Source organism: Schistocerca americana, chromosome X (assembly GCF_021461395.2).
Source record: "Schistocerca americana isolate TAMUIC-IGC-003095 chromosome X, iqSchAmer2.1, whole genome shotgun sequence".
Taxonomy (NCBI): domain Eukaryota; kingdom Metazoa; phylum Arthropoda; class Insecta; order Orthoptera; family Acrididae; genus Schistocerca; species Schistocerca americana.
In genome coordinates, this window is record NC_060130.1 from 223,978,368 (window position 1) to 224,050,456 (window position 72,089).

General features: G+C 41.2%; 1 protein-coding gene and 1 pseudogene across 1 annotated transcript; one reads left to right on the forward strand and one right to left on the reverse strand.

The window, feature by feature from the left end:
• Positions 1-12,652: 12,652 nt before the first annotated feature.
• LOC124557457 lies at positions 12,653-12,771 on the forward strand (annotated as a pseudogene).
• Positions 12,772-15,275: 2,504 nt separating this feature from the next.
• On the reverse strand, positions 15,276-53,106 carry LOC124555530. Its single transcript, XM_047129484.1, has 3 exons — positions 52,830-53,106; positions 32,729-32,916; positions 15,276-17,256 (listed from the first exon to the last, which is right to left on the reverse strand). The coding sequence occupies exons 1-3, from the start codon at positions 52,972-52,974 to the stop codon at positions 17,044-17,046; spliced, it is 546 nt and encodes a 181-aa protein (XP_046985440.1). The 5' UTR covers positions 52,975-53,106; the 3' UTR covers positions 15,276-17,043.
• Between the last annotated feature and the right edge of the window lie 18,983 nt (positions 53,107-72,089).

Here is a 72,089-nt window from a genome sequence, read left to right on the forward strand (position 1 = left end):
AATAACCATTCAGTGTGAACAACACAAAAAATCCCTGTTGCTTTTTGTTGTCGAATGTATGTTTTAAGCACAAGTGGGAAGCTAAACTAAATAGGTATGCAATGAGAGTTGTGAACCAAAGTAGGTCGTCGATGACATCATTTAGGACGTCACTGATGAGTCATCGCTTATCCCCTCCCATTCCCCCTATGACTTCATGCACTGTTGCCAGATTTACCCTAATTGGCCTCATGCCTTATGTACAAAATGGCAGGGAATTCAAAACTTGGTGGGAACTTCAAAAATAGCCCAATTATGCTACAGCGTTTTACCCCCACCCCGCCCCCAACTCCTATGATGTCACTGTAGAAAAAGGGCTATTTTACTAAGAATAAATTGGCTAGAAATTCAAGAACCTTAGATGGCACATTGATCTGTTGATGGAAGAAGTTCACTTGTGCCAAATACAGAATTCAGGAATGGCCACTGAGTTTTCCACTGATGTCACCGTGGAAGTAGAACTATTGTCCTAAGTATAAATTTGGGGCGAATTCATGATGGTGCATTGTCATGTTGGTGAAAGTAAGTCACTAGTACTAAATATAGAATTCAAAATTACCACTGGGTTTTTCCCCCTAATCTCACTCATCTGAGACAAAAGATGTTTGTTTCCCCTCCAGGTCGAAGCCTGTATATTAGAGAAAATACGCCAGTGCGTCTAGGACAAAGGAAAATAATTGGTGTGCTGATCAATTTAATGTTTTCTAGTAAGTGCGCAGCCCTGCAGAGGCCTGTAAGGCTATTTATAGCAGTCAACTCACTTATAGAATTCCTGGGTTTTCCCCTGTGACATCCCTATTTAAACAGTTGTCACCATAAGTTTACGTTTGGCCGGAAATTCCAAATGGTCAGCACATATGTCTTATAGCACCGTTTTATTTCAATTAAAAAAGTCGTAAGCCCACTTTTCCCCTAAGTTTACACAACTCCTGATGGCACAGTTTGACCAAGCTGTTGAGCAAATTACTTTAAAGCTGTGTGGTTGTCACTATTATGTTGTGTAGTAGGAACAATTGCGTCTTTATTTAAAACAAAACCGAGGAGCACCTTCTGGCAGCAACGCCGCCGCCGTGAAGTCCGCGCGAAAATACCTGCTCGGCCGTCAACCACAGCCAGGGCTGCCAGTGAGAGTAGCGTCGACTGTCCTCCTTCAACTGCCAACGAGACATAGTCAACTCGACCTCATATTTTAAAGGGAAAAGACATCAGCCCAGCAATCGATCGCGCCCGAAAATTTTTGCCATAATTCTGATAGTACGCAGTTATGAGCTTCCAAAAAATGAATGCAAATACTCCACAGGCGGCGGTAGGTGATCCTGAGGTGTAATCTGTCTCCTTGGTCCCTTCATGCCTTTCCAGAAGACAGACAGCGTCATCCTCTAGTGGAATTTCGGCGATTTTCTCTCCCACTTGAGCCGGCCTGAGTGGCCGAGCGGCTCTAGGCGCTACAGTCCGGAACCGCGCGACCACTACGGTCACAGGTTCGAATCCTGCCTCGGACATGGTTGTGTGTGATGTCCTTAGGTTAGTTAGGTTTAAGTAGTTCTAAGTTCTAGAGGACTGATGACCTCAGAAGTTAAGTCCAATAGTGCTCACAGCCATTTGAACCATTTTTTTCTGTCCCACTTGACTGAGTTCTGTCAACCTTTAAGCCTTAAACCTCCTTTTCACGTTGCCCTTCATGAAATCTGGTTTCCCGTGATGCGGTACCCTGCCCTTTATGGTTATGGGAGTATTACAAAAACCGTCCTGACTGTGACAGACTGTCAGGAGGAGTTTGCATCTGTGTCCTTACCTCTGTCTGTAGCGAACCTACGCCCCTGCAAACACCTTTAGAAGCTGTGCCTGTTGGGATGAGGACACCACAGGAAATACCACCTGTAACATCTACCATCCTCCAAATGGTGACGTTCCGTGTCATTTATTGGGTGCAGTAATTTTCCAACTCCCCCCACCTTTTCAATTTCTGGGCGATTTTAACATGCCTTAACCCTTTGTGCGGTGGCACCAAGATTACTGGCTGAGGTAAAGATGTCGAGGCTCTACTAACTAAACTAAAACTTTGCCTCGTCAATACAGGCGCCCCCACCCATTTCAGTGTGGCACATGGCACATACTTGGCCATTGATCTCTCGATTTGCAGTACTGGCCTCCTCCTGTCTATACACTGCAGAGCTCACGATGGCTTTTGTGATAGTGACCACTTGCCACTCTTTCTGTCTCTACTCCAGCGTCATTCACCTGCTTGCTTGGCCAAATGGGCTCTTACCAGGGCTGACTGGGATGCTTCCACCTCTGCTATCACCGTTACCACCGTTGAATCTCCGTTGCATGGCAACAGCGATGAGGTGATCCAGACCACCACTAATACCATTCTTGCTGCAGCTAAATCTTCAATCCCTTGTTCCTCGTGTTGCCCCCAGCACAAGTCGGTGATTTGGTGGTCTTAGGAAATTGCTGCGGCCATTAGGGACAGTAGATGGGAGCTCCTACAGCATAAGCGCCATCCGTCCGTGGAACACCTCATTGCCTTCAAACAGCACCGCGTCCAGATACATCAGCTCATCAAACGATAGAAACAGGGGTGTTGGGTTCAAATGGCTCTGAGCACTATGGGACTTAACATCTATGGTCATCAGTCCCCTAGAACTTAGAACTACTTAAACCTAACTAACCTAAGGACATCACACAACACCCAGTCATCACGAGGCAGAGGAAATCCCTAAAAACGCCGGGAATCGAACCCGGGAACCCGGGCGCGGGAAGCGAGAACGCTACCGCACGATCACGAGCTGCCGACTGGAGTCTTGGGAATGATACGTCTCCACCACTGGATCACGAACCTCTCCTTCCCAGGTTTGGACCAATGTCAAATGCCTCTAAGGATTCCTGCAGGTGTACACGGAATTTACACATGGAACTGTATACATCGACCCAGATGTAATCACAGAATGTCTTGCCAAGCATTATGCTCGCACCTCTGCATCTGTGTAATATCGCCCTGCCTTTCGTCTCCTAAAACTGCAGGTGGAACAAGAACACCTACCTATTGCTCCACGTCACCCTCAGCCATATAATGCTCCCTTCAGTGAGTGGTAATTTTTCAGTACCCTTGCCGATTGTCCTGACACAACCCTTGCACCAAACGGAATCCATTCCCGAATGGTTAGACATCTGTCAGAAGACTACCAGCGCCAACTTCGTGACGTCTTCAACCATATCTGGAGCGACGCCGAATTCCCGTCTCAGTGTCGGGAAAATATTGTCGTTCCAGTGCCAAAGCCTGGTGAGAACCCGTTAAGTATGGATAGCTATTGTCCTATCAGCTTCACCAACATTCTGTGCAAGCTGCCCGAACGTATAGTGAGCTGCTGGTTATGTTGGCTCCTCGAGTCTCAGGGCCTTTTGGCCCCCTCCCACGGCAGTTTTTGCCGAAGTTGCTAGACCACTGACAACTTGGTCTACCTAGGGTCTGCCATCTGAAGCGCCTTTTCCCGGCGTCAACACCTCATTGGCGTCTTTTTTGACTTGACGTAAGCCTATGATATCGCTTAGCGACACAACATCCCCGCTACTCTGCACAAATGGAGTCTCTGGGACCCGCTCCCGAGTTTTATACGGAACTTTTTGTCGCTCCGCACACTCAGAGTTCGAGTCGGTGCTTCACACAGTTCGCCCCACATGCAAGACAATGGTGTCCTCCAGGGCTCTATCTTGAGCGTCCCGCCCCGTTGAATTGCCGTTAATGGTCTTGCACTAGCAGTGGCAACCTCAGTATCACACCTCCTATATGGTGACAGCTTTTGTATTTCCTTCTGCACCTCTTCTATTGGTGTGGCTGAACGTCGACTGCAGGAAGCCATACAGAAGGCGCAGTCATGGGCCCTCACCCATGGCTTTCAGTTTTCAGCGGCCAAAACTTGCCTCATGCACTTCTGTCGTCGTCGTACTGTCCACTCCATCCAGAACTTTATCTTGATGACCAACTACTTAATGTAATGGAGACACACCGCTTATTGGGACTGGTCTTTGACGCCTGCTTTACTCGTCTTTCCTGTGTTCGTCGGCTTAAGGGAAAGTGCTGGTGGCATCTTAATGTTATTTGATGCCTTATCCACACCTTCTGGGGAGTCCCGTCTTGACTATAGGAGCGTGGTGTATGATTCCGTCTCGCCCTCAGCGTTGTGGCTGCTGGACCCTATACACCACTGTGGAGCTTGGCTTGGGACAGGTGCTTTCTGAACCAGCCCAGTGAACAGTCTCCTCGTAGAAGTTGCCGTTGCCCCAGTGTAGATTAGGCGACAGCAACTGCTTGCGAACTACACTGCCCACATTCATTGTTCGCCTTACCATAAACATTACCGTCTCCTTTTCCCTAACACGGTGGTCCATCTCCCGCAACAGCGGCCCAGGCTGGGGATTCTAATTGTAGTCTGTGTCCGGACGCTTCTTACTGCACTTGAAACTTTCCCTCAACCACGTTTCCTGAGAGTCCACTCATGAATACCTCCATGGTACATGCCTTGGTCACAGGTTCATCTGAACCTATGGGACTGCTAGAGACTGATCTCCGATTACTCTTTCACCGTAAAGTTTTCGCGATCTGGGATACTGAATGGCACACCCTTAGTACACCAAATGAAGTACGTGTTATCAAGGAGACAACGAATGTATGTCAATCATCCATGCGAGCCACTCGTAGGACACTGGTGTCCTTTGCTAGCTCCACATCGGCCATACTTGGCTGACCTGTGGTCACCTCGTCCGTCGCGAGGACCCGCCTGAGTTTCGCTGGAATGCCCAATTTTAGCCGCCACGTCTCTGGTATTGGGCGACAAAGTCTCAATGGCTCAGTTTTACGTTTTATTCGTGAGGAGAGTTTTTATCACAGAATCTCAGCGTGGACGTCTGGCCTTTCCCCCCAGGCTTCCACCCTTCCTCCAGTTTAAGCCTTGGTGTTCGTCTTTTCCCTATGTGTGATCATCTCCCCTTTCGTTTTAGGCTGAAGATTTTAGTGTGTTGCAAAATGGCTGGCTCCGCCCTTTTTATTCTTGTGATCAGCCAGCCCAGGCCATCTGCTGTAATATTGTTGTACCCTCCACTAGTTTTCTTTTTAGTGTACGTTTTCTGCTTTTGGTTAGCTTCTTTCGTCTCCTCTTTCCGTGTTGCTCCCCGTTACTTTACACCTTTTTCCTTTCCCTGACTCCTTTTGGGATTTTTTTAAACGTGCGACTTGTTTGCATGAGGAAAAAGGGACTGATGGGCTGGCTCAAATGGCTCTGAGCACTATGGAACTTAACATCTGAGGTCATCAGTCCCCTAGAACTTAGAACTACTTAAACCTAGCTAACCTAAGGACATCACACACATCCATGCCCGAGGCAGGATTCGAACCTGCGACCGTAGCGGTCGCGCAGTTCCAGACTGAAGCGCCTGGAACCGCTCGGCCCCACTGCCCGGCAAGGGACTGATGACCCTGTAGTTTGGTCCCTTTACACCCCAAACCAACCAGCAATAATGAACTTCCAAACGTAGAGCTTTAAATTTCGCGTTCACCATTTCTTTGCCACTCGCTTCGCCCCGCTGTTGCTGCCTAATGACAGCGTGCGAAGTACTGTACACTGGAACGGATAAGAGTTTTGTGAAATACATCTGTGACATTGGTAACATGCTTTGTTAATTATGTCAAAGTCTGCTGTATCTTCTGCCAGAGAACTCTTTCCTCTGAGCACTTTTGCGTTATGAGTCAGAAATGTAGTTCATGTGAATGAAACGAATGAATGTGTCATTAAAGAAGTAGTGGAACGCCATTTCATTATTAACCATTGCAAAAACAACGTATTCTTCATAACGCATTTTTTTTATCGTGGTTGGGGGGGAGGGGGGGGGGGGAGAAGGTGTACATAATGCCCACCACGAAAAATTTTAAATTCCATCAACTTTCGTTAACTTTCATTAATAACTTCACTTTTAAATGGGTACTGATGTATAAGCAGCATCCAGAGCCTGAAACTATCCTTCAGTACAATCTTAACAGCCGGCCGGGGTGGCTGAGCGGTTCAAGGTGCTACAGGCTGGAAGCGCGCGACCGCTACGATCGCAGGTTCGAATCCTGCCTCGGGCATGGATGTGTGTGCTGTCCTTAGGTTAGTTAAGTTTAAGTAGTTCTAAGTTCTAGGGTACTGATACCCTCAGAAGTTAAGTTTCATAGTGCTCAGAGCCATTTGAACCATTTGAACCAATCGTAACAGTACAAAAGCTTTTTCCGTAATGTCATCGCAGAGAGGAGAGGCGCTTTATGACCACAACATTTTTAAACACAGATTTCGTTAACTGTCGTTGAGTTTTATTAACAACAGCCTATTTAAAGATATGTGAATGTGTAAGAAGGGTCCATAACTTGAAAATATGAATATGGCAGTCGTTGGAAAAGTCACACTTACTACTAACATTAAAATTTTTGGGTTACGTTTTACTGAAAAACTGACGCAGGGGATGTGCTGTTCTTCAGCATGACTGATGTGATCGAATTGTAAATCAAAAACAATTAACTTGTGTTATAACAATCCCTCAGTTGCTTAGTTTTACTAATTTTGCTTTTGACGCGTATATGCACCTGTAGAATATCAACATGAAAATATTGTTAAATAATATTCAACGTATATGATCGTGAGGCTGAAGTATTATGAACTGTATTCACATTACTTACCTACTTGTCGCGTAGAACAGCATGTGTTCTCGTAGAAAACATCATAACACGTTTCACAGATGTGTCCACCTTCGCTCCTTTCTTCCCCCGCCTTCAATATCCAACTAATAGGAGGGTTCGGGTTGTCACACCGCGCTCGGGCATTGGACAGCTGCAGTGGGGCACAATGAGTGACGAACAGCTGGTGCGCGCGAAATTTAAAAGCTTTACATTCAGATGGTCATAACTGCGTCCTATCGGAATTATGGCTCAAATTTTCACGCGGGATCGATTGCAAGGGGCTGATATCTTGCAGCTATTTTTTTCTCCTTAAAATATGAGATCGAGTTGTTGATGTTTTCTTGTGAGAGCCTATATCGCCAGGATCCTCCACTCCGCACCATATGACGTCACACTTCGCCCGACTACACCGATATAGAGACGCTGCTTCCACCTACGTGGCTAGAGCAATCGGCGCCACGTCATACGGTTAGGAATGCAGACGGATGTTCGCCTTTTATCAGCTAAACAGTGTACTCCGAACACAATCGGTGCGCTCTGTAACACGACACAGCTTTCAGATGTATTCAGGAGACTACACGATTTTACGCTTTACGTACTCAAATTTTAGAAAAAAGACTGCTTCGTACTGTGCTACAGGAAGGCGATGTAAAAGTTCTGACATTCCATGGCTGGATGGACAGGACTACATCGCTCTCTGCAGCCCGATATTCAACTTTCAATCGATACAGATTTGGGATGATCTATGTATAGCTACTTGATGGTTTCAGCATCCCCTTGACTGTATGACGACTCACTCTTTCCATACTACCTGCAAACAGAATGTATTCTAATGTGCAACCTAGCAATTCATTTTTAAACGATTCCTCACATAAATTACAAGTGTTTTCCCTTATACACAAGGTAAGGAACATTTATACTGGATTTCGAACCACCACTCACCCCCAGTATCCAGACCCACTAGCCATGAAGAATACAGTGTGTTCGTTTTAACATGAGACAACTAAATATCTAGAAAACGATGCATCGTATAATAAAATGTTATAGGTGAAAAGCTAATATTAGTAAAGGAGACATCTGTCTGTGCTACACATGGTTACATCCTAACATTTTCTTTCATGTTCGGATTCTACGTCAGAAACGTCAAAAAAATACGTTGCGCGCGGTCTGAGGGCCCTTGCCACGGGTCGCACGGCTGCCCCCGTCGGAGGTTCGAGTCCTCCCTCGGACATGGGTGTGTGTGTTTTCTTAGCACAAGTTAGTTTTAGTTACATGAAGTAGTGCGTAAGCCTAGGGACCGATGGCAGCAGTTTCATCCCATAGAAACTTACCTCAAATTAAAAAAACAAATACGTACGGTTTGCACAAAAAAATTTTCCCAATTGTAGCAGATGGCACCTTTGTGTTCTGATGGTTGGTATTGATATTAAAACGTTATTTGAGCATTGAAGATCTGATTGTACATTACAGATTAACATCGTTAGACATTCACATTCCTGGCAAATAAGCTATCTGTAAGGTAAAGTCATTCTTTGGTATCTATGGGATTGATTGTGGTAACCCCACATACCGTCGGAATGCTTGATTTACGTGGCTGCCCTCGTACCCCGCCATCAGGATGACTGATTTCGAAGTGTGTTTCCATCCAACCGCCGTAATTCTTGCTTTGGCCACTACGCGGCTACCGGCGGAACACAAATCACAACCACTGTAATAAGGTAAAATGTCCATTAGATGATAGGCAGGCACACCTGCCATGGATATTCACCGAAATCATGCACCTCGATGGCAGGAGGCAGGGGACTCGCCGGAATCAAGTATTCCGATGGGAACAGAAAACTAATACATCCATGTCGTTGTTCCTGGATCAGGCTAAACGTAGTTTCTAATCAGACATTGAAACAGCTAACCATCTTCTACTGTACAATGAAATTTGCAACACTAAAGTAAATTTCGGACATTAATATCATTCATTAGAAGAGAAGGGTTTACATTTAGATCGCAAATGAAATATAGAATCTGACGGATCGGTTATTAATTGCAAAAACAAGCATTTTTTGATTATAGCGCCATCTACCACGAATAGAAAACAATGACTCGGGTTAACCGTACTTATTTTTTTGCGTAGAATCCGAACATGTAATACAAACGGGGAGTTCCAATTTGAAGTTGATCCTGCTCACGCAGTAGGGGTGATTAGGAAGTGGCCAGTTGTAGCACAGACAGATGTCCTCTAACTAACATTAACTTTGCACCTACAACATTTTTTCGTACAATGCATTGTTTTCGAGATACTTAAACGTCGAAAATCAAAACAAACACCCTGTATTTTGGAGCAACATGCAGAGCTGTTTTCAGACAAGCTCCACCATACACTGGAGTAGGACACGCACAAATGCATCCAGACTCTGAGTTTCCACTATTTAGGTCAAAGACAAGAACATACTACTTTCAATTGGACCATGTCTTCTAAAGCAATTAACAGAAATGGTTAATCGATCACTGCTGGTATAATCAGTTTATACCACTAATCTGAAAAAAAAATCCACCCATCAAATAACTCAGAGGGCCTCATTACAGTACACTTACTATAAGGAAAGCAAGGAATTGACACCATTCATATATTACTCATAGAATGGTATGTATGAAGTTGTAAGTTCGCAACATTAAATACGTAAATGCAACATCACCTGGCGATGGGTGACAGTGCCTGAAACCGATAATTTTGAGATAATAAACAGTTACAGACTGACTGAAAAAGGTGTAATTTGTGAAAGCGTGAATGGTTTCTTTGAAATAGGCACAGCCGGGTTACTTCCCTATCCGAGCTTGTGCTCCGTCTCTCATGAGCTCGTTGTCTGTCGGAAGTTGAACGCTTAATCACCTTCCTTTCATTCAAACAAAATAATCAGTCAACCAATTTCAGGATACAACTGTAAGACAAAATGAAGTGTGTTGCATCCAATCAGGTGCCGTTCGACTCATTTTAATGTTATCACAGACAGATAGGATTCTATGACGGCGGTCTTTTCAGCCCTTACATTTGTTCTGCATGTGGAATGTTTTTTGTAAGGCCTAAAAAGTAACGTAAATAAAGAAATAAAATAAACACAGATTTTATGGGATGAATGAGCAGTGAATTTATATTGAACTAATCCATGACAATACGTATCACATAATTTGAGGCTTTTTTCATGTCGAACTTCTTGAGTCAAGTGGAAACTATTGAAAAAATATCGAAAAGGCGAAGATGGACGGCGCCGCTGGGAGCAACTGATGTAAACGTAGCCTTTGAACTTTACAGTGACGTAATTATCAGACCAAAACAAAACGATATTTAAGGATGTGTAAATGGTTTAACTGTAGAAGCTGTTTTCATGATAATGATACATACTTCCAGGGCTGATGGAGACAGGCAAATGTATCAATATGAGATATGGAACTCTGCTACGGGAACGACCGCCTCGGAAGCCAAACATTTTGTGGGGTAACCCTGATAATAGAATTCGAGAACTTACGAATCATTTTTATGGATATTATAAGATAATTTATTACTCACAGAATTGATAGTTTTGTTAGAGTTGGAATCCCCGACCAACACGCAGCCGCCAGACGTATGACCGCCACCGGGTCCAAAGGAGAATGCGTGCTTATTATAAAATCAACATTTTGTCATTCATCCGTCGAGTTCCGACTATATCAACACCATACGAGGAGGAGGATATTAGTGTTTAACGTCCCGTCGACAACGAGGTCATTAGAGACGGAGCGCAAGCTCGGGTGAGGGAAGGATGAGGAAGGAAATCGGCCGTGCCCTTTCAGAGGAACCACCCCGGCATTTGCCTGAAGCGATTTAGGGAAATCACGGAAAACCTAAATCAGGATGGCCGGAGACGGGACTGAACCGTCGTCCTCCCGAATAACACCATACGAGACTGGTTACATAGTGATAAGGCGTGAAAGGGAGCGTGAAGGGCAGCAACCTTGTTCGTGGTCTGACATCCAGGAAACCCTTTCTAATGTTTGTAGGTGGCACGCTGCGTGCAACATTGATGTGATTTGCAATCAGTAAAAGCTACTCGTCGCCTGCGGTGGTCCAGGGATAAGCTCATCTTCGGCTGTCGTCCGGATCCTGGATGACCATCAAACGATACTTCCCTGAAGTTACAGCGCTATTACTCATGCAGAGTCGAAGCGTCACATACCATTAGTTAATTGCTTAAACTTTGTTCTACGCCGCTGTGTGGGCACGTTGAAAGCACCTATGAATTAAATATCACGCTGTAAATAACAAGTCTATTTGTCCACGAATCGTATTTAAGCCACAGCACTGCGCTTTGAATCGTTGTCTTCATTGCCCTCTATCAAGGCACCAAATAAATATGAAGTTTCTGTGTGATGTCTTTGTGTTCCTTCTTCGTTCCCCACTGGTTTTCTATAGTTCATGACAATGTTCCTTCTTCGTTTCCCACTGGTTTCCTATAGTTTATGACAATATTTGTTTACGAAAGATGTTAAAGTCGTTATACCTGTATTTAGTAGGACTAAGTTCAAAACCTTAGCCGAGCGGTCTAGGGCGCTGCAGCCACGGACTATGTGGCTGATCTCGGCGGAGGTTCGAGTCCTCCCTCTGGCAGGGGTGTGTGTGTTTGTCCTTAGGATAATTTAGGCTAAGTAGTGTGTAAGTTTAGGGACTGATGACCTCAGCAGTTGAGTCTCATAAGATTTCACACACATTTGAACATTTGAAGTTCAAAACCGTGACTGATTATTCTTGCATTCTCTGGACATCTGTAATACGTTCAGGTCGTTCTACAAGGGCATTTATTCATAAATAGGATAATACTTGGGCTCCCTCCCTATTTCCTGGCCCATCCACGAAAATTATGCGGGAAAAAAGACGGTCTGGTAAGACTCGGTATAAGCTTAAATATTCTGTGCTTCCTGACATAGTCATCTGGTGACGTAAATACATGGTAAGGTAATATGTTGTCTGACTCGTATATTATCTTAATTGTAGCAGAATACTTTTTCGTGATGAACAAAGCCTCTCGTTTACTATCTACCACTGGAGCTTCATGAACATTCCGTAACGCTTTCAATCTTACTAAACAAACATTTCACGAAACGTATCGCCTTTCTTTGTGTCTCTTTCTGTCTCTTCTATTAATCCTACTGGGTAAAGGTTCCACAATGATGAGCAATACTGAAAATATCTCAATGTAGTTAGCAACTTCTTTCCTGTGTGACTTGTATTTCTTGACGATTCTTTGAATCAATCTCCTCCGAGTTTCTGGTTGTACTGCTATCTGTTCTACGAGTAAGTTGTCGCTCCCGTCATGGCCGTTCGGGTGGATACGCCGAGACAAATTACGTTTGTTCCTATTTACAGTGATATATCGACAGTAGTGTAATTGTTCAATAGTAGGTCACGCAATACGCTGCGTTTATTACTGTTGAGCGTCAGTTGTGAGTGCCAGCAGAAGAAAAAGGTGGATCCTCCGAAGATCTTCCTGCAGTTTTCTATAATTATCTATCGGCACAACCTGCATGCAGCATAATCTCCTACGATATTTTTCATGGAGCTGCTGCTGTAATCTACCGAATTTTCTTCTGCGATTAAGATAGTGTAGCAATTTCGGAAGGCGTAATTCAGCATTTAGTATTTGTATCACTTATCTTCCGTTTCAGGATCTATATGATTACTGAGCGACGTATAGGTGGTTTTGGTCCGTTAACTGACTTTGTATTAGACTAAAACGTCTAAGTATTTTACATCAGATTGGTCGTTTAATTTTATTTTAAAATTGCTATTGCTCTGTTTACGGCCGTTTTAGCTTTGTTCAGCTTTTGTGTGTCAGCGAGACTTCCTTTTAATTTTAATCTGGTATTAAGCTCTTTTTATCCAACGGTCTTGCCACAGTGGTGACACTGGTTCCCGTCAGATCATCGAAGTTAAGCGCTGTTGGGCTTGGCTAGCACTTGCATGGGTCACCGGCCGGGTCTCTCGAGTGCTGTTGGCAAGTGGGCTGCACTCGGACCCTGTTAGGCCAATTGAGGAGCTACTTGAGTGAGAAGTAGCGGCAGTGGTCGTGAAAAATGACAACGACCGGGAGAGCGGAGTGCTAACAGCATGACACTCGGTATCCGCATCCGGAGACCCCTTAGGGCTGAGGATGACACGGCGACCGGTCAGTACTTTGGGCCTTCAAGTCTTGTTCTGACAGTGTTTGTTTTTTATGAAGCTCTCTTTATTTTAAGAAACGTTCTAGCTTGCCTATTGAAGTAAAGTGGGTATTTCCCATACCTCTTATCCTTTTTCCACACATAGAGGTCCAAATTATATCGCATAAATCTCTGGATACTTAAAACCGTGTACTTACTGCTCAGATAGTCTGCTATCTTTTTCTTGTCATACTTACTTCCTAATTATGTTTACCTATCACTTAATATCCCTTTTCACACCAGCCGTATCTGAAATGAAATAATCGTATGGTATTATTGGCTATGCATCTGGGGTTGTTCAGCAACTTGGTGCAAATCTTTCTATTTGACGCCAATGTGGCGATTTAAGCGACGATGAAGATGAGGTAAAACGATGAAAACAACACGAACACCGAGTCCCCGAGCGGTGAAAATCTGCCCATCGGCAGGAATAGAACCAGCGATCTAGAGGCAGTGAAGTCAACCACTAGAACACGACCTGTGTACGTCTGTGGTAAATGAGACCATAACAGCCTTATGGTCACTGATTTCCTCCAAAACAGCAATTCTGTCGAAAAGTTCGTGTCTGTTAGTTACTAGGAGGTCGAAGACTGTTCAAGATATTGTTCAGAAAATATATTAACATCGATCTTACACGAGTTTCAGTTTCAGGCACCTATTCGCATGGCGTCATTCTCCAACTAGATTGTTCACAATCTGAAATCTTCCCTAATTACCGTAACTCACTGAAATTTTCCATTACAGATGCTGAAGCAAGCAGTCTTCAGAAGAAACCGATTACATGCTGCCTTGTTTCGGAAATTATAATAACCTGAAATGAAACAAGAGGCAGTGCAAGGCCAAGTTCTGTTACAGTCACCACCAAAGTCTTAAACACAATAATGTTTGGGATAGAAAACTGCTGTAAGCTATTCAACTTTCACTGATGTAGTTTATTATTCTCTTTTGTTTGAAGGTTAATGCCCCTCCTCATGGTACCATCCAGCTTTGTGAACATCAGTCTTTTATCGAGAATTCGAGATTATGTCAGTTACAATCATGACCTCGAGTATTCGTTTTTGAACATATGCATGTAGTGAGTCGTTGTCATACATTGCTATTTCTAATACATGTACAAAAAAAGCATGTGAATGCTGTATGGTAGTTCCCCATGAACAATAAATGACACTGTGAAGTTGCTAGTACTTGTATAAATAAAGTAGACCAAAAAACTATGTTTCTGAAATTCAGACCCTGTTTAGAAAACAGAGAAACACAGCCTTTTTACTATAGTTGGAGTGTACACTAACTGCTAATTAAAGTAGTTCTTGAAGTTGCTCTTAAGATCAGTTTTCAGTCATTTGATGTTCTTTTATTTTTACTGTAATTTTAATTGTATTTTAGTCTTATCCTTTTTCACAAATATTTCTTTAGTAGATATGTGTTTCTAGTAAGGGTCTATCACTTTAAGAAAATGTAATGTTTTCAGGTGTGGCTAACAGATATTCTTGCAAATAAATTTGTCATTGCAGAGTTCTCATGTATGTTGCACAATAATACTTGAATGTATGTTATGGAGCAATTATTTAGAAGAAACATATTTCATTTCTGTGTGCAAACAGATGTATAATACTTCTGTCCAAGATCTTCTATATTCCTTATCAGTTGTTTGAACACACTTGGATACATTCAGCATAAGAATTTTGCAACAGTGTTCTTTTCATTAAAAAAATAAATATTTGTAAGACCATCAATGGATGAAAAGGACTTATTACTATGATATAGAAAGTTTTACAGTGTGAATGGCCAGTGTGAATGTTTCTTCAAAGTCTTACTAGTACACATGTGAAACTATTACATGGGTGTAATAAAATACATCTCACCAATCAATTATTCAGTCACTGAATGACTCGAATTGTGTCTTTGGATGGGATGTTTAGTGGTCAGATTTACTAAATAACTTTGCTTCAATAAGCTGGTAATAATGCTAATCTATTCAAAAATTACTATTCATAAGATGGAACAAAAGTTTTTCATTGTTCAGTAGAATAATAACAGTAATTTGTGATTTCTTCAATAAGGAAAAGCTTGTTAGAAAAGGAGTGGGTGATTGAGTGATGACTGTACATGGTAGAAGAATTGTTAGAAAAGAGTACCCCAAAAATTTGCATCACAGTTGTAATGTTGAAGTCAATACGCCAGAACAGGTTTAAGTGAGAATCTGAAATAGGTTTTGAACTGAAATGGAGTACTAAGATGGTAAATGAACTATTAGCATTCTGTGCACATGAAACACTTGTGTACAAAATGATACAAACTGAACTTTATTACCAGAATGTTTACATTTATTTCAAAATTCAATTGTTTTACAAAAGTGAAAAAGTGTACAGTTCTGAAAGACATTGGTAGCAACAGAGTGTAGGTCAGAGAACACAAGTGCTCTCTCCCATACATTTGCCTTAATTTTTTATACTTCCTATGTTACGACATGCAAATATAACCTATGATATATTCATCAGATTATAGAAATATGTAATCACAGTGACACTTTGATAAGCGAAGGTTTCTCTGAAGCCACAGATCCAATTGACAGACTGTCCATAAACCTGCAACAGCAGTGAAACCTACCAACTGTTAGTTTGTTTAAAAAATGGTAAGCTATTTACAAGCCACACATTTGACAAAACAGGTCTAACAGCAGAGAACGCTCAGACATAGCGTCGCAAATGGTACTTTTACAACTTTTACAATTGTTTCCAGTAACTGGCATCACGGTGTCACAAGTACTTAGTAATTAAGTTATAATCTTTCCAGGATTTACTGGTGACAATTTCACATGAGTTACCAATTCTGTAAGGTAAATGGTGGATGAAGGTAGATGGAAAAGATTAAAGAAACGAAGAGAAGAGGAAAGTTGTTTGCAAAAACAATTTTGGATGAGGTCTGGGTAATGTGGCACAAATATTTCAATAAATTAGTTAAAGGCTATTAATTTGTGTATTCCAAAATGAAAATAGTCCTGTCAGTATGAAATGGAGCTCTATGTACTGTGCTTACAACTTTTATAGATAACATAATGGTGAAGGAATATATTTTCTTCAGCAACAAAATTTACATAGGACATCTAGTGTCGAACATAATGTCTTGCTGCCTCACACAACAGTACCTGTACGCGCAGTTTCAAAACCTTGATCACACATAAAGTACTCTCTCACTGAATTGTCTATATACAATAATTAGAGCAATGAAATTTGAAAAAATGAACTGCATAGCTTAAAATACGACGAAATTCCTCTGAGATTTCATGTCTGCCCTCTGCTGTGACGTGTTACTCCGAGGTCAACTTACAAAAGAGAAGACTATCTCTCACACAAAAATATAAGTTACAAACTAGCGGAGCTGCAATGCTTTGGGATACTGCTACAACGTCACCCATTGTACACGCAGCTATGTCTACAACTACGCGTAAGAGATCATATGAAAACTCTAAAAAAAGGTATTGGAACCTTTTTGCACAATTAAAAAAATACACAATAATTATTCAGTTTTACATTAGGAATGTTCCACAACACAATATACAATGTTCCATTTACGTAATCGAACAGATTTACTTGCGATTTATTATATATATTTATATACTTTTATATACGGTCATAACCCATAATTACAATAGAGTTGCAAAACGAAACGTATCTAAGCACTAAAAAGAAATCTGTCCTACAGCTAAGCGATAAGTAGACATGTAAACACACTGTGTAATCAAAAAAATTACGATTTATGTAAGCAATGCACTGAATGCAAGAAGTGATAATTGTATAAAATTCGGAGCACATTTTACCACTTCTCAAAACTATCGTGAGATTCAGTACACGACCCGTAAAGCTTAACCTAAGGAGATCACTGGGAATTACAGATACAAATCGAACGAATAGTTCTCTAATACAGATACGTGAAACAAACAAGTAATCACTGAAACTGTCTCAGGGAGACACGTTAGGAGATCATCTCCACTCATAACGATAAGAACTAAAATGAAATGAGACTTAGAAAGTAGAACTTAAAGACTAGAGGGTGGTGGCCCGCACCACGGCTCATCGTGAGCAGATGATGCGCCAGCCCACGTAGAGTGCGATGACGGTCCAGCACACGGGGCGGCCGTACTGTGCGGGAACCAGGCGCCCCAGCAGCGAGGCGCCGCCCACGCTCACACCCCCGCCACCCCCGCCGCCCATGCTGATGCCGCCGGACAGACCGCCGCTGACCACTGCTGACGGCTCACGCGTCTTCTCAGCCTCCTGCTGCAGCTGCAACACACAGAAAGAGTCGCCGCTATAACACAGATGCTTGTAATACAAACAGAAACAGGGGGTTTTGAGGAATAGCTTCCTCCCAGTCTCTCGAAACAGACATTCTTCTCGTTTCTTTTACAAAGTCATGTTTCCGCGAATCTTTGTCAGTGTCAGTTGGTTCTTACTTTGGTCAGATACCTTTAAATTTTGAAATACATGAATGATAACGGTGGTGATAATAAATTAGTACGAAACATTTAACTTTTTAGAACTACGATTTTCTGTTTTGCATTAATTACTACATTATTTGCTTTGTAGAACAATAATTAATTTTTGTTGAGGAGATTACCATCCACGATTACATCGTAGATTTGGAAAGTGGGCGAAAAACCTCAATCACTATATCTAATGGCTCTGAGCACTATGGGACTTAACATCTATGGTCATCAGTCCCCTAGAACTTAGAACTACTTAAACCTAACTAACCTAAGGACAGCACACAACACCCAGCCATCACGAGGCAGAGAAAATCCCTGACCCCGCCGGGAATCGAACCCGGGAACCCGGGCGTGGGAAGCGAGAACGCTACCGCACGACCACGAGATGCGGGCAATCACTATATCTGTATGAGAGAATATAGTAAATGCTTACAGCTTCTGTTGATGTTATATACTTCATACACATGCACCTCCCATGCAAACGTCTTATATAGTACCTTTACCATTTCGTTTTCTCGTGATAGACATGTGTATGAAGAGCATAAAATAGACCAAAACCGTAAGTAGCTCCTGTAGAGTAATATTAGCACAAATTTCTTGAAACAATTTATGTTACTCTAGATGGCTGGCTAACCAGTGAAAAGTAATGACTGTTCTGTAAATCAAATAACATAGTAACTGTGGTGAAAAGAAAAAAAACAACAGTAGTAATAAAATGTAACAGCCCAATTTTTCATTATTGTCTTTAGAGTTAGGATATTATGAAATCTATAGACATATAATAAAAAGTACACATTCAGTTCCAGATTTTGGAAAACAGGAATTAGTCTTGTATCTTTTACAATAATATGTTTCATCGATTGTTTGTTATTATCAGTCTTACATATCTCTACATTTTAAATTTCTATACTCTATCTACCTGAGAGGCAGACCACACCAAAAGGTGATCAGAAACATATAAGCTAAGCAGAAGCAACCAAAACCGATATGCGAATTTGAAGATAAAAGTGCAAGGCACGACAGCAGACTTGAAAGGAAAAACACACTGTAAAGGCGTAGGTACAGCAAAAAACAAAGCAGAAAACAAAGACTAACTTACAGAAACAAGATATTTCTTGAAATTATTTACAGCATTTATTAATCACGGAAATGATTGAGATGTATTCTAAAAGATCAGTTTGAGACGTATAATCAGGTTGCGAAATAACATTTTGTTGTTACATATATTATTGTTATGAACTGAGATTGGATTAGTCCTATACCAGGAAACTTTTATAACGCAGTCTTCATTAAAACGTACCAGCAGTTGTGCTATCCTCGTCTAACAACATAATAATTATTCTCCCAAAGCCTCCAACCGTTGCATCATACTACACGTTGATCTTAATAACGACATAGCTGTGAATGCATCAAGCCAGTTTATCTTCAGTTTGAACTAAAAACATTGGAAAAAAAGTGTAGAAAGGAGAAAACAAATGGAGACTCACAGAAGGAATAAGAATCGAATGGTCTGAAAACGTTATCAGTTATTTTAGTTGTTAATGTAATGAGTAGTTATTCTCTTCACAATACTTTCTTGCAACGAACTGTGTGCAAAAATCTTTTGTTCCCTTTTTAAGTAAAAGAGCGAAAGTATGCTACGTACTGACCGTGTGTACGCAGTAAAAGTAATTGTTTGAGTACGTCAGCACCTCATACTGCTACTTGGTGGCGAACAGAGAACCTGTGTGACAAAATCAAGAAATCCTGTCGATGGAGATGGCACAGTGGTTAGCACATTGGACTCGCATTCGGGAGGACGACGGTTCAAACCAGCGTCCGGCCATCATGATTAAGGTTTTCCGTGATTTCCCTAAATCGCTTGAGCCAAATGCCGGGATGGTTCCTTTGGAAGGGCACGGCCGACTTCCTTCCCTATCCTTCCCTAATCCGATGGTACCGATGACCTCCCTGTTTGGTCTCTTCCCACAAAACAACCCAACCCAAAGTAGTCACAACAATTTAATCATCTTCCATATCCTTGCTGTCGTGTTATCACTTAATATTTGGTGGTAAAGCAATTTTCAAGAAAGAGATACGTGATTTTCTGTTGAAGGCCTGACGATAGATCACAGACAATGCCTAGCTTGACCGGTCTAACCAGCCAGCATACCAGTGACAAACAATAGCGGTGATTACAAAACAGTTGAGTACTGTTAATGTAATTTCCGATATCACTCTTCCTTCGAAAAGTGGAGAGTATACAAAGTACTACACGTATTATATAGCTGCCAAATGTTGTAAAACATACAGAACAGAGAACTGTCGTAGTAGCGAGCACTGTTGTGAAATTTTTCACTACAGTCAGACGACCTTCCATGTAGCAGGTGGCTGTAAGTGGCGCAGTATCAGGCCGATAAGATACGATAGCAGCTGGCACATTACAGCTTGCGCCTTCAACGAGATTTCACATTTTTTATCTGAAAAAGAACTCTTCTCTTCGTATCAGCTGCCCCAAATATTATACAGTTCTAGATACAAATAATATTTAAAATGTAATCGAATGAAAATAAAATGTGTCATCAGAGCAAAGGTTCCCTTTGGTTTGAGAGTTTGATCAGATATTAAAAATTTATCATTAGTGTCATGCAGATAGTACGTAAAAATCGAATACTGCAAATTCCTGTCACACCAATGATAACTTTATACAAGTCGGTACACTTTTTATTATGAAATGTCGTTATCAGTGCATGAAACACCATCGCATTTGCCAGTGAGTCATTCAATAATACACACGAGGAAATCTAAACACTGCGAAAATAGATTAGTTTCAAACTGAAACAAGTGTTGTGTATAGTTCCGGGCATTTTCTGTGTGGCAACCACGACGTTTATCAATTGAGGCGCAATATAATTTCTTAAGATTTCATCGTTAAATTGCACAAACTTTTGTGAAGATTCCATAATGACGTTCAAAACATCACACTTAGTGTTCGTCCGCTTTGAGACCCAACAATATGTGTCGGATTACCGTCACCACGGTAGTGCCTTATATATTTGTGACCATCACTTTAGGACGGTTGCAGTGGTACTCGACCGCTAACTGTACAAATGGTTCAAATGGCTCTTAGCACTATGGGACTTCACATCTGAGGTCATCAGTCCCCTAGAACGTAGAACTACTCAAACCTAACTAACCTAAGGACATCACACACATCCATTCCCGAGGCAGGATTCGAACCTGCGACCGTAGCGGTCGCGGGGTTCCAGACTGTAGCGCCTAGAACCGCTCGGCCACTCTGGCCGGCGATAACTGTACATTTTGGCGATCAGAAGGCGGGGAGAAGTGTTCATGTTGCCATTGTAGCGTGACACGATAGCAATTTCAGTACGAAGGAATGAGATTCTATGACGTGCAAGTCATCATACAGCATATAGCAGACGGCGTCGACCCGTTGGCTCAATCAGGACCTCACTGTTCGGTATGTTACGGCAACGCTGTCAATATGCAGTCATGTCGCTCTGTCGTCTCACTGTTCAGGGCAGCAATTGCTCTTCTACACACTTTAGCTTCAGTGTCGTTCCACCACGTCACTGCTACAGCCCAAAATATCACAGCAATACAACCCTATCTCACAGAGATTCACCACTATTCCAAGTTTAAATTTACTCACATGCTGATATTACACCCCTTGTCACGGGAGACGTATATTGACACTTGTTTGGAGGTTTCCACTACGCTTGGCGGCTTTTCAGTGACTGATCTTGGCGTAACAATGACTCGGACGGTCACACATACGGCCTGCCGCACTCACGCGTACGCAAGGTCTTTAGCACTCCCAGTGGCATATGCTAGCACAAACTGCTATACGGCCTACGAGTTTGGATTCATTTAGTACAGTCTTTCCGGTTGTTGCAATTTCTTCAAGCGTTAAAATGTTTCTCTCCTTTCGTTACAATCAACGAATGTCTACAGAAATAATGTAGGAGAATCAAAAGCCTGAAATGTATCGCCTATTGCAGGTTTATTTCCTGAGAGACAGCTCTGAGAAGAAGGTGTCGCCGCGTCTTTTATCTCGGCATGACAGATGGCCTGCCGACCGCACAATTTCCAGCCCGCGGCGAACCTGATTACGGTAGGCGGAAGGGGACCGTGGAAGCAAGAAGTCGTGCCTGGCTGGGAGTGTTTTATTTGAGAAGGAGCCAGCGTTTCGCGTAACGAGATAACCGCTCGGGGGAGCGCCGACAGCCCTATCTGGGCGTTGGCGCCTGTGGCGCGTACAACCCGTGTCGGTATCACGGCGGGCGGGCTGCCACCAAACCAGGCGCGCAGTCGAAATCCCACTAGTGCGAGCCTACATTTACAGTTGTACAGGCCTGCTTGTAGCAGACTGTGTGAATTTATGTATTCCATCTCTCTTGTACTGGGAATTCGAACATGGACTTGTGTCTACTAACACACGTTTCCTTTGACGGACGAGACTCTTACTGCAAGTATTTGAGAAATACTGTAGTTAAGTCAAAAGCTACGGTTCTCGCATCACGAAGACAACGGTGCCCGCTACAAGTCCAGGAAGATGGAGAATTCCGCCGTTATACTACGACTAATTGTCAGGCTTTCAGACCAACAACCTAAGATAGCGAGTGGTCTGTTCTAGCAGCTATTATTCCGTTACGACCGGGTTGATAACCCTGGGGAATTTCCAAACCTCCTATGCCTTAAGCAAGTTTTATAACTGAGTTCTGTTTCGTTTTCCGTGTTTCGTTTTACTGTCAATACTTTAGCAACTTTTCTACGACGAGGTAAAATTTCTTTTATTGACATGTAAATAAGAGGACTTAGCTTATTACCTTCCAATACTATTCACAGATGAGTTCAGGTATTTTCCACTACATAATCGAAATTCTCCTTTCTTTCACCTCAATACCAATATAAATTTGTTTTACTTCCTCTTATTAGAGATTCTTATTTTTATAATCAACGCCAATACATTACTTACTTTCCTAATACCATGAACAACTGAATGAGTAACTTGACTAAAAGGAATCTAAACGCTAATTGAGCCAGAAATATGTGCATATGTTACTCAAAACTGTCTGCAAATACAAGCAGTAGTAACTGACGGATGAAAGCCGTTCTCAGTTGTGGACACTTGATCACTGAGACGCTTGAGCATTAGTAATTCCAACACAGCTACGGGGAACTCACCAGAAATTAAAAAAAAAAAATCATTCATATGTGTGTCTACTCCGGATAGTGCAGTGACCTAGCGCTAGAAGTTTCTGAAAGCATTCAATACTAGAAGTAAGTTTCACAACAAAGCACAATTTCGGAAAGTATATCTCCGCGAAATGAGGAAAGGCAGTGTGTTTCAATGGTTAAATTTAAATTAGTATAGTAGGAGAGAGTGTTGTACATAGAGAAGGGTGTACCTAGCATCACGCGATGTTTTTTGGTCGATACTTAATTTAGCGCCCGATTTTAGAATTATACGAAACAATGCGCACTCGAGACCGCCACAAACAGTCTCTGCAGTTTTCTACATCTACACACCTACTGCCACCGTATGGCGAGTGGCGGAAGGTACCTTGTACAATTACAAGTTATTTCTTTTCCTGTTACACCAGCGAACAGAGCAAGGGAGAAGCGACTGTCTATATGCCTCCGTATGAGCTCTGATTTCTCTTATATTCGCGGTCCTTGTTGGAAGCAGTAGAATCGTTCTGCTGTCAGCTTCAGTTGCCGGTTCTCTAAATTTTATCAATAGTAGTCTACGAAAAGAACGTCGCCTACACTCCAGGGATTTCCATTTGAGCTTCCAAAGCATATCCATAACAATTGCCTGTCGTTTGGACCTACTGGTATTAACTCTATCAGCCCACCTCGGGTTTTCGTCGATGTCTTCCTTTAATCTAGCCCGATACAGATCTCAAACACGCGAGCAGCACTCAAGAATAGGTCGCACTAGCGTCCCATAAGCGGTATTCTTTACATATCAACCACACTTTCCTATAATTCTACCAACAAGCCGAAGTCGACCATTAGCCTTACCTACCATAATCCTAATATGCTCGTCCCATTTCATATTGCTTTGCAGTGTTACGCCCAGCTATTTAAACGACGTGACTGTGTAGCAGGACACTACTAATTCAGTGTCCCAACATTACGGGTTTGGTTTTGCTAGAAATTCGCATTAACTTATATTTTTCTACATTTAGAGCTACTTGCCATTCATCACACCATCTAGAATTTTGTCTAAGTCGTCTTGTATCCTCCTACAGTCACTCACCTTAGACACCTTGCCGTACACAGCAAACAACCGTAAATTGCTACTCGCCCTATCCACCAAATGATTTCTATAGTTTTTGTTATTGTTCGATATGACGTTGTGTATTACGCAGTATTGCGTAGAATTTGTAAATATTTCGCTTCATTACATCCTAGGGCTGTATAACATATTAAAAGTAGTTTATTCTTCAGGTACAGGTGAGTAAAATGCTATATATTTTTAGAACTACTTTTATAACGTGTGGACAGCTAAGCTATACTTCTTCGGCCGTGCAGCATTCAGAATTGGACACGTGATACTTGCAAATGAACTGAGTTTCTTTAATGTTTTAAGAACTCGTTTTTGACAATACTTCCCCTTAATTTGATTTCACTTCCTGATTATAGGTGTGTAGTGGAGTAATTAACGTACAGATAGACTACTGAACACAATACTAACAAAATATTCTCGATTCTAAGGCATTTATGTTTCAATCGAATATTTGTTTGTAGGTACATCATCATGTTGTATCTTGAATATGTCCTCATATTTAGAAAAAACCTTAATTTTCCGGAGTAATCTTTGTAATTCCAGAACGAGACTGCAGGACATAAAAATTGGATGCCATCATTTAAAAACAGAATACGAGAATTTTCTAAATTTCTATCACAGGGTAGGCTAGAGGCGAAAGTATGAGGTGTTCCAAGGAACTACACTCTCTCCTACTATGGCACAACATAGCAGGAAAATGAATAACAGAATGGAGCATCATTACACTGAAGATTTTCACTTAAACACTGTTTAAATCTAACATGGAATATTTTGAAACCAACTACGAGAAAGTTAAATGTGTTTCAACGATTGGTAAAAACTGGTATCAAAAATTTCGAAATTGTTTTTGGGTCGATGAAGGTTAGTATTTTAAGAGGAGTATTTTCTTTTGCCTGTATAGTGTTGGTTTGTACGAAACGATCTGAGAAGCAAAATAACGGGCGCACTCACTTACAGACGGTTGTCTATCAACGTAGTGGAATCCGTCACTAAATGATTCACTTTTAGATTACAAGACTGTACAACACTGTATTCGGTACACTGTATGGGACATAATACCTCCAACTGACAGTTCACTGGGAATGGTGACGAGAAAAGTTAATGTCGCAATGTGGCCTTGCCATACATTAAGAAGACTTGGCGAAGTCGTATCATAAAATGCTTAGAGATGTCTGAGAACTGCAAGTCAGTTCAAGTAATCGGAGCGAAAAGTAAGAATATGATTCCGGGAACGAGATGTGAGAGGTTTATCCGAAGAGCGCGTTGGGTGCGGGACGCAGTGGCCGGGGTGATCCGATATAATGAATTGAGTGTCGGAAGTAATGGGATTGCCTACTGGACGGCATCTGTAGCCGGGCGTCCCCTCGCCAATGTCTCGCAGGATAACACGTTTTCCTCTAGTCCAATAATCAAATTAGACCCTCGGCACTGCAGGTCACTCAGCCGTGTAGCAGCGTGAACCCCACAGGGATGACACTTCGCTGAAGAAAACCTCTTGTCCTTGGGGACAACGCGTTTCATTCGATATATTATTACGTGTTTGTGCAATCATATTAATTGCGTAATAGTCCCAAATGAGAAAGACGAGAACATGCGTTCCAAAGTCGATATGTTGGAATGTACTGGAACATCATATCTTCCGTTTCCCTGCACGAGTTGTAAGTTGTATGTAACTAGGTTGATTGTAATTTAGAATGACATTTATATACATTTCACTAAGTATCTCAGAGCTACGATCGTACAACAACGTACTGAAGATACGCCTTAGAAAAAACGAACTGTACAAAGTATTTAATTCCGTGACCAGACTGTCCAAGGAATCACGAACCCTGCTGCAAGTCAGTACTAGTATCACTTTAAATACAAACTCAGACATTTTATTTCACTGTCTACTTAGAAAAATTGTTTGGCAATCAGTGGCAAATCTTCTGTTTAACGACTTATTTATACTGTTTATGACACTCTTGCGAAAATTTTTGTGTGGTTAGGGAGGTACCATTTCTTCTTGGTAACCCGTTACTCGAACAAATCTTAAGAGTTCCAACAGGTTGAAACGTGTCACTTTACACAATACGACGCATAACAGATTAACTATAACATGTGATACATGTTTTAGCTCCCTGCACAGTGCTGCTCATACACTTTGTATTGGTAACGCTTCCAGCAAAATATTTTTGCAGAACACAATCATAAAATATTTTTTAAAAAAATTTTATGAGTTAGTTACAATTCTTTGCCGACCTGCGATCAGTTAAAACAGTGGTGGTACAACTGAAGCCTAATCAAAAATCACCGTAATGATGGACGATCTTAATCTATGTACCCGTGCGATGTAAACTGTTTTGGATATCTGACGTGGTTAAAATGCGCTTGTTTACGAGAATGCTAGTTGATGGCATCACATTGGAGGAAGATAACAGAACAGTTGTTACAAGCATCGTTGCTAGGGTGGTCACAAAGATAAATGATCATAAAATTGATGACAAATAAGTGAAATTCACAACAACGTCAGGAACTGTGGGATGAGGTACAGCACTTCACGTGACTTGTTATTTTGTCCCTTAGAACCGGAAGGCATCATGTTCCTCATTTTGAACGTAGCACCAACTAACACGACAGAAAACTCAACGTTTTGCATACACAGTAGAGAGAATTCTTGTCAACTCCTGAACCATGCCAAATTTTTGTGTCTAGAAATGTAAGTTCTCAAACGAACTGACGTACGCGCGTTCCTTCACTCACAATGTATTGTAAAGTAAGACGGGTAAAAACGAGACGAAGGCCACAATGCACACTATTAACTCTCTGGAACTATAAAATGAATGTATTCAAGAAATTTTCACAAATTATTTAAAAATTCAGTTTTAGTATATACTGTTATATTACTTAATAAGCAAAACATTTATCAAAGTAACACACACAAAAATGCCGTCTTCAACTACAAAAAATAGTATTGTCAAACATGCAAGCAACGTTTCAAATACTGTGGGTCTAAGCTTTCTACAACATGCACATGCTTCATTTTACACCTTGTATCACTGTGGCAAGATAATATAATCACTGATACAGTAGTATATCCTCTACGGTATTGTAGCTAATACAAAGATAAAATGGCACCATAGAACAAAAAACTAACCATACAGATACTATACTATATCCGGTAGCACAGGTTTACTTATTCACTAATAGCACATCATTTCCTATGATTGATGTTACTAAATTTACATAATCAGAGAAACATCTACAGCCTGTTATGGAATATCGAAATCAAACTGTGTTCAACTCTGTATAGGGAGTGAAGGCGGGAAATTTATCATCTGTTTCCATGAAGTTAAATGTTGTGTTAAAGGCTGTTTTTTTTTTTTTAGAAGAAAACGGAAATGCTTCAAAAGGTGATAGTACTGAAAAATTATGAAGGAAAAATTTTCATATAAAGACTGTTGTCAGCGTTACGGAGATATATCTATCATGACGTTTATCATGTTGGGCACATAAAAACTTGAACTGTATGTGGACATTCCTTCGGCAACAGTACCTGGAACGTACTTGCAACAGGGTGAACCCCTCGACGTTACTGGCCGAATTGGCCAACAGTGGAATGGCGTCTCTATTAAATCTATTCCTCTGTTGTTAGCGGCGAAGATGTTTATGGATCAAAAATGACCTTTCTGTGCTAGATCGTTGTTTATGTAGTTCACTTTAAAATCAAATTCAACAGAGAAAGAGTGAAAACAAGGTGGGAATTGTTAATTTGCGTTATGGATTGTTGTGTGCTAATTAAAGAAAAATGTATAACCAGTTACGATTAGCTACACAGTATTTGTCTACACGAGCTGAAAAATGCATACAAGATGGCAAAAGTGTTTATGCACGTGAACTGTACCCATAAACTGACAATAAAGTACAACAATCAGTTTACTGACCCAAGCAGCTTTCGCACTCCTGACAACTTCAGACAGCCGAATATCAGAAATATTTGGGTAAGGAATGTGTGTCTAATTGGTGTTTTCACTTCAGAAAGGTTCATTGTAATAATTCTTGATATATGTCAGTTTCCAGTACAAATCTGTGTTCTCATCTGTTACCGACTGTTACTGTCATCAGTTTCTCTAATTTTATAATTGGTACATCATTAAGACTGAAAGATATTCGTCGTAGATGTCAATAACAGCATAAATTGTTCCAACATTACAATAATTTACAATTGTGATTTTTTCCCTTTTACCTGTACCTGACATTCTACGAGGGCAAGGTGAAAAGTTACTGAGAGTAACAGGCAGTGATTGGTCAAATAATGCAACAACGTACAAATTCTGCTTCTAGGCCTAGCACAATGGTAGCGTGGATACAGAAGCAGTTTTGTCTCAAGAGACAATTTGATATGCGGAATAATTAAATGTTACCGCTTTTTAAAGTGGTCGTGGTGACTGTTTGCGTTTAAACAGATAAATTGGAAGACCGCGTCGTCATACTGATCTTTTCTTTGGAGAATTGATTGATAACTTAAATTCACCAAAAAACAGAGACGGATTCTGCTCTTCATTTTCAGTTGTTGTGCAGTGGGCAACTAAGTTTGTAAGTGGTGGTCCTAGAGCTGCAACTACCCATCAAAACGATGAAAAATGCACAATATGGTACTGGAATGTGGGTGACTGGAAGTTAATTAAATGCGTAAGGACATACAAGAGAAAAGTGTGGAACATTGTAGATGTACAACTATTGGAAAGCATTGTGCAAATAAAACTATTGCACTTGTTGATTGCTGAACGAATGAAATTATGAAAGCGAATTCCTCATCAATGTTTCAAACGTTTCAGAATGGAATTTTATGCGTCGATTTGTTTCTGTAGATGATTCATGAATTGAACAGTTCACACCAGAAACCAAAGAACAATTGAAGCAGTAGTTTGATACAACTGACACTGAATCAAAATCAGGGAAGTCGATTTCATATTTTGAAAGCTAACTACTCTCACTGAATACGTTGCAAATAGGCAAGGAATAACTAGAAAAAATTACATATACCTTCTGGATTAACTGGACGAAGGAATACGGGAAAAGAGTCGTGAGTTACCAAAAAATCGTGTTGCGTCAGGACATTGGACAACATCTACACCTACCTCTATATAGATACTCTGCAATCCACCGTACGGCGCATGGCGTAAGGTACCCCGTAACTCTACTAGTCATTTCCACTCATGTTCCACACACAAATACAGCGAGGGAAAAAACAACGATCTACACGCCTCAGTATGGGCCCTAATGTCCCGAATTTTATTTTCGTGGTCCTTATGCGCAATGTATGTTGGAGGCAGAAGAACCGTTCTGCAGTCAACTTCAAACGATGGTTCTCTAAATTTTCTCAGTAGCGTTCCTCGAAAAGAATGTGGTCGCCCTCCAAGGATTCCTGTTTGAGTTCCTGAAGCATGTCCCTAACAATTCTGCGTTATTCGAACCTATCAGTAACAAACGTAGCACCCCGCCTCTGAATTGCTTCGATGTCTTCCTTTAATCCGTTAACGTGATTGAATACATAGGAAAGTGAGGGATTCGAAGTGCGAATTACTAGAACATCCACTCTATTCACCAGTTTTGACAATAGTTGACTTCGAGGTATCCCACATCTAAAGAAATTTGGACTAGGAAACGTATAGGTCATGACAGTCATAGACAAACATTTCCTAGATCTGAAATATGATCTGATCATTAAAATATGTGGTCTTAACTTTGAGGACTGTTTTGATGCAGCTCTCCACGCTATTCTAGCTCGCGCAAGCCGCTTCAACTCTGCATAACTATTACAACCTACAAACATTTGAACTAGATTACTGTAGTCAATACATCTACAATCCCGCCCCCCCCCCCCCCCCCCCACACACACACACTTCCCTCCATTACTGAACTGATGATTCCTAGATGCGTCTCCATGTGACGTGACAAGTAATACCTTTTTCTAGTCAACTTACAGTTTGCATTTCTTAGCTCCCGAATTCGATTGAGTATCTCCTCATTTGCCATCTGATGTTCTTATCTAATCTTCAGTATTTTTGCTATTGCCAGTCTGAATTTTATGTAATATTTACTTCGTTAGTTATACTGCTCTTTAAATTATAAAACGCATATACTCTTTCAGTGTCTCATTTACTTCTCTAATTTTCTCTACATCGTCTGTTCAGACCACATTCAGTTACCCTCGCTTTACTTTTGCTGATATTTATCCTAAAATCTCTTTTCAGGGCACTATAGATCCCGTTCAACTGATCTTCCAAGTCCTTTCCCGTTTCAGACAGAATTAAAATGTCTTCGTCAAACCTCAAAATTTTATTTATTGTCCCCAAATTTTAATTTCTGTTACAAATTTCTCCTTGGTTCCATATTTCCCTTGCTTAGTGTAAAATGGGACATAGGCTACGGACTTGTCTCGCTACCTTGTCAACTACTGCTTCCCTTTCATGTCCGTTGGCTCTTGTAACTGCACCCTCGTTCCTCTACGAGTAGTACATACCGTTTCGCTCCCTTTATTTTATCTCTGCCACTTTCAAATTTCGAAGAGTGTTTTCCAATCAGCTTGACCTACGTATACAGCCTCTATCGATAATCTTAATCACGTATTAACAATACACTGCTCGACAGTATTAGTCTGAATGCAGTGGTACCACTCTATTGAGATGTTGTATATTCACATTGTTGGTGTACAAGTAATCTCAAGACTGAGCTCAACATTAAAATAACTGAAGAGCAAGATAATTAGCAGCACCAGTGGAATACAGGTAAATTTAAGATGAGCAAACCGACACTGATGAGGGATAACGTAAAGTCTAGACGACATCGAGGTCAGTTGTGGCTTAGCACATTGTTAATACGGTTCTTAAAAGAAACGTTACAGCGCTGATATGAACAAATTTAAGAGAATCATGGAAGTCTACGTGAGGACCGCCGAACAGGTATTTGAACCCAGCTCCTACATCAACTACTGAGCATTGTCAGTGCGAAAAAACCTCTGGTCAATCAATTTCCGCACTTCTAGGAAAGATCGCGTTTATTGGGGATAGGACGTCAAACGGGCCGACTTGGAGATAGGAGAGGCATCTCAGGACATTTTATTTTCCAGTGTCTATACTTTTACAAATAAATTCATAAAACCTTGTCAGCATCACCAGGAAGGATTCAGGATTCACACCCATTGCAGTGGAAGTTCTAAAAAATAACAAAATAAATTTTTTACTTGCGAAATTTCATCATTTTTTCACTTACAAATGGCTGCATTTGTTGCTATAGGTACACTTTTCTTCATATGTTAGAGAAATTCTTCGATGAATTTTGCACAGCATACAAACCATACTTACAGGTGTACGAAACTCTAGAATTTATTTAATTTATGAAAAAACGAATGAGCTGTTATACTTTAAACTTCATGTTTGGAGAATTCTAGAGCTTCATACACCTTTGAGTATGGTTTGTATGCTGTGCAAAATTCATCGAAGAATCTCTCTTACTTATGAAGAAAAGTGTACCTATAGCAACAAATGCTGCCATTAGTAAGTGAAAAAATGATGAAATTTCACGTGTAAAGAAAAATTAATTTTGTTATTGCTGTGTACATAGTTCCGCGTAGTCAGCGCGTACACAACTTTCCCACTAGAGCGCGCCCCGCTAAGCACAACAGCGCAGGCGCCGCGCTCGTCCGCCCCCACACTACGAGATGGCGCTGCCGTAGAGACGGACCAAATATCTGCTTCCGCCGATCCGCGAATTAATACGTAACGCAGCCAATGAGATTGCTGCTAACATAGAACTTTTTCTCCTTGTGGATCACACTCGCGCAGTGATACATGAACAGGGGTATTTGTGAGAATAAGACGAACATAACAATAGCAAAGGAACTTCAGATTGTCAATTGTAAATAGCATCCTGAACCAAGTTAAGTAATTTTTATGCTTGTTATTATTTTAATAAAGGTGTGTGAAAATTAAGCAGGGTCTGTTTAAAGTTGGTCACCGTCAATCTGCTACTCTAAGCGTGCCAGTGGCATTTCTATCATCTGACCTAACGGCAGAAGACAAACACACCACGATAAGACCACGAGACATATTGCTGACACTCGCCTACTTAGTTAGAGCGACAAGTCAAATAATCTGATGGTGTGTGTACTGAAGGTCTTACAGAAATTTCATCATTTTTTTGCTTACTAATGGCTGCATTTCTTGCTATAAGTACGCTTTTCTTCATAAGTTAGAGAGATTCTTCGATGAATTTTGCACAGCATACAAACCATACTTACAGGTGCATGAAACTGTAGACTTTATTTAATTTGTAAAAAAATGAATGAGCTGTTATATTTTAAACTTCATGTTTGTAAAAACATAAATTTTCTAGTTAATTACCTCAATTTTTACCACAGTTTTTAACAGATTTGTAATATTCTAGAGTTTCATACACCTTTGAGTATGGTTTGTATGCTGTGCAAAATTCATCGAAGAATCTCTCTTACCTATGAAGAAAAGTGTACCTATAGCAACAAATGCTGCCATTAGTAAGTGAAAAAAATGATGAAATTTCACATGTAGAAAAAATTTATTTTGTTATGTTTTCGAACTTCCACTGCTGTGAGTGTAAATTCTGAATCCTTCCTGGTCATGCTGACAAAGTTTTATGAATTTATTTGTAAAAGTATAGACAGTGGAAATTAAAATGTCCTTTGATGCCTCTCCTGCTCTAAGTTGGCCCGTTTGACGTCCTACCGCCCTTAAAGTGAAATGGAAAATTAAAAGTTTTCAAAAGCTGGAAATACTGCAAACCACACAACTTTGTGAAAAACATTCTCTTCATCTACAGATTGTGTAAAAACAGTTTATTTCACTTCCAGATAACAAAGTTTTCCACTGTCAGACTACTTTTCACCTCGCGCTCTTACACAGAACCGAGTTTCTAGCACAGGCAAGCACTACAGTAGTGGAGAGGTGGAGCTCACCCTGCAGCGGAAGGACTCTGCAATGAGGTGCAGCTGGAGGCTGACGTCGTAGTAGCAGGAGGACAGCTTGTCGACGGACTGCACGACGCGGCGGCAGAGGCGCGCGTCCCCTGGCTGGTGAGCGGCGCGCACCGCGTCGGCCACCACGTCCGGCAGGCCAGCCGGCTGCCGCAGCCAGCGACCGCCACCTGCCACACCCACACACCGGCGCTCGCTCACACTTCTACTCCACTCCTTCTTCCTTCTTCGCCAATACACCTTTCGTCCGACATCTTCGCACTAAACTTCTAAACTGTAAGTAACGCTTATACCCAGACAGAAAATCTACCATCAGAAAAAAAAAAAAAAAAAATTATACGAACCGAGGAGTACCGCAGGACTCAAGCTTATCCCGTATCGAGGAGCAATGGCGGCACTTTTGGAATGATTGTGGAATTAATTAACAAGGTATCCGAGATCCTACTCTGGAATTACCGGGCTTTGACCTGAAGAGATGTACCTGGACTAAATGAAACCGTATCAGAACGGGCTATGCAAGATGCAATGCATATAAGTACAAGTGGGGTCTTTGCGACTCACCAGCCTGTGACTGTGGAGCACCAGAATCGAACGTCCTCTATATTATTGAGGAATGCCCCTTAAGAAGATACGCCGGACATGTATCTGAGGTTATATGTGCGAAACCCTCTGCTTTGGATTGGCTGTGCACTCTAGATGTTGAGCTTTAAATATATGAATGAGTTTCTAGTCCGGCTTGCCAAGCTTTTAATGTGTAGTTATTTTTTCTTGAGTGTTTGTACTTTATCCTTTTGTGCTATTGCTTGCCGACCGGAGTGTCCGAGCGGTTCTAGGCGCTACAGTCTGGAACCGCGCGGCCGCTACGGTCGCAGGTTCGAATCCTGCCTCGGGCATGGATGTGTGTGATGTCCTTAGGTTAGTTAGGTTTAAGTAGTTCTAAGTTCTAGGGGACTGATGACCTCAGAAGTTAAGTCCCATAGTGCTCAGAGCCATTTTGATATTGCTTGTTTTTTACACATGTACTATTTACAAATTGTTTTGTTTTATTCATTTCGTTTACATATTGTTGTACTTATATAAAATATTGTCGCTGTATTGCCATACGCAAAATAAATAAATATATTTATATTTATGGACTCTTCCGTCAGCTCTCGGTAGGGCATTTTCATATTTAACGTTGGAAACCAAAGACACTGCGCTTTTGTTCTACTAATATTTGTTGGGCTAGCGTCCACGGGAAATAATAATGAGCAGAAAACCAGACACTGGATACAAATACACTATCGACTCATGCAGAATTTTTGGTCATAACATTACGTCAGAAATGTGACTACTCGTTTTACGCACTAAACATGTTAGAGAACAATGCCAAATTACAATTTACGGAATGGATGGTCTCATACACAGTGTGGTTTCGTTATGCACTGCGGTTCATTCTATTTTGTAAGTTGCAATTTAACACGGTTGAACGAGTTCCCAATGCTCCATTCGATACCTCTCACCGAATATTATGACCAACGAATATGTGAAGTTCGTATGTCTTTATTCCTCATGTTCGATCTCCTACACACTAATGTGTCTTGCGAACGCTAGTCAGTTGTTTCTTCATGATGTCCCAATATGGCGGAATGTGGTTCGAAATAAACCAATATTAGTACAGCAAAAACGCAGTTTGTTTGCTTTCCAACCTTAAAAATTTTAATACTTACACATATGGTATTATTATACAAGACAAGCTCAGAGCATACCGAGCAGTTAAAATAAAAGAACAACTACACTTAAATAAAATGTTGTTTAGTCATGATCAGGTAATTATTCACAAACTGAAGGTAAATATTCAGCCCGAACAGACATAATCCTAAATAACAGACCAAATAGGCCTGTACAAATACCTCGGCTATGACATAGCTTATGAGGATGATCTTCAGATCGATCACAAGATGAACAACTACCAGAAAAAAATTGAGTCATTCTGGAGAACATTGTCTAGGAAAACGAGAAAAGAAAAACAAATAAAATTTTAACAAAGGGATAGCTGTGCCAGTTTTGCTTTACAGCGCAGGATTTTGCTAAGATACAGGGATCAGCAACAATGAATAACTGGATCGGTGGAAAGCTGCACGAGAATGGACACTTTTAAAAATGGCGATGCGTAGAGAACTTAATATTTTTGAAATAAAAGTTAGGATCTGAAGAAACAAAGAATATGCTCTAACAGCTAAATAAAATACAAGAAGAGCGCTTAGCGAAACAAGTTTTGTGATATAGACCGGATGGTAAAAGAGAAACTGGCAGTCCAGGGAAACGTGGGCAACAACTTCTTTAGTGTCCTGAACAGGCGGACTGCCAACACATTGGAATGAGAAGAATATTTTTGTTCACAGCCGCGAGTGCAGGAGTTTTTACTTAAGCAGACGGAATATATTTATTTGCAAACAATGTTATTTCAGTGTAAGATTGCATAATTTTATTTTTTATTTTACTGTTGTTTTAATTTTTCTCATTGTAATGAGCCGCTTCGGCCGTTTGCAACGATCTTCAGATCAATTGTAGATCACAAAGTAATACGTCAAGGACAGAAAATGTGTACGCGCGATGCTTCACGATTATAAGATTTTGAAGTAAGTCACTTGCAAATGGACATACGGGTCCGAAATCGGCTGATTTAACTAAAAAATATTGTGATGATTCAAAAAAGGATTTATTTTAGTTTTCCTAAGAGTTCCTTATTCAGAACGGCACTGCACGACCAAAGGTTACAGAAACGGCCATCATGTAAAGAAAGTTTAATGTAACGGCAACTGGCAATAACAGCGTAGAGTGTCTGTGCACCAGTAGAAACCTGAAATGCATCCGTAAGCGTTTGCTTTTCCACAGATTTCGCAATCACGATTAAATATAATCCAGAAGCCACTATCAGTTGTTAATAAAAATGTGTATAAGTGCCTACATATTCATCATCGGTGAACTAATGGACCAAAAGTGGAAGCTACGATCATTAAGAGCACTGCACATGGACAGTTCAAAAACTAAAACACATTGCAATATCCAGAGCTGAAATGAATCGAAAAAATTACAAATTATTTAGTATATTCTCTTAAAAATACGAATTAAGAATCCACCCATTTAATTTACCTGCATTACAATTTTAAACGAGATGCTCATAAAAAAGTCGCACTCTTCAGCAAAGAATTAGGAAACAACATCAAAAAGATTAATAACCCATATCTCACTTACATGAAATGTGATAATGTTCATGAGATGTCATATTTAATCCATAACCTTATTGTGGGAGATTCAATCATTATGTAACTGACGTGTACCGTACGCATTGCAGGTAATGGAATATCATGTAATCAAACAACGACGTAAATATGGTGTTGTATATATGTAGGTAAATCGCTGAGTTGGTTTAGAAGCACAGACAGGCGCTGAGGTATTTACGGCGCTCTAATAACGATTATGTGAATTCTCAGAATGGGTTTGTGAAAATAAATATTTGTTATAGACGGCTCGACTCTGTTTATTAATATAGAAATTATGTTGTAGTCAGGAATGTGACTCGTTATATTTGCAGGCCATCCTTCATGTGCACTACGAATCTCGAAACACATAAATTCTGAATAGCTTAATAACTCTGTTGACGAGTTAGATACACAGCACCATTCATGCACACTACGGTTCTCAGACACCCGTTTCCAAAAAATGTAGTAGCACATTGTCCACGTAATTACATTTTTGATCTTTACCTCTGTAAGTCTGTATAAAATACGAATCAAACTCAATTCAAGCCCATAACAACATAACACAATCATACACGCTATAAACAAGTAACCGAATAAATGCCGTAATACGGCACTAAACACAAAAATCATAGAAAAATAGACCGTACATGCATGATAAAGCTAAGATGAATAACTGGTAATGCTGTTACATAATTTAAAAAATTGTTACTGTAAAACAACCAGAGGAAAACGGACCTTTCCGTAAGCGTGCCATAAAGCGAGAACGACGTGCGAAAATATTTACATTGCTGTTGCTATACATTAGCTTGCTCTTGAGACTTGAAACTGTTTCTCATTAGTCTGTGGAGAAAGTTAAAAGTACCTATAAAGCTACTAGTATTGAAATTACTGTCCCTATTATTAGTACCTGTGTATCGGTGTGCCTTAACTACAGCTGTGTTCAGAAAAGCAATGCACGTTTACAGGTATTAGATTTTTTTTTTTTTTTGTTTTGGCATAGCTGCAGTCGTCACTGTTGCTTGTAGTTCTAATTAGAGCCAAAAGTTGTTGGTCAAATATGAATTTTGTATTCTTTACGCAACAGATCTTCAACCATCAGTAATGAAAGATGAAGTGTTCATACGGCAAGCTCACCGTCTCGATTAACACATGTAGTACTGACGACAGTAATAAGATGTACCTAACATATGCTAGACTGAGAAGATCACTGAAGGCTTAAACGTCAAATGAGTACGATGGTATGGGAAATTTAAAGCTTGAAATGCTTTTAAGAGTATCGTTATACAAAGGAAAGCTGTAGTTCTTGAGGCACAAATATTCATCATGTGTCGCTTTAAGTGGACAGCTCAAATCGAAAGTTTTATCATGAAAATGAGAAAAAAATTTTGATGTACGTTTTGTTATCATGAAAGACTAGGCAATTGACGTTAGTGTCTAGAGAAAACTGTTATTAACAAGAGCACACATCCTAAACAACGGGCGTCTTGCTTGCTTGGCAAGACTGAAGACCCTCTCCTGTCACGTCTTTATTTAGATTTATTTTGGCTTTCCTAAAATACTTGAGACGAATGCCAAAATGGTTTCATCCTGGCGTAATCCTTGTCTATATGAGCTAATGACTATGGGTTATAATAACTTTGGAACGAGCGAGGTGGTGTAGTGCTTCTGAGACTCGCTTCGCATTGGCGAGCAGCCAGCTTCTAACTCCCGTCCTACCACGCTGATTTAGGTGTGTTGTGGTTTCCTTTCATCACGTAGTGCTAATGAAGATATGCTTGTTTTGAAGTATTTCCATCTATATCCTTATCCGATCAAAACTATTCTCCCTCTCCAATTATACCAATTTTCCAGTTCTCTGATGAATACGATATTGACGAGTCGTCGAACCTCAACTTTCCTTGCTTGCAAACATTTCGTCCACCATGTTACACTGTCTTGGTGGTTAAGTTGTAGAGGGAAATGTCAGCCGATTCTGAAAGGGTTTTCTCAATTGGCTTGGTACTCACTGAAGAAATGGTGTCGGCGAGCGCCACTAATGCGATGGGTAATTATCAAGTTTTAATTATAACTTTGAAAAAAAAAGTTACGCAAATAATTTGCAGGTAAACGTGTGTAGTACTCCCACGCCACCGTACCGCAGCAAGCTGCCAGAGGAGCCTAAACAAAATGGCGCAGCCTGTTTCCGCTTCATCAATAATTAGGTAACTTATTTTCAGGTGGTAATTAGAACTTTATGACTAGCCATCGTAATCTGTGGAAACTAGGAAGGAGTAAATAGCTGTACTAACATCATGCCGAATACGAATTCAGTGTTTTGCCGCCACAACACCTCAGTCTACAAGTCGGCACAGGCTCAGTTCACTACAACAAACTGCGACAAGGTTGATCGGCTGAAGAGCACAGCATCCTGTTCTAAAGGCAAGGATTTGTCCACAGGGAGAGAGGAGTGTGCGTTCGATATTTCCGTCACGTGCGGCCGGCCGAGGCCTTGATCGTGTGGCAACGACGCGCCACCATCGCAGCCTTCCGTTACTCGCCCACTTGCAACGTAGAGCGAGCTTCGTGTCACTGCAACTGCCAGATGGGCAGGGAGGTAGCTTAAATGAAAGCGCGAAATAGCGCAACAGTGATATTTTATTCTGTCACAGGAGTATCTTGGTATTTTTCTATACTGTCCTGCAATTCGCATTTCTTTCCTTCTTGTTCGAGTCTAATGACAACTTAATACTTTACACAAATTTCGTACTGTTCGTAGTCTCTGCTTCATTCTCTGCTATAATGTTAGGTAGATGCATTACGACACGTCTATTTCGTCATCAAGGCTATTCGACTAGATTGTTATTCTCATCTGTTCTCATTCTTCCTCTTTATATCACATTTCATCTGCTCTCTTGTTTTTGTATACATGTGTATAACACATCAAATGAAAAGCGTAAAACTTCCCTTATTCACAGTCTTCTATTGCGACTGTTTCATTTCCATTTATTGTTGTGTTCCCGTATTACTTCTTTATTCATCGGTGGTTCCTTTCTGTGAAAAAGAGTTCCCATTATAAATGCTGGCCAAATTTTCTTACCTTAATTGTATAATGCAGAATAACAAATGTATGTAAAGGCTGGTGAAAAATTCTGTTACCTTGAATAACAGTTTCTCTATATTTGATCAACCTCCTCTTTATGCAACAATTATGTAAGAACTAGACCACTTCAATAGTGCGCCCGGCTGGCACGAGACGATGTCTATATTATTTCATAAAAACAAAAATGACACTCTAGACGTGAAGTTGACTTTACTGAAACTGATTAAACTTTCATTATTTATTTTGCCGATGTATCGATAAGTTGCCTTATCATTTCATCTTTATGTTTATATTTAAAAAATATTAACAGATATTGACAAATCACCCTTATGATTTTCTTACATATCTCCTGCGTATGCTTCACGCAAGGTACTTGAACATTCGTATGTAATAAAGACGACACTTGGGAGAAAGGAATAGCATATAAACTCCTCATAAACGCTTCTCACACTACCCGTACCATGAGATATTAGCTTAACAAGAAATATAATTTCTTTCATCGTCATAATACGTGAATACAAATAGCCTTGCGGTCGTACTGTGGCACGGAGCCTGTTGCAAGCTACATTACTTAAGGCCGATACGGCAGAATGTATATCGACGTTTGTGCTTATTACTTAGGCAGCTTCATAATGCCAAAATGTGTAGCTAAGAGATCGGCGTGGCTGACAGTTGCAGGTTCAGTAAGTATAACTGGAATAGGAGTACCCATGCAGGGATAACTCATGCTTCTACGTTCCTATCTTCTACCTTCGGTTTTGCATATTTGTATGGGTGGCTCGCCAGCATCCACGTAAATCCAGTAGACAGGGAATTAAATGAACCCATGTCAACTGCTGTGACTGTTGCGGCTGTGCCGTATCATCTCTGGACTCAATTCGTTTTGCTTTACTCAAAGCGTCTTTAGTAGTCAGTTTTTTGGTTCCTACATTATTTACACGCGTTTTTCTATAAATAGGTGTTCGATTTGTGGCACACTACACTGCACTGATACACAATATGTTCTCGTTTATATGTTTTTATACATCCACATACACCTCGTGTGGCCATGCGGTTAAAGGCGCTGCAGTCTGGAACCGCAAGACCGCTACGGTAGCAGGTTCGAATCCTGCCTCGGGCATGGATGTTTGTGATGTTCTTAGGTTAGTTAGGTTCAACTAGTTCTAAGTTCTAGGGGACTAATGACCTCAGCAGTTGAGTCCCATGGTGCTCAGAACCATTTGAACCACACCTCGTGTACTTTGTGCCAGTACGGTGTGATTCAGATCCTAAGGCTTTGTATAGAAGAACCTATGGAAATAAAATAGGTACCACAGAAATTGACAAATACCAATAATACTATGGTGTGAATCAATGGCCGTGTTAATTTCATACATTTGGACGTCACTTCTGCGCGTTGCGTGTCGTTAACCTACCCCAGTTAGCCAAGTTAGGAAAGGGTTAAAACGGTTCAATTGGCTCTGAGCACTATGGGACTTGACTTCTGAGGTCATCAGTCCCCTAGAACTTAGAACTACTTAAACCTAACTAACCTAAGGACATCCCACACATCCATGCCCGAGGCAGGATTCGAACCTGCGACCGTAGCGGTCGCGCGGTCCCAGACTGTAGCGCCTAGAACCGCTCGGCCACCCCGGCCGGCTTAGGAAAGGGGACCTACATTTTAACGTGGAATACTAACCACGTGTTGTTCTTGGCGACCTCTCACGTCGCTGAGAGGTGTGTGCTAGATTAAATGCACACTGAAAATTTCTTTGGTCGTACCGGGATTCGATCCCTCGAACTTTCGCTCCAAATAAGATTTTTATAGTCGCAAAAGACGGAATAACTCTGATGTTACTTGTAATCTGGGAGTGTGACGAGAAACCTCAAAAATAAAGAGACAACATTTATTTGACAATTATAACTAAAATTTTAAGTTTTTAAATCTTGCCTTAAATACAATGTGGCAAGTAGATAAAAAAGAAGCTCCTCATTTGACCAAGCGAGGCCGAGTGGATACGGTTTCAAGCTTTCCCACGCCATTAAACTACGAAGTGCGGGCCGGAAATACACCCCGGGACGTGATGGTGCCAAGCAGTAGGCCACAAAGCAGCAATATGAAGAAGCGGCCAGGTTAGGGTAGGTTAGGAGCAGAGCGCACGTGGGTACGCGAGTGCAGACAAAGCTGCAGCGGCGGCCTTGTGTGCAGCGGGGCCGGCCGGGGGGCGTCCTTGAGCAGGCACCACCTCCCAGCGCCGCAGCGCGCTACTTCCGCGTTATAAAAAGCCGCCAGTAAACATACACCACGCCGCCGCTGCTCTCAGGCTCCCATTTGCAATACACCGTGTGCGTCGTCTAATTGTGCTATTCGGAAGCCTTTTGCGCTTATAGGCAAATATTGTGCCAATACACAATTCCGCCTCGTACACGAAGACAGAAAGCTGGGCGAATGAAGCAGTCAAATGGTATAACGAATTTCTCCGCAGTATTTAAACCGTAAGAATCCAACTGATTTAGCACGCTGATTTGTAAATGTGGACTCGACTTCAGGTCGGTAACAAATCACATCGATTTCATTTCCTGGAAAGTGTGCGGTCAGAGTTTCTGGGATTCGGAACGTATTCATCCTACAGATCACCTTACTAAAACATCAATTAGTGAATGCTAGTTTCTGGATTAAGCGGATGGAAAATACGAGAGACGAGGCGTCGATATTCAAAGAATAAATCTTATTTCCTTAAGAAAATTCAGCTCCTCACAATGGTGTTGCCGGCCCCGGTGGCCGAGCGGTTCTAGGCACTTCAGTCCGGAACCGCGCGACTGCCTCGGGCATGGATGTGTGTGACGTCCTTAAGTTAGTTAGGTTTAAGTAGTTTTAAGTTCTAGGGGGCTGATGACCTCAGATGTGAAGTCCCATAGTGCTCAGAGCCATTTGAACGATTTTTTGAACAACGATGTATAGGAAATTGGCAAACTGACGTAGCTGTTATCGCTTACACTCTGTTCACCATAATTTTCATCTGCTTCTGTATATAAAGAAATTTGTGGCCGGAAGAAAATTCTTTGAGTTCAGTAACAGTCGTAGGTCGTCCTCCGCGTACTAGAATCACATTAATGATGAAATGTACTCACTGAAAAAACGATGGAGAAAAGTCATTAATCAAACAGACAACTCGTGCCTTTTTCTTACGCAAAACGCAGTCTTCCATTACAAGACCGATAAGTTTCCATCTTGGAACTCAACGCAAGGAGTCTCAGGAAACCTTGACAACCTTTGTATTTCACACACACAGTTCGCAATACGTTTCTGATAGTACGCGAAAGGAAATTTTATTGTTTGGCTAACACTCGTCCATTTTAATCTACTGGGCCACAGAAGTAACTGTTTCTTTCAAATTTAGCGATGTTTCTTATCAACGGCATTCTTTGTTTTGTGGAAGGAGTAGTACATTAATACAACACTAGAGAACATTTTCAATGAAATTTTCGAGAGAAAAAGAGCGAGAAATTGTTTTAAGTACGAGAGCCGAAGAATCGGGCAAAGACCAGTTACGCAGTGTTAAAGAGGTGAAAGCGCGCTGTGTCGCTGACCTTGTACGTCATATTCAGCGCAATTAATCCTTGTTTTTACAAAGAGAGTCGCCGTATACGCTAACGAGCGTGTTAACTCTGTATTTCCTTTTTTCAGAAACTCTCGAATGACGCTAAAAGACAAGTAGCGTTCCGTTTAAATTACCCATAGCTGTTTTAACGTTACATTTAAAATACAGTTTAGTGGTTCTAACTATACTTTGAAATGAACAGTCCCGTGAGTGCTGTCGCTTATTGCAAACCATGTCCTGATATCTTCAACCATTGATGAAATATTAATGCTGTTGACGTTACATGATAAAATATGCATATTTATCAGCTTAATATGGTAAAACGTCATCAAAACTATATAACTTTCAAACAGATCACGGAACCGCGCTTTGTCATCCTTGGATCAGGAAAGATAATAAATGAGCATTTGTCTTGCGATTGTATAGTCGTCGTCACCTGCTATTTCCAACGAAATGGCACTAACATCTCTTCGATCTCTTCGATTTCTGTAAAGTTATGATACCCGAAGCAGAGTATTAGAACAATCATCTTATCCAAAGGTAAACTCAAATGTAATGTTACACTACCTTAAGTCTGATATAATGCACATTACGGACAGTTGTATATTTGCGAGTACTTACTTATATTTGAGGCGTCAAATATCTGACTCTGGCTTACAGTCCACGCCATATATTTTCATTGATTGCACTGATTAGTTACCAAAATCAACACAGCCAAAGACTTATTCTAAAAACGTTATCGATACTCTTTTGGAATATAGAAATCAACCGCGTAAACGTTCAAAAGCTGCAAACGTTACTAAACTGCAGTTCGCTTCGAAAACACGCCCAATTTGCAGGACAAAGATTTGCTCCGAAATTTAAAGGTAGCTATACAACAGATTTGTCAGTTAAAACTAAAAATACATAATATTTTGTAGTTATGAGTGTGACGGCTCAAAGAATATCAGCAGTACCGCAAACATAAATCACCAAACACATCTGTACCGGTACCTCGATAAGCTCGCATCATTAAAAGTCTGTGAGACACTGACTGTTGCTAAAAATTCATGCTCTAGTGGGCCACACTTTGTACAGCATCAGAGATGTATCAGAGGTGTAGACCTGGTGTATTACATTTTTCATATACTACGCGGAAAACGGCCAAACGTAATATTACAACATGAGAGAAGATAATGTTTCCAAGAGTGAGCAGTAAAAATTTGTTCGAGATACCATTCAGAGTATACAGAAAAGAAAAGTTATAAACCGGACTAAACACATACGAAGGCTAATTTCAATTTTAGCGTATTCTCCACCTACATGCAAAATTAATTAGTTTTGCTTCGTAACGTCAAAGAAGTTGCACAGTTGATACCTTTCCAAAACAATATGATTTGGTATTATATTACACAACTGTATCTAAGTTTTCGTAGTCCCATAGAGCCGCTGATCGGATCGACTGACTATTTCTTAGAAAATCTAATGCATGATATTTATTGTCTCCTTCCTTTTTGTTTAGTCTTTCGCCTGTTTTTCTACTCAGTTGTTATTGTATTTTTATCGTAGTTATTGAATGGTTAATTACGGACCCACTCTCAATTACTGACATTGACTGATTTGTGAAACTATATGTATTTTGGTTTGTGATAAATTACCAAACAACGCAATAAAGGAACATAAACCTTCCCCGGAAGTTATTTGTCAGTGTCGCCTCATTCTTATCACTTCTAGCGACATGCTACGCTACTATTAAGCAAAACACTACTGCCGTGCTAAATGACTTTTAGGTAGTCCCATTGTTATTTTCATACACAGTTTACTCAGTCACAGATACAGTGTAGAAGTATGTTTCTTACTCGTTTTGTCATAGGCCAGAACATAACTTTATACTCCTGTATTGCAACACATGTACAAGCGTAGTCTCACCTTAAATAATTTCTGGGAGGTCTTATCGCTACCGACCATACATTTAGTCTCATTCATACAGCTACATTCAGATTTGCATGCAAACGCAACACTCTCTCGTTTCTTGGTGGATGGTGTTTTATTCAGAGACGCTTAATTATTGCAACGGTTTGCGGCTTTCGCCAGTCAGCTACGATAGTACCCAGTATAGTATGTCAGGTCAACCAACTGCAAGGTTTAGCGAAATAAATGTATCGTTATAATATGTTGTAGTGTGAGCTTTAGAGACGAGAAAAGGAAGGGTCTGATGATAATTACTATTATTTTGCCCTTTTCAACAAATACTACTTAGAAGTGACAGGTACCAATTTATTAAAAACAAGGTAATAATTTACACATACAACGTGGGTCGTAAGAACGACAATGTACGCACAGCCAGTTCACTGTAGTGTGTTATTGTTGGTAACGATATATGTCCTAAAATTCGAATTTTAATCCAGTTCTGAAAATCTTTGTGGCATTCTCATCGCAGATAATTGTTGTTAAACAACCTCTTGACATAATCAACCTTTTTTATAAACAGAGAAGGCCACTGACGTGATTTTGAAGGCGGGTAAACATATATTCAGTTCTAAATGTCAAATGACTTTGAAAAAAAAACCGACAAAATGTGGTTATCTCGCGAATACAGATTACTCACGGAAGCTGAATAAGCGGTGGAAAAAAATGAACTAAGAATTATCTGGAGTTATTTATTCGCAACAAAATAAATTCGTGCAGCTGTGAGAAATTTATCTCAGTGTTTCTGAGTAAGCATTCTCTAAGTACCGTACGCAAAGAATAATTTGATTAAAACATCTTTTGTTTGTATGATATTAAAATATGTAATGGAGGGCACAAAAGAGGAACATATCCCAACACCGAAACAACAATTTATTTTAAATCTTTCGCATAGTAGTTTCCCAAAAAAAGTAGCGATACCATCTCATCAAGAAAATGTCATTCAGCGTAGGAAACGGGAACTCGCCCAGTAACACAAATCATTGACCACCATAAATTAAACAATTTACTTACAAGAGATTTCGAGCGGTAAACATCCAATGATCGTCATAGAAATGACCAAAATTATAAAGTCTTTTAATTTTATATGTTGATGCTAAAAGATAGCATACTTATTGTGACATAATTGTCCATGAAAGAAATTCAGGTCGACTATGTGATAGTGCTTCCGTAAAAGAAACTGAGGCTCTGTCTTATTACAGTGAGCACGAAGTATTCACCACCTTATACGTTGTTACTTGCTTGCTTACTACGAAAACCGTCACCTGAGAGATCCTCATACCGGTGTGTGGTACAGTTCTTTGGAAAAGCTAGCGCCATTGTAGCGGGTCGAGAGCCCACTTTCGAGGATCCAGTATTAGTGAAAACATAAAATGCAAAATGTCAACGTTAGTTCAAAAAAAGGAAGTTCCTTTATTACAGCTTCATCGGAATAAATGCACAAGAATTGATATCACCCTTTCACACTCTAGCATGCAAGAAAATGGACGAGATATAACACCAAATAATTGATGACGTACAGTCTATCAAAATTACGGCATATTTGTTAAATTTACGACAGTCAGCCGCACGGGAATGGAAACTATCTTGGACTTTAGCTTCAACAGTTTATTTGCGGATATCTCAGATTTTTTCTGCAAACTCCGTTTTACTGACGGAAATACGAGTTTCGGAGACTAGGCGAATCTAAGTAAAAATATAACACCTTTTCTGGCGGCCTATTACTACTGGTCGACAATAGATTCGGGAGAGTACACTTCAGCCACTTGGATATGTTCTAAAAACAGTTCATGCAGAATGGAACGAAGAACACCATTTCAATAAACTAATTACTTACTTTACAATAAAATATTTGCAATTGTCAGCTTTCCCATTGAAATATGAGACAAAGTTAATTTATTTCTGGAATGAAATATTTCTTTTTAAAATTTTTCAGTTTCATTATCTCAGACACAGTAAGATGAAACTGTGACAAGAAAACCGAACTCCAGGATTTTCTGTGAAATTACAGTTCAGAATGTGCACTATGTACGTAACTGGCACTTCTGCCTGTTACCTGAGCATTCAGCGAGAGTTTCATCGGGGAACTCTGCTCTGTCAAGTCCAGACCTAGTGAGTATTCGAAGTTAAGTCTTAAACTGAAATTTAGCCGGAAGTGCACGAGAGTACCTTCACTCAAATTATAAAAGCAGTGACTGAAACGTATGTAGAAACACACAGACTGATGATAAAGTTTAATGATTTCTTCTTGAAATTCACTCACCATCAAGGTGTGCAGGGACACATTCATATGTATTGTAGATTTACATAACCTGCTGTCTTAAAAAGGGCGCTAAATCTTTAAAATAGCATTATCTAGATACTTGTGATTGTCAAATAACTTGAATAATTATATTCCAGGCTTTTAGTATTTCCTACGCTATTTTGAAATAAACTCTTTCATGATATGCGATTTTTCAGAGGATTTTCTGAGAGAAATAAAAAAAAAAAAGAAAAAGTGTCAATTTCTCCATCGAATCCAAAGACGTAAGTAAAATATGCATAAATCACAGTTATCATTTGATATACTACACTGGGGTATCTTTCATCGATACTGAAATATCTTAGAAATGCTCATGCATTGTAGATTAACTAATATTCCAATGCATTTGCCGCGCCATCGGTGGACGGTGCTTGCTCTAGCGTTTTTGTGTTTTCGTTTCTATCTCGGAGATAGACATCAACTGACAAGGAAATTAAGCTGATTGTTTCTTTCCCCTCTCTTTAAAGTGTTTCCTATTCTCTTGCGGAAGAGGAAAATACATCTAACACCTAGTCGCCACAGGGGAAGACAAAGAGCTTTCCGCAGAGAAATTTCGGCGTTCATAACGGTACTGCTGAATTTGCACATTATTTCACAGATGCTGGAATTTTGTACAGTATTCTGCCGAAGAACACTCTAAAAAGCGCCACCGCATTTACGTTGAAGTTCAATTGCACGTTCACCACAAATGAGTCTGCGCGGAAACGGAGCGAAGTAGTCGCACTGCATTCCGGAAACAGGATGTCTGTTACCGGAACACGAAGCTTTGGAACTGGCACGTGGTGATTTAGAAAACACAGAGAAACAGCGGTGTCATTTATCGCCTCCGAATTTGGGAAGTGTGTCACAGACCAGCCCTACCGGAAAGCTGTCGGTAATACCCTGATTAACATCCGCACTCTAATGTAGTACTCCGAAATACTAATTGAGGAATTCTCGGCGAGCTTTAGCACATGGACAATACGTGCACCATGGCCAGTGGTAGAAACTCGCGTTTGGACTGCATGACTTTTCTAATCACAACACAAACTGAACGTTTTCTTGCTAATTTAATATTTTCAAAGTATACAGGGGAACCAACGACAGTTTGTCTTTACTGTATAATAGAATATTACTACTACGGGTTTCACATTCTGGAAGCTGACGACGGTTACATTTTCGATAATGTCAGTTTACTGGCTGGTAATACGTGCTTAATTCCACACAAATATTTTCTAGAGGAATATTTGTAACTAAATACGTTATTAAAAATGAAAAAAGCCTGAAACGATTTGTCGCTCTTCTGGATATTACCGAGCTTCATACGATGCAGCCATGTACTGTCAGCCTTCTGAAGGTGATGCGGCAGAGCCTGAAACTGGCAATGACATTGTTGCGTGAAATTAAACAGAAAAGACAAATTATATTTGCTCGGAGAATTTCTCACGTAAACAAAAAATTACTTATATTTAACATACAGCCACAGTGCCGCCACACCAGCTCTTAGCAAGACTGCAAAACTCTACGTTATACTTTTTGTTGGTAAATGCTCATTTATTCTAAATTTACGAGGCCATCTGTCTCACATGTGACAAGCAGCCGATCTAACAGATTTTAGGAACACAACGTGTAACACGTTACACCGGCACTAGTGCGCCTGCAGTGTCGCGCTGTCGAGAATAAGACAGTGGCGTGACCGGAAGGATGCGAGAGAACCAAATGATTCACAACACGCGGTGGCAGTGGGAACAGTGTCTCATAATATTAATCTTTCTGGTGATTATACCTCTGAGATCAAATACATAAAACGGGAATTCGATGGATGAGAGGAACATTAGGCTTTTAAGTTCTGTCGACGACAGGATAATTAGAGACTGACCAAGGCTAGAGAAAGAAATCATTAATACTGTTTTTACAGGAAATATTTCCAATAAGCGATTTTAAAAAATCGGGAAACTTAAATTTGGATGGCCGGTGCTGAGATATACAGCCGGCTAATAAATAACGACAATCTGGTCTGTTAAATTACTGTGTCTTATCACGTGCGTCACTGACTCGCCTCGCCGATAATCACTCATTAAGAATCTTATGTTTAGTAGGATAATCTCCATCGGTTCTTGCACCTACCCCCGCATTTTCTAGTTTACGAAGGTAGAGACAAAGTTAGCACTCTTCCGGCAAAACTGCCAGTTTCTCTGTAATGGGTTCCCCTGCCGCGTCCAGTGCGGATTATCACCCGCTCAGGATTTCTGTACGAAACAAAATGGTTGGATCCCGAGGAAGAGCGCACCCGTAGCGCGACCCCGGCAACATCGGCCGCGCGCGGCCACTACGGAGGCGGCCGGCGAGCGTGTTACAACCTGCGCGCCACCTGTGCCCCGGGCATCAACATCCCCGGCTGCGGCCACAAGATCCACTCTCAAGGACCATTCCTGCCTGGCCGGTTACAGCGCATCTGCTTCTAGCGCTGGACCATTTACGCTGTTTTTCTGGCCTCTTCACGTTTCAGGTCAGCGGAGTTCCACACCACTCCCGTCACGCGATGAACAACATTCAAAGACGGGATTCACACTCTGAGCGTTCACCTCAAAATGAACCTGCAATACAGTGTTGCGTCAGTGTACCACAATACGGCAAAACTCTATGAAAGCAAAATACTGCTCATCTACTAGAACATCGAGCAGACAAAAGACATACTGATGACTCTAACTAAGCGGATAACGCTGAAGTTCTCATAACACGGAGGAAAAAATAAAACTGACAGCAGTTTTGCCTTATAAAATTTATACTTGAAGGTTCCTGCGATCTACGCAATCTTTCCTGGCAGCGAACTTGTTGCAGACATTTCCGTAACGATCGATTATAAATGTTTGCTAGTACACAATTTTACAGGCAAACCAAAAAGGACCATATGATTTTATTTCAAAAGAAGGTTTTTAATGATTATGTTAATTATTTATAATTTTAACTCTGTTCCTTTGTACTTCACAATTATCCGTTAGACCAAAATATATCTCTCTCTGTTTCTCTGTCTCCAGGCACGTATCTAACATATCGTATAGGATTCAGTTTAGAACGCTAGCTTTGTACAAGAATGTGAGCGCAACCAACGAACTCACTCGTCCAACGCGGTGACGCAGAAGAATGCCGTCCCATAGAATCTTGAAAACTCTCAAGAAACATAGTTACTTTGTCCACTTTCATACCGTAACTCGCCTTTCTAATGAAATTTTTACCTTTAAAAACGATGGCAGCAGTAGGTGGACACTACAGAGACTGGAGTGATATGTGTCTGAAATATGAGTATCAATGTGCACAACAGGCAATCAACAAAAATGTCTCTTCATAAAGGAAGTCAATGACGAATTTCAATACATTGAGATGGCTAAGGTTATGAGAAATGTCACATTTACTGGCTGGCTGAGAGGGGCGAACCGTAAATACATCGAATTCCAACATAAAATAGAGACTGAACATGTTCGAACGAGCATCAACTAATAATTATACCGCACATACGTATAAAATTATTTCAAGTTCTAGATGTTGAATTCCTCTCAACGATCTTACACACACACACACGCTTTTAGATGCGACGACGCCAAAGAACATCGAGCAGACAAAAGACACACTGATGACTCTAACTAAGCGGATAACGCTGAAGTTCTCATAACACGGAGAAAAAAATAAAACTGCCAGCAGTTTTGCCTTATAAAATTTATACTTGAAGGTTCCTGCGATCTACGCAATCTTTCCTGGCAGCGAACTTGTTGCAGACATTTCCGTAACGATCGATTATAAATGTTTGCTAGTACACAAGACAATCGACAATGGTGACGATGACGCAAATCGCTGCACTTTTCAGGATGGATCTGAATCCGTCATAGTGCTTCGTGGCGAAACAGTGTTCCTGCGAAGACAGTCCTGTGAAGTGTAGCTATTGGACGGTCGCTTCTGTTTGCGCACAGAACCCGCGGTGCCGCTATTCGTGATTCAAACCTGCAGCGTCAAGGCTCGGATCGGAAAGGCCACCGCTTACTAACACGCATCCTGCTGTTTGCTTAGCGCCTCGCTTGACGCCACCCGGTCAGTGACCCCTGACTCAAGAGGACTACCCATGATGCAACGGTCAGAAATATCCGTTTCTGTAATAATAGTAATTCAGTGATTTAGTCTCACACCGGACTTCCGAAGGGCTATGTCGGTCGCTGCAGATCTTATATGACTATATTGGGAGTGCATACTTTGCCTCTCCACTTCAAGACCTACCGAACACAATGCATGTAACGATTTTTACCACGTCTTTATTCGACATACGACATCATGAGTGTGTGTTGGGCACCTCGCTGAGCACCCATACTGTTACTAAGTTCTGATGCCAGAGGAGTGCAATTACTGATAACAGCGCATGGCACGAGCAGAGATATGCAGGCGGCAATATTAACTGCACGCAAATGGATATGATGTATACTGTACAACTAAAAAACGCCCATGTCTTCGATAAAATACCGTACACATGCTGGTTCACATTTTTGAGGTATAAGGCGGAAAAGCGGGCATACACACACAGACAAGAGGCATCAGAGACAAGCAAAATCGAAATACGTACAAGCAGAGAAAGAGAAAAAGAGAGAGAGAGATTTTTACGGGGTCTTTTCAATGGCTTCGCTGGATGCGCAGTTTACACAGAAACACAAGGAATTAGTACTCTACAGGAAAGACCAATGCATCTTTATCTTTCCCTTGACTAGCCACTGCCTAAGCAATTTATAGCTGCCTCAATTCCCTCGAAATAATTACTTCCCATTTGAATACATGAAACAAAATTTGTTCCTTCGTTGGGGTACGACGCTGTGACGCGCTAACAGATTATGAGCTTGACACCTTAGGCGTGGTCGTTCCATTGAAAGCTAACAGTTCAAAAACGCGCTCTCGTTTGACAATTTGTGGCCACTTCACCTCATTCACAACAGCCAAACAAGAGGAAAATTCAAAACACGAAGACTATATCGCGATTAGTCGGTTCAACAATAGTCTTACAGGGAAACTGTTGAGTCGATATTCGTAACGACTACACTGTTGCTTCTCACCATTGTAGACAGTTATGTGACCTGGGACAGAAAAAGAGCTACGAAAATGTTTGCTTCTTTCGCTTCACGTGGACTAAAACGACAGTCGGCACTGGTGCTGGTACTTGAAATCGGCAGAAACAATGATCACCTGCGTATATTTCCTTACTCGTAAAAAGGTACTCTAGTTGTTAGGTAGTGGGCGCTTAAAAAGTGGTGTATAAACACATTATTAACTTATGTGGCACGTAGACTGGAGCTCAAGGAAAAAAATGTAACATATTATTACAAAAGATTTCTACACGGCACCAAGAAAACGCTCAACGAGTCTTTGCGTCCAATAACACTGAACAAAGAAACCTCTTAACTTTTGTCATAGGTACCCACATTCTACTAATCGAGGATGAGTTTAAAATTATGGTGATAGTTGTTCTTGCAAACGTCAGGTGCACTGATGACAAAAGGTAAAGAGTGTCCATCTAATTTCGAATTTGTAGAATCGACTGCTCTGTGTTTCCTATTGGAGTGCAGAAGCAACAAGGCGCGTCGACTGCAACAAGTGGATCTGTGCAAGTTGGGTCCTGTTCAACAAGTCCGCCGCACTGGCTTTGCGCCCAGACTTCCCCTTTCATCTGTTGCACCGGGGGGTGTTGTCGGCAGGAGCGGCACACTTCGTCGTCATAAAACTTACATTGGCCAAGGAAAAAAATACCAGTGACAGAGTTTTAGCCGTGACGACACAAAAGAAAGCAAATCACTATTGGCCCAAGACAATACGTGCTGCCACCCACCCAAACTCAATCGCAACAAAGATGACGAGGACAGAAATGTTTGAACCCAAAACACAAAAGCAAAAGAATGGCTATCAGAGAGCTACTTACGTCTGATTGTTGGCTCGGATAGGCGACGGCGTCCTCTGAATATCACGTTCAGGATGTCCATGAGATCGCTAAGCAGCTGGTCTAGGATGCGATAATACTCGATTATGTCCTCATCAGTAGGTGGTACAAAGAACGGCCGGGCCATCTTCTCTGGGAGAGGCGTGACGTCTCTCGCGCCGCGCGTAGCTGACAGTTGAAGTTGCTGGTCCCTGCACGTCGGCGAGATGTCTGCTGCAGCACGTGGCTCTCAGCTGGAAGGTGTACCCAGTTGGCAGGCGGCGATGCTACTGAGAGGCGCGCCGCGCTGCAGCCTCTAAGCTGGCCGCCCCCTTCCCCTACCCACGACACCAACGCTGGCACACCCCCACCACCGGCGCCCGCACGCGCCAATCGCCGCGCGCCGCTCCGCCGCGCCAGGAGTGACGTAACGTGGCAGAAGCTACGCGACGCTAGGTTGTCAGTTCAGCGAGAACGGAAGAAAAACGCAGATAGAGCGTGCTTACAAGTGGCACTTGCATGAGCTTGCAACCTACGGCGGTGTGTGGTCGACATCGACGAGTAGGTCATCAGTCCTCGAACACAAAACTAAATGTGGGATGCACCTAACTCCGTATCTCAGTATTTCGCAGTTGAAGATATTTCTTATTAGTCAGCTAACATTTCTGTTTGCGGCAGTCATTACAGGGCATCATGATATCACTACCGTCGCGAGATGAGATATAAGAGACTGAAAACGAACTGTATGAGCTTGCCACGTACAGTTTACTCCCATATAGAAGTTCTGACAAAGGTCACTGATTGGTTGACAGCTAGTCCACTTCCTCATTTTTAACTGCTGCCGAGTTTTGTATGTTAAGATAAAGGGAAGCGCAATCACTATCGGATACCTACTTGATATTTAGCTCTGTGTGGTTCGCAATAAATTGTAAAATGATTTTGATTTAAGTCAAAATAAAAAAAAATTTCGAAACGCTTGCATTTTGATCTTCATAGGTTGACACTATTTTGTTCGTCAGCTGATGCGAACAAATATTGAAGTCAATGTACACAGCTGCACGTGCGTAGAATTAGCCTAAGTGATAGCGCAGAACTGCTGAAGTGAATTTTACACTAAGCTAAAATATTTATCTTCAACTTTAACTTAAGAATTCGTTTATTTCATCACGAAACGACAGGTTCATTCTTCGAGAAACCAAATGTTATTTAACTTCACACCAATCCAAGGCAAGAGAAAGTAATCACTAACCCACATGTTGGTTCGATCGCCACTGAATGACTGTAAGTACTGGTTTGTCACGTATCAGTTGTCTTAGCCCAAAAGTAATGGAAGAGCATATAGTTTCATCTGACAATGCGGTGCAACTTCGTATTTTTATTTAAACACAAGATATTGTAAGAAGCGAAAGTAGTATTACGTATAGGATAAAATGCTGAATCTGCATCAGTCTGAAGTAACACAACGTGACACAACTCATCTAGTGGTCCAGCAAACTACACATATCGTCAGAGAATATAAGCTAGAACGGTAAGATTAATTCTCACTTTAGTTTCCCGGACAGCATTACGCAAAATAAGACCACTCCGGCATATTAAGAGATTATTTAGGTTCCACTTATGGCCAGCAATGTCGCGCAATACGTGTTCCATCACCATTATGTTTGGATCGATTCCCAAGACAAGTAAAACCCGGAACTAAAATCTCGTCTGAAGTCCAACTATGTTGCTATCCACTCTGTTTTGAAAACGACCTTCGGAAAACTTCCAAAATTTCAGTCGAAACCAGGCAACATGACAGAAAGTGACACGGAACATCGTATAGTACACATTAACAAATACTTGCAGGAAACATACACGAGACAGTCCTCTACGACGAATAAACGGACACGAATTAATCTGCAAAAAATGTCTTAAATGTTATCATATATGTTTGGAATTTTCTGTTTAACTGTAAACAACCATCTTCGTTACGCCAATAACTTCTATGAAATTTTCCGTCATAATGCTTAAAACGCGCCCGTTGTATAGTCTTCGTTTTTTTCATAGTGATTTTTGTTTATGGAATCGTATAATAATAAACCGGGTGTAACGCTGTATTTTTTCAGTGGTGTGTAATTATGGTGAAATCAACTTCATTCGCTGCTGTGATTTTAATACGACCAAGAAGTGAGAATGAAACCTGTGCGATGTACGCCAACATAAAAAAGATATTGCCTATTATATGTTGTATTACATTTTTCATTGTTTTTGTTGTGTTACATGTTTTTTTTACATTGACCACCTCCATTTGTAATCACTGTATAACTTCGACCGCAATAGAAGACAGCAGCAGGATTACATTGTCTTTATGAAACGTTATGTGCAGCAATCAATTGTTTTCTTGTCACGGACTGATATAACCCCGAACACGATGACGGCCCTACGGCTAGGAGGTACTATATCATCTTTGTACAGCAGCGACATTGTATCCAGAGACTTCCGCCCAACACGCCATCACGACCTCGCTGGATTGGTTTGACAAAGTGTTATCTAAGCATTCATCTATCAGTGTTCCGGTCTACCGATGAAACAAACAATTCGCCAAGTAAGGTGACAGTGTTCAGACGAAAAGGTTACCAGCACAGGAAACATACGGTACCAGCTTATTTCGATATCAGCATAATAGCCCATGAGTAACGTTTTATCCAAAAGAACTCTTGAGCTCTATAGGTTTCGGATCGCTTATGTGATACAACACATAATAGACAATATCTTTTTTATGTTAGCGTACATCGCACGCGTTTGTTCAACTTGTTAACCATAGTTTAAAACGGCAAAACCATGTAACAAAGATCGCCCTAAAAAGTTCCAATAATAGTGAGAATAATAACAGGAAGAAGAAATGTCTTATCTTAGAAACGACCTTTTTTTTACTTCAAGTACCAGGTACAATCCCGATTGGATAGTACTCTTTGTAAAATTTACCTTTTGCACAATATTTCAATAAACAAGGAGTAACATGTTGTCAGTAAAGATGAACACGGAGGGTAATACGAAACGAAAGAACCGTGGGCCGCAGAGGAACAAGGAGGCTTCATCCAGTGTGTTAGCCCTGCAAGGAGGCCGGTGCTTTGCTGATAACAAACAGGCAGCTACACACGATACCACGCGTTTTTGCTGCTATGCTAGGGAGAACGTGTAAAGTGGGTCTCAAGATTATTCGCCCCCCAAAAGGACCGTAGTTCTACATCCGTCGGCTTACCTTTCAGAGTGCTCTTTTTTATTTACGGCTCATCACACGTGTTTGATACTGCGTTTAAAACATTTGGATGGAAGACCTGCTTAATATCAGAATCATTTTCCTTCCACTTTTTCGGATCTACGCAGGCGAACTGAAAAAAAAATGTTTATTTTAAAACGAAATTTTTATTCAGTAGCCTTAAAGAGTGCTACTTACTTACAATTTGTATTAAACCAGAAATATTCTGTGTGAAAATATTCACACTATCAAAATTTTCGTGAGACGCATGTCCATTACTGCAAGCATATATTTTACACATTTTTCTTCCTTCCTCATGCCAATAGTTTTTCAATGAGAACAAACATTTTTAGCAAATGAACTAAAATCATGAGTAAATCTCAGAACAAACATGGTGAGCTTTTGACACTAGTCTTATGAATTATATTCAGCTACCGTTTTCAAACTACCAGAAATGGGATTCTCTTCGTCTAGAAAATAATGTGCCACCGAATTTTACTAACCGCATTACCCGTGTTGTAACAAGCCGGAGAAGACGTACCTACTGGAGTACACTTACAGGCGTTTGGGAATTCGTCCGCACTGAAGTTTGTACGACGGCACATAGAAACAAGAGGCTTCCGCGCGTTTCTAATGTAGCATATCTCATTCTCGAAGAACTCAGGTGTCTGTCTGTTGATGCTAATTCTGTGTGCCACGTAGGACAATAAAAATACACTACATATCTTACGACACACTTTCTCTTCAAGGCACAGATAAAAACAAAGTGGAATTTAGTTTACTTTATATTCCTCTTCCCGGAATTTTTTATTTAAAAAAGGGACTTAGTTCTATGTGTCTCAAAGTTTCCGTTTAATAGTTTTAGAAGCTCTAGTTTAAAAATCTTCAGTAATACATGTGCAAAAATATTGAGTTCTTTTTATATCGTATCTGCACTATGTCAGGAAGTTGTGTCCGTAGGAATGACAAAAACGTGAATTGATTATTTATGTAATGGATGAAATAGCTTTCCCTGGGACTTCCTGTTGCTGACTCCATTGGCACCTTTTTTTTTTTTTTTTAAAAAAAAAAGGTAAAGGATTCGAAAGACCGAACGTTGTGCATTGTTAAGCCGGAGCAGCATTATTTACAATTAAAGGTTTGAAACTGGCCGAAGACTAGTTTTGAAGTAGAACTCTGATACTAAATAAGCCAGTCATTCCGTATCGATTTTGACGAAACATTTCACTTCAGAAAATTTTCTTAAAATAATGCGCAAGACAATAAGGATTGACAGAAGCTGTTGTATAATCTCTTCCTACTGACGAGCTAAGTTAAAGTGATGCTTGCAACTGCGTCGCAACAATATACTGTTTCTCTTGTGGCAATATAGCATTGCGAACGTCCTGAATTGGAGATTCTAGCTTTAAGGTTGTTTCCTAAGTGTATTACGATTTAGAGTGTAAACAGTTATGCACTTGTGACCCCACTGCAGTTCAAAATGTATTAATAGTTCGATAGCGCTAAGTCGGTAGCTAATCTTTAAGATTTTTATATAAGATACATCCTGTAAGTTAATTTAGGCGAGGTTGAATGTAGACAGAGGGAGTCTACCTCCCTTTGGCAAAGATGTAGCTACGTCAAACATGTGACTAAACGTCCATAGGAAAATTAAGAAATTATAAAAATGGTTTCGTTAAAACTGAGTTTGGTAAAATCTCCTCTACAACACAATATACAGAGTTGTATAGCAATAATACAACACGCAATTACGTATCCATCAGTTCATTAAGTGCATGTCGTACTACACTGTTGTAAGTGTCGCGCAGGTAAACCGTATTTTGAGGTAAGGGTAACAGTCTGTAATTTATCAGTAAACGTATCGATCATTAACTGACGTTTCTGTCGCATACGTTGCCGGAAGTGTCGCGAGGTAGAATCGTCAGTTTGTGGCATGATATTGTGTCCGATTTGCTTTAGTCGTATTCAGTAGATTAACAAATTCTCTACTGTCCTATAATTCTGTCAGTTTACATATTAACTGCAGAATTACTAATAATGTTTTTTATCATTTAAATTTCCACTGATATATGATCTTCCACAGCCACAAAGATACATAAAAAACTGTAAGGCCTTACGTGAAAACGTGAGTCGTAAGTTAGAAGACACCACAGTAGAATTTCCCTATGCAGTTCAACGAATCAAAAACTTCACAACTGTGCTTGAATATTATATGCATGTAAAGGAAGTAATGCTCTAACTAATATCTGACAGTAAGAAGATAAGATAACTCTTGGTTTATTTTAAATTTCAACGCGAATAAGCTCTGTACTGTCCCACAGACCATTGTTTCTCCAGTTCACATGTCACCATTCATCAGAATTGATTGTTCGTTTCGTGTTTCCATCCTAATTATTACATATTCTTTGTGGCTCATTACTACCAACAATCCATTATTTTGTCGAACAGGTATGTGCCTACGTTCATGGAGAAGGAGAACTCTGGCTTGTACTGAAGGGGTATTTAAATATCGCTATTAACATCAAAAAGTTGCAAACAGTAAATATACTGCCAGAATTTCTCAAAACAAATGGTGTAAACTTTCGTGTTACCACACTCTGTTATCCAGAACTGTATCGTAGGCACATTAAGAGTTTTCCCGCGACGTTGTGTTAACGGTTTCATAATAAAGTTCGAATATTATTCTAAATTTAATATTTCTCTATTTAGAGTGTGATCCGGTTGGTAAATATCAAACAAATATACAGCTCTGGTACATTATCGATAAAAATGTAAATAAACAAAAGCAGTTAGCGTCGAGGCCTTCTAACTGATCGACTTCTCCATTGGCAGGTCTTCCAGTGATCCGGGGAAAGCACACAAGGGACCTTTCTGAACGACATGTGGCACTGCTCCACCTCGCTGCAGTTACAGTAACGAGACAGCGTAAGCACAACTAGCGTAAATATAATTATCGGTATTGCTTTTGCAAGCTCTAACGTTCGTAGGCCTAATTTTTGTTCTATCATCCCAAGTTCAGTTACACAGTTCACGGATGTTAAAGTAGTGGAAACTACGGTTAGCACTGATGACTAGATCAGATTCTGTAACTCACGACACCTTTGCATTTGTTAGGTACGAATATCTGGCGGAAAAGAAGTTTCTATAACAACATCAACTTGACATTATCATCAGTTCGGCTCAGAAATTAGGCCACACGAAGTCAGAGACTTTACATTTAGTGGGAGATCGCTTTAGAAATATAACAGGAAGCGCTAGATACGGGCCGGAACATTCTAAAAGACATTAGCGGGCCAAATGGAACAAGCTCCCATTATTGCTTCAACGCCGATAAGAGACGAGGTCAAGCAAAACTGTGTCCCACGCATCACGCTATCTAGTACATGTCTGTGGGACATGTTTCCAGGTCGCGCGAGGATCGTCGCTGGAAGAAAGAATTCTTTCAAGTTTCATCTGCGCTGTTCCATGACGTCAAAACCATCAGCAACAACTTATCTCGTATGCCAAGAACACTAACGTGAAGCTGCTTGAATAAGACTTATAACTCTGAACGGATTTACAAATGAAAAAAAAGTAGTTGGTGTAGTTACTATAACATAAATGAGGAAAAACATTGAAGTTATACGTAATACACACGGGAGAAACTGAAATCAATAGAAACCTTCCAACATTTAAGAGGCTGACTCAGGGGCGCTACCAGATGGATAGATAGATAGAAAGATAGATAGTGGGGGGAGGGAGAGAGAGAGAGAGAGAGAGAGCGAGAGAGAGAGAGAGAAAAGAAAGACTGAAGGAGGAGCTGTGCGCGTCGTCATGTATTTGTTTAGTTAGAGCTAGTGCGTCGCAAAAAAACTCAATAAATTACAGCGGAAAAAGCTACAAGAAAGGGTCCGAGTACCACGTAGTGCCTTAGTGTCGAAACACTACGACGTCAGGAGCTAAGGGAAGCAACGAAATATATTACTTCCTTCATATCACACCAACCTTAATAAGCACAAGGACAACATAGACGACCCATAGCGGCAGCGCCAGTCTTCTTTCCGACTCATCAACCATGAATGAAATAATAAGGAAAAAAATACATCACGTACTCTCCTACACGTCTTTTAGAATAGGCATATGGAAGTTTGCCTTGGAAATTGTCAACACGTCACGGTAGACGTACAATTTTTGCGGAAGGCAAAGCAATAATTTATCTAAAATATGGACTTTTTATTACAATTTATTACTTAAGGTGAACCCTCTATGCCGGCCGAAGTGGCCGTGCGGTTAAAGGCGCTGCAGCCTGGAACCGCAAGACCGCTACGGTCGCAGGTTCGAATCCTGCCTCGGGCATGGATGTTTGTGATGTCCTTAGGTTAGTTAGGTTTAACTAGTTCTAAGTTCTAGGGGACTAATGACCTCAGCAGTTGAGTCCCATAGTGCTCAGAGCCATTTGAACCATTTGATCCCTCTATCTAAGTTGTACTCCGCACGAAATATTTTTCGAGTTGTGCGTCAATGTTCTCTGTCTTCTCGAATGAAAATCCTCTCAGGTAGGATCATGCAGTAGAATATTAATTACGATTCTTATCATGAGAGAACTAGTTATATGGTTAAGTGGAGCTTTGGTTAGACCCCCATTGTTGAACGAGAGATAAGAGATTTATCGCAATAAAAAGTGATTTAGAAAAGTTAGAATGCACTTCCATTTATTTGAAAGTCTACGTACAATTGTTCAGAAGAAAATTCGATGCGTTCCGCCATTTCCGAGTTAATTACGTTTACCAATCAGGCCGTTGCACTAGCACATTCAAATGGCTCGCCAGGGACAGTGTTGCCAAACGTGTGCTTCGTCTGGATTCATAAAAGAAACAAGAGAGCGATGCAAAAATTGGACGTGGGACGGCAGTAAGGATCGAACCCGAGCAAAGGCTGATCAGTATTGTGCGCTATCATCTACGCCATGAGAAGAAGTGACACTAATTTTATCTGCCGGGCCTCTTGAGTTTAGGCGTACAACGGACTGATTGGATAATTTCAGTGTTAATTAACTCGGAAATGTCGGAACGTATCGAATTTTTTCGTTACAATTCTTTCTCAGCACAACTTACCCTGCAACATACTTACATCCTTTTCAGACAGTTTCTGACCATCCTCTACATTTAGTAAATGAAGATACTTCTACTGTCTGTATTTCGTTTCTTTCCGATACGTAATTCGGAGTGAAAGCTCCATCGTCAGAGTTTCCGTAGTGACCTACTGCGAATGTTTCACCACGTCATGACGAAAGCCACAGGTGATTTCGAAATTGTGACGATGCAGCATTCGCTCTGAAGTATGTATCGGAAATAAAAAACCGTACGAAAAGCGGATAGTCGACGAACTTCTTTTCGTAGAATAAACACAGGTCAGCCAGAACGTTATGACCACCGACCTACTATCGATATGAACCCGTCCAAGCGATAGCAGCGTCTCCTGGCGAGGAATGACTGGTAGTGAAACACACGCACGTTGCATGTACGTAGTATCAGTGAGCATGCTGTGCGTGTGGAGAATGGGGAAGGCGTGCGATCTACCTGAGTTTGACCGAGGGCAGATTGTGATGGCCCAGAGTTTCGGAAACAGCATTTCGCGAACTGCACGAATTGTCGGGTGTTCGAGGAGTGCTTGGCGAAACCAAGTCCAGACGTCGTGAGGTTGGGAAGCCAAGCCTAATTACACATTTCGGATGTTGTAAGTAAAATAGGACAGGCGGCGAACTGTGGTGGAACTAACATCAATCTACAGGGTGTTGCAAAAAGATACGGCCAAACTTTCAGGAAACATTCCTCACACACAAAGAAAGAAAGTATGTTATGTGGACATGTGTCCGGAAGCGCTTACTTTCCATGTTAGAGCTCATTTTATTACTTCTCTTCAAATCACATTAATCATGGAATGGAAACACACAGCAACAGAATGTACCAGTGTGACTTCAACCACTTTGTTACAGGAAATGTTCAAAATGTCCTCCGTTAGCGAGGATACATGCATCCACCCTCCGTCGCCTGGAATCCCTGATGCGCTGATGCAGCCCTGTGGAATGGCGTATTGTATCACAGCCGTCCACAATACCAGCACAAAGAGTCTCTACATTTGGTACCGGGGTTGCGTAGACAAAAGCTTTCAAATGCCTCCATAAATGAAAGTCAAGAGGGTTGAGGTCAGGAGAGCGTGGAGGCCATGGAATTGGTCCGCCTCTACCAGTCCATCGGTCACCGAATCTGTTGTTGAGAAGCGTACGAACACTTCGACTGAAATGTGCAGGAGCTCCATCGTTCATGATCCACATGTTGTGTCGTGCTTGCAAAGGCACATGTTCTAGTAGCACAGGTAGAGTTCAAATGGTTCAAATGGGTCTGAGCACTATGGGACTTAACTGCTGAGGTCAACAGTCCCCTAGAACTTAGAACTACTTAAACCTAACTAACCTAAGGACATCACACACATCCATGCCCGAGGCAGGATTCAAACCTGTGACCGTAGCGGTCGAGCGGATCCATACTGTAGTGCCTAGAACCGCTCGGCCACAACGGCCGGCACAGGTAGAGTATCGCGTATGAAATCATGATAACGTGCTCCATTGAGCGTAGGTGGAAGAACATGGGGCCCAATCAAGACATCACCAACAAATCCTGCCCAAACGTTCACAGAAAATCTGTGTTGATGACGCGATTGCACAATTGTATTCGGATTCTCGTCAGTCCACACATGTTGATTGTGAAAATTTACAATTTGATCACGTTGGAATGAAGCCTCATCCGTAAAGAGAACATCTGCACTGAAATGAGGATTGACACATTGTTGGATTAACCATTCGCAGAAGTGTACCCATGGAGGCCAATCAGCTGCTGATAGTGCCTGCACACGCCGTACATGGTACAGAAACAACTGGTTCTCCCGTAGCACTCTCCATACAGTGACGTGGCCAACGTTACCTTGTACAGCAGCAACTTCTTTGACGCTGACATTAGGGTTATCGGCAACTGTACGAAGAATTGCCTCGTCCATTGCAGGTGTCCTCGTCGTTCTAGATCTTCCCCAATCTCGAGTCATAGGCTGGAATGTTCCATGCTCCCTAAGACGCCGATCAATTGCTTCGAACGTCTTCCTGTCGGGACACCTTAGTTCTGGAAATCTGTCTCGATACAAACGTACCGCGCCACGGCTATTGCCCCGTGCTAATCCATACATCAAATGGGCATCTGCCAACTCCGCATTTGTAAACATTGCACTGAATGCGGAACCACGTTCGTGATGAACAATAACCTGTCGATGCTACGTACTGATGTGCTTGATGCTAGTACTGTAGAGCAATGAGTCGCATGTCAACACAAGCACCGAAGTCAACATTACCTTTCTTCAATTGGGCCGACTGGCGGTGAATCGAGAAAGTACAGTACATACTGACGAAACTAAAATGAGCTCTAACACGGAAGCGTTTCCGGACACATGTCCACATAACATATTTTCATTCTTTGTGTGTGAGGAATGTTTCCTGGAAGTTTGGCCGTACCTTTTTGTAACACTCTGTATAATGCTGAAATGGGCACGTGGCCATCGGCACTGTACGTTCACGCAGTGGTAGAGGGTTGCATGGTCTTATGAATCCCGATACCTTCTTCATCATGCCGATGGGAGGGCGTGAATCCGTTGCCTTTCAGGGGAACAGCTCCTTGACACCTATACTGCGGGACGGTGACAAGCTACCGGCTGCAGTATTATGCACTAGAGCAGGCTCGTCCAAACTGTGCCCCTGGGGCGCTAGCGCCCGCGATCGCCCGCGGCCAGCGCCCCGGGCGAATTCGTATGTTGCTGCAGTGGCCGAGCTGTGCCGCTTAGCTGGCCGTGCGGACCGCCCGAACCCCAGCCGATAGATATATTTGTTCGCCCGTTTTCCCTTCGGGCAGAGGACGTCTCACAAATGCTACAACTAGAACTGATTGACGTACAGTGCCATATCCGCCTGAAGGACCGCTTTCTTACGTGTAAAACTTTGGATGACTTTAACAGCTGTCTTCCACGAGAGAAATATCCTCTTTTGCACAAGCACGCGGCCAAAGTTCTCTCATTGTTTGGTTCCACGTATATTTGTGAGCGCTTTTTCTCTCTTTTAAAGCTTTCTAAAACTAAGAACCGGTCATTCCTTGGCGATAAAAATTTGACCAATTCCTTGAGGTTAGCAGTCTCACGGAATATTGTACCAAGCCTAGACAAAATCGTTTCCTCGAAAAAGAGAAACATGTACAATGTTAATTGTCTTCTTTAACAATGTTGTCTGTAAGAATTGAAGAGCTTTATAACCTTAATTCTATTTTAATAGGTTTTCAAACTTGGTCAGTTAAAACTATTACGTACAAAACAGCAAACTAAGGATCCGATTTCTAAACTCTGAAAAGGGATACAAAAAATTGTAGCACGAAGTATAACAAAAAATACTTACTTGTAACTGCTAACAGTAAGAATGAGACTCTATATCCCTTACATAAAATTAATTCTAAAATAGAATATTTTGTTTACGTTAGATCTGACCGCGGGACAGTCCAGCGCAGAGCAGAGCTGTGCGGTCTCACTCGCTCCTCAGCTGTCTCTCTCGCTCCTATGGCGACACTAGCGACACACGGTCGCGGACGGGGCGCTGAACCACACTGCCTTGCGCCCGCGGGACACGGGCGCGCCCGCCGGGCGCAATTCTTGGATGAGCGTGCTCTAGAGAACTTTCACATGGGCATCCACGAGACAAGTGGAGCTCGTGCAAGGCACCATGACGACAAAGAAGTGTCGTACACTCACTGGTTCAAAAATGGCTCTGAGCACTATGGGACTTAACATCTTAGGTCATCAGTCCCCTAGAACTTAGAACTACTTAAACCTAACTAGCCTACGGACATCACACTACACCCAGCCATCACGAAGCAGAGAAAATCCCTGACCCCGCCGGGAATCGAACCCGGGAACCCGGGCGTGGGAAGCGAGAACGCTACCGCACGACCACGAGATGCGGGCACACTCACTGGTAGCAGATCACGTACACCCCTTCATGACGATCACGTTCCCGGCAGCATTGACATTTTAACCACTTATAAAACTATTCTGCTTTCGATTAGGTGAGTCACAGGCGAAACATCAAATGTATTGACATCTTCTAATATGCACTAAAGGAAAACATTGCAACACCAAGAGGGAATTGTGCGACATAAGCGAAAATTAATAGGCGTGTTTCTCGATCTAAAAGATGATGTCTATTCAAATTCCACGTCGATCGCATAAGAGAGACGCTAGTAGCGTCACAGTGATGATACAAATCAGGTTTGCTTTAAATACACGTTGCAACGGTCATGAGCGTTAGTTACCTTTGAGACTGGACGTAGTGAGCTGAAGTCAGTTAGGAATGCCTTTAAGGCAGTTAACAACACCGCTCTGAGTTGAAATGAGGTCATTTAATAGGGCTACGCGAAGCTGTGTGTTCATTCTGCGATATTGCAGAAAGTCTTAGCAGGAATGTAGCCACTGCACATGTTTTCTGACAGCGGAGGTCACGAGAAAGTACAGTCGCAAGAAGACTGGACCCCAAACGGCCACGTGGCACTATCGAGTGAGAAGTCCATGCTGTTCGGCCCATGGCTCTGGTGCATAGTACTGCATTTGGGTTAGCAACCTAAGTAGCAGTTGGCACCTCAATGACACAACATACTGTTACGAATTGGTTACTTCAAGGACAACGCCGAGCCAGAGACCCAATTACTTGTATTCCACAGACCCAAAACCACTGCCACTTGTGACTTGAGTGTCGTCAAACCAGAGCCTTTTGGAAAACAGGGTGGTGTTGTGTTGTGTTTTCTGATGAAAGCTGGCTCTGCCTCGGTGCCAGTGAAGGCCGTGTATTGGCCAGAAGGAGGCTAGTAGAGAGCATGCAACCAACCTGTCTGTGTGCTAGACACACTGGAGCTACATCTGGAATTATGGTCCGAAGTGAGATTTCGTGTGACAGGAACATTCTCTTGGTTATGCCACGCACCCTGACTTCAAATTTATATGTCAGTCTGGTGGTTCGACCTGTTGTGCTCTCATTCATAAACAGCATTCCAGGTGTATTTTCCAACTGGATAAAGCTCACCCACATACCGCTGTTGCATCCCAACATGTTCTACAGAGTGTCTAAATTTGCATTGGCCTGCTCGGGCACCAGGTCCGTCTCAGGCAGAGCACATGTGGGGCGTCATTGGACGACAACCACCATTAAGCGTCCCTGTATTGGCCGACCAAGTGGAATGGGCATGGAACTCCATCCCAAAAACTGATTTCCGCCACCTGTGTAAGCGCGTCTGCACGCTTGCATTTAACATTCTCGTGATTACACCGGTTTCAAGTGCACCAGGATTTCACATTTGCAATAGCTTATCTCGTGCTTCCATTAAGCTCTGATAATTTAAATGTTGTTTGGTTGGCTGATTTGGGGGAGGAGACCAAACAGCGAGGTCATCGGTCCAATCATTTAAATGTCTTACCTAGACAAATGTATACTCGAAAGTTCATTACTCTACATTAATAACTGTTTAGTATTGCGAATTTTGTCCATCAGTGTATTGTACGAATGTTGTTAACTGATAAAAATTTGATCTGACAGTAGTAGCCTGAGGAAGCGAAAGCACAATACTTGTAACATCGAGAAGAGTTCCACATGGGAATTATCAGTAAATACATTCACAATTTCTTCATACCCTTGTTCTACGATGAGTAATTGCACAGGCTAAGATGTACATAAAAAGGAAGTTCGTTAAGAAGTGTTACACTTCTTTTTATCTTCTCGCTGTTGCCGGCCCCGATGGCCGAGCGGTTCTAGGCGCTTCAGTCCGGAACCGCTCTGCTGCTACGGTCGCAGGTTCGAATCCTGCCTTGGGCATAGATGTGTGTACTGTCCTTAGGTTAGTTAGGTTTAATTAGTTCTAAGTTTAGGGTGCTGATGACCTCAGATGTTAAGTCCCATAGTGCTTAGAGCCATTTCAACCATTTTTCTCGCTGTGAGTTGAAACACAGAGACGATCGAAAATGAATCCATGGGATGTGTTTCCAACTGATTTGTAAGAGAAGGTTTTATGATGAAACATTCATGGATATGCTTTGTCTGTTCTTGGTGGAATTCGAAGAAATTAATTCTGGCGCATGACAATGCTGTCTGAGCTTTCTTCTATCAAGCGAATTAAAACAAATAAATCTGGACCATGACAATTCCGGCTGAGCATCCTACTATTAAGGAAGACCCAATTCTTTCTAGATCACTAAAATGTTCTGTGTAGTTTTACGTTGCGTCTAACAACAAATCCGATCTCAGTGCGACAATGTGAACAGAGGGAAACATTGTTACAAGGAATTCATGAAACAGTTGAAATGTTGAACAGTTACTTTACTAACACGATGATTTTCCTGTAAATGGGACGAATATTTCACTTTTTTATACTTATTTCGTAAGGAAAACTGTAAGAACAAATGTTAAATTAACGCGTTTCTTCTCCTACTGTAATGACATGTAGCATAACATATCACATTATTGAATCATAATTACAATTTCCCTTAGATCGGAGAAAAATATTTTTGCTAGATATGCAAACCTTACTCTTCGAAGGTTTTTATACTGCAAAGGCTTACTTAAGTAACAGTTTCCATTTTCCTATGATAATGACATCTTCTTTTACGGCTAGTCCATTACCAACTCCTGCTTCACAGCCCAGACTTCCTGATTCCTCCGTCGCTGTATGTGTTTTCCATTCTGCTATGTAAAAATTACCGAACTATCAGTTTAATAAAAATGGCTCAAATGGCTCTGAGCACTATGGGACAACATCTATGGTCATCAGTCCCCTAGAACTTAGAACTACTTTAACCTAACTAACCTAAGGACAGCACACAACACCCAGTCATCACGAGGCAGAGAATATCAGTTTAATAAGTCACAGCTGCAAAATACTAATGCGAATTCTTTATAGACGAATGGAAAAACTGGTAGAAGTCGACTTCGGGGAAGATCAGTTTGGATTCCGTAGAAATGTTGTAACACGTGAGGCAATTCTGACCTTACGCCTTATCTTAGAAAAAAGATTAAGGAAAGGCAAACCTACGTTTCTAGCATTTGTAGACTTTGAGAAAGCTTTTGACAATGTTGACTGGAATACTCTCTTTAAAATTCTAAAGGTGGCAGGGGTAAAATACAGGGAGCGAAAGGCTATTTATAATTTGTACAGAAACCAGATGGCAGTTATAAGAGTCGAGGGGCATGAAAGGGAAGCAGTGGTTGCGAAGGGAGTGAGACAGGGTTGTAGCCTCTCCCCGATGTTATTCAATCTGTATACTGAGCAAGCAGTAAAGGAAACAAAAGAAAAATTCGGAGTAGGTATTAAGATCCATGGAGAAGAAATAAAAACTTTAAGGTTCGCCGATGACATTGTAATTCTGTCGGAGACAGCAAAGGACCTGGAAGATCAGTTGAGCGGAATGGACAGTGTCTTGAAAGGAGGATATAAGATTAACATCAACAAAAGCAAAACGAGGATCATGGAATGTAGTCGGATTAAGTTGGGTGATGCTGAGGGAATTAGATTAGGAAATGGACGCTTAAAGTAGTAAATGAGTTTTGCTATTTGGGGAGAAAAATAACTGATGATGGTCGAAGTAGGGAGGATATAAAATGTAGACTGGCAATGGCAAGGAAAGTGTTTCTGAAGAAGAGGAATTTGTTAACATCGAGTATAGATTTAAGTGTCAGGAAGTCGTTTCTGAAAGTATTTGTATGGAGTGTAGCCATGTATGGAAGTGAAACATGGACGATAAATAGTTTGGACAGGAGGAGAATAGAAGCTTTCGAAATGTGGTGCTACAGAAGAATGCTGAAGATTAGATGGGTAAATCACGTAACAAATGAGGACGTATTGAATAGAACAGGGGAGAAGAGGAGTTTGTGGCACGACAAGAACAGGGGACAGGTTGGTAGAGCATGTTCTGAGGCATCAAGGGATCTCAAATTTAGCATTGGAGGGCAGCGTGGAGGGTGAAAATCGTATAGGGAGACCAAGAGATGAATATATTAAGCAGATTCAGAAGGATGTAGGTTCCAGTAAGTACTGGGAGATGAAGAAGCTTGCACAGGATAGAGTAGCATGGAGAGCTGCATCAAACCAGTCTCAGGACTGACGACCACAACAACAACAACATCCTTTCATTCTTTCACAGACATCGGAATGTACCGAACCTCAAAGCATTTGCAAACATATTGAGCTGTCTTGCAGTTTTTAAGACTCGCCAAATTTGGTTAAGTTCCACAAGCTTTTTAGCATATTCTTGCCTCCCCCAGAAAATAATTCACAAATAAAAAAATTTACACTTCCACGCACCTTGATTTAGCTTTTCAAAGGTTAAAAGAAACTATCAGGACATGTTGGTTTTAAATCTAATTTGAATCTAAGCAAAGATGTCACACACATTAGCAACTTCTAGGTCAAGCAAAAGTCGCACATATAATTCGCCTCTTCCTTATTAAATGATATATATGGTGACTGAGCTTTAAGCCTCCGAAATAAAATAAAAATAAATTGTGACTGTTACAATAATTTTTTATTTCAATTGATATTATATAAGATAAACAGCAAAATCTAATACAAAACGGTCGCATTTAACCATTTGAATGAAATTATGCTCCTATGATTGGTTTACGTCACCGAATAAGAAAATGCATCTTTCAGCACATCGCAATTCCAAGTGCATCTCCGGAAAGCGAAATAATGCGTGATTATCGCACAACACTGTACATCAGAATTGATGCTCGTGCTACATCACCGAACATATTAAGAAGCAAATGGACAGAGGTTCTCGTTCATAAATTGAGATGAATTTGCTTTTTAATATATTAGGCAAAATTAACTAAATTAGAAGGAATGTATTGAAACAGAAATGATCGAAAATATGGAACAGCTTCCTATTCGTACTGTACGTACGAGAGGCTGTCATTTACCTTAACTATCACCCGGAAAAATCAAACTTACGTAATCAGTTTTTTGTTCATTCCCAGAAACATATATGCAGCCTAGTACATACCGAGATCTCCGCTTCGCTACAAGAGCCAAAGCGCAGCCCACAGGTTAAAGGGAACTGTTGTTGTTGTTGTTGTGGTCCTCATTTCGGAGACTGGTTTGATGCATCTCTCCATGCTACTCTATCCCGTGCAAGCTTCTTCATCTCCAAGTACCTACTGCAGCCTACATCCTTCTGAATGTGCTTAGTGTATTCATCTCTTGGTTTCCCTCTACGATTTTCACCCTCCACGCTTCCCTCCAATACTAAATTGGTGATCCCTTGATGCCTCAGAACATGTCCAATCAACCGATCCCTTCTTCTAGCAATGTTTTGCCACAAATTTCTCTTCTCCCCAATCCTATTCAGTACCCCCTCATTAGTTACGTGATCCACCCATCTAATCTTCAGCATTCTTCTGTAGCACCACATTTTGAAAGCTTCTGTTGTCTCCTTGTCTAAACTATTTATCGTCCATGTTTCACTCCCATACAGGGATACACTCCATACAGATACTTTCAGCAAAGACTTCCTGACACTTAAATCTATACTCGAAGTTAACTATTTTCTCTTCTTCAGAGACACTTTCCTTGCCATTGCTAGTCTACGTTTTATAGCCTTCCTACTTCGACCATCGTCAGTTATTTTGCTCCCCAAATGGCAAAACACATCTACTTCTTTGTATGTCTCATTTCCTAATCTAATTCCCACAGCATCACCTGCTTTAATTCGACTACATTCCATTATCCTCAGTTTGCTTTTGTTGATGCTCACCTTATGTTCTCCTTTCAAGTCACTGTCCATTCCGTTCAACTGATCCCCCAGGTCCTTTGCTGTCTCTGACAGAATCACAATGTCATTGGCGAACCTCAAAGTTTTTATTTCTTCTCCATGGATTTTAATTCCTATTCCAAATTTTTCTTTTGTTTCCTTTACTGCTTGCTCAATATGCAGATTGAATAACATCGGGGATAGGCTTCTACTAAGATAAGTCGTAGGGTCAATATTGCCTCACGTGTTCCAACATTTCTTCGGAATCCAAACTGATCTTCCCCGAGATCGGCTTCTACCAGTTTTTCCATTGGTCTTCAAAGAATTCGTGTTAGTATTTTGCAGCCGTGAATTATTAAACTTATAGTTCGGTAATTTTCACAACTGTCAACACCTGCTTTCATTGGGATTCGAATTATTATATTCTTCTATATCTATCGGGAGGTAATTCGTTTTCGGCTACAGCGAAAATGTTGCAATATACCAGGCCAATCCTGATGACTTCTTCGCGTGACACTTAGTCAACGAGCTGAGCCATTTTGTTTTGACTCATCTAGCGATCTGCTATGGTACTGTGGCGAGAGGATTTCAATTTGTAGACATGTGCTTGCCATCAGGGTGGCACAGGAGCATGCACCACAAAATTTTAAAATAAAAAATTCTGTGTCTTAATACTGTGGTGCGAACACCTCATCATCGTAAAAGAAGTAGGCATTTTTTTTTCTTTTTTTTCTCTGCTAGGGCCCCCCGTCGGGCAGACCGTTCGCCCGGTGCCGATCTTGACGCCACTTCGGCGACCTGCAGTCGATGAGGATGATAGTATGAATAGGATGATCATGAGGACAACACAACCAATCCGTGGGCGGGAAAAATTCCCCGTCCCAGCCGGGAACCGAAGCTGGGCCCAGATGATTGACAATCCGTCACGCTGATCATTCAGCTACCGGAGGCGGACTTCTTTTCCTGTGAACAGCTGATATGAATTAAGTCTCTCTAACTTTGCACTCTCTCGCATTAAGTTCTCAGTGACACCCAGTCTAACGAGTGACACTTCAGATGACGAAACCGCTAGGACCTTTACAAGAATGGTAAACGGAATTTTGTCAGCTTGAAGTGAATTAAGATTTCGCTTAAAACTGTCTTTGTGAGCACATCGTGTGATGGTCAGTTGT

Coding starts and splice junctions, on each gene's coding strand:
- LOC124555530 (XM_047129484.1), bottom strand. CDS start 52,974: ATGGCCCGGCCGTTCTTTGTACCACCTACTGATGAGGACATAATCGAG. Junction 32,917..52,829: donor ATCCGAGCCAACAATCAGAC/GTAAGTAGCTCT, acceptor TGGGTGTGGCAG/GTGGCGGTCGCTGGCTGCGG. Junction 17,257..32,728: donor CAGAGTCCTTCCGCTGCAGG/GTGAGCTCCACC, acceptor TGTGTGTTGCAG/CTGCAGCAGGAGGCTGAGAA.